The sequence below is a fragment of the Polistes dominula genome, unplaced genomic scaffold (assembly GCF_049000335.1).
Source record: "Polistes dominula isolate Pdom_NZ unplaced genomic scaffold, Pdom_raw_medaka contig_286, whole genome shotgun sequence".
NCBI lineage: Eukaryota > Metazoa > Arthropoda > Insecta > Hymenoptera > Vespidae > Polistes > Polistes dominula.
In genome coordinates, this window is record NW_028300851.1 from 179,531 (window position 1) to 251,619 (window position 72,089).

General features: G+C 31.4%; 2 protein-coding genes across 2 annotated transcripts; one reads left to right on the forward strand and one right to left on the reverse strand.

Moving 5' to 3' along the window:
• The first annotated feature begins 26,720 nt into the window (after nucleotides 1-26,720).
• Nucleotides 26,721-35,742, forward strand: LOC107073257 (fatty acyl-CoA reductase wat). Its single transcript, XM_089171948.1, is given in 10 exon segments — nucleotides 26,721-26,892; nucleotides 27,451-27,630; nucleotides 28,274-28,367; nucleotides 28,451-28,696; nucleotides 33,524-33,669; nucleotides 33,739-34,014; nucleotides 34,016-34,036; nucleotides 34,136-34,429; nucleotides 34,517-34,774; nucleotides 34,864-35,742. Coding segments are annotated over 9 exon segments (1,611 nt in total). The 5' UTR covers nucleotides 26,721-26,892; nucleotides 27,451-27,460; the 3' UTR covers nucleotides 34,970-35,742.
• A 5,405-nt stretch (nucleotides 35,743-41,147) lies between these two features.
• LOC149033806 (fatty acid synthase-like) lies at nucleotides 41,148-51,839 on the reverse strand. The gene is given in 19 exon segments (XM_089170489.1): nucleotides 41,148-41,276; nucleotides 43,244-43,279; nucleotides 43,424-43,792; nucleotides 43,794-44,162; nucleotides 44,244-45,428; nucleotides 45,430-46,079; nucleotides 46,645-47,028; nucleotides 47,094-47,368; nucleotides 47,434-47,654; nucleotides 47,727-48,014; nucleotides 48,016-48,033; nucleotides 48,112-48,429; nucleotides 48,517-48,677; nucleotides 48,756-48,962; nucleotides 49,043-49,340; nucleotides 49,428-49,855; nucleotides 50,029-50,260; nucleotides 50,344-50,597; nucleotides 51,695-51,839. Coding segments are annotated over 19 exon segments (5,964 nt in total). The 5' UTR covers nucleotides 51,837-51,839.
• Between the last annotated feature and the right edge of the window lie 20,250 nt (nucleotides 51,840-72,089).

Sequence of the window (72,089 nt, forward strand, 5' to 3'; positions counted from 1 at the left end):
GAGAAATAGTCCAAAAAGAAATGGAGAATGTAAAGAGAGAAATGGAAGATATCAAAAGATTATTAGGAGGTCAAATTGAACAAAAAAAAACGAGAAGCGAGAGTATCCTACAGTGATATAGTTAAACGAAAGGGGAAAGAAAAAATTTTAATTATTAAACAGAACGTCTAACAGGAGGGTGAGGAAACAAAAAAAGGTATAAAAGACAGGGTGGATATTAAGAGTTTAGCGGTAAAAATAACGAAACTGAAGAAAGCGAGTAAAGAAACTGTGATCCTGGGCTGTAAATCGGGAGAAGAAATGGAAACATTGAAGGCTGCAGTGCAAAATAATATGGGTTGAGATTTCAAGGTTACTGATACGGTACAGTTGAAGCCGAAATTAAAAGTAGTAAATATGAACGAAAAAGAAATCAATCTAATCGATAAAGAGCTAGTAAATATGATCAAAACACAGACCGAAATAAGTGAAACTGGAGGAAGGAAGGGAGGTGAAGATCGTGAAAAGGCTAATTAAGGGACAAAACAGAAGTGGAGCCACAGAGGGCTCCATAATATTAGAAGTTGATGAAGTAACTCACGAGGAGCTGCTGAGCAAAGATAGGTTCAACGTGGGATGGAGGAAATGTCCAGTCTATAATCACCTCAACGTAAAACGATGTTACAAATGCTGGGGCTATTATCAGATAGCGAAGAATTGTACGAGAGAAGAAACCTGCTACAAATGTGCCGGAAACCATAATACAAGAGAGTGTACAGTGAATAGGAGTAAGTGTGTGAACTGTATGTTTAAAAACCAGACGTACAATCTGAAGATAAATGTCGAACATAGTGCGCTTGATCGGGAATGTCCCACAGAAAAAAAAGAGCGATGCAAGAGGAAAAGAAGAGATGGAGGGAGTAGTAACCACTGAAGGAAGAAATGATATGGTACACAAATGCGCAAAGCCTTTTAGCACATTTCGAGGAAGTTCGACACCGCGTGGTTGACGGGTTTAAGCCTGCAATCATAGCGCTATCGGAAATGAGGGTGACTGCTGAGATCGGAGACAGCGAAATTTACATGCCGGGATATAATGTAATTAGATGTAATGCTGAGAATAGGAATACAGAAGGGGCCATTGTATACGTAAGGGATGATATTAAATATAATCTGTTAAAGAAAAATAAAATAGAGTCAAACTTCTGGAGCGTGGCAATAAAGATTCATGTTAAAAAATATAAGGGAAGTAAAGTAGTGGTGTACCATTTACCGAGTGCGTCAAACGCTGAATTTATAAAGTGTATAGAAGAAGTAACTGAAGAACTAACAACAAAAGGTGATTGTCAAAAATAGGTAATTTTAACATAGATATAGCGGGAAACTCGTTTTACGAAAAGCAATTAATATCAGGAATGATAAGCCTTGGGATGAAGCAGTACGTGAATGAGCCAACGAGAGTAGTGCAGTGCAGTCGAACTATTATAGATTTAGTATTTGGAAACAAAAGTGTGCAATTACAGGTGGAACATGAACCGAAGATAAAAGATCACGCATGGATTAGGATAAAATTAGGAAAAAACGGCGTAGAAAATAGTCTGAATGAATATAAGATAAGGAATTATAATAAAATCGATGAGATAAAGTTTGCAACAGTGTTAAAAAACTCCATAAAACAATGGACGGAAGGGGACGTCGACCACAAAGCAAAGCTGTTAGTAGATAGTATAATAGGAGTATTGGACATTGTAGCATCAAGAAGAATTATTAAGTTTCCGAGCGTCTGGGAGGGAAAAAAATGGTATTTGGATGAGGTGAAAAGAGCAGCAGAAAAAAAGTGACAATGCGTACAGAGAAGCTATATGTGAGGGAACAGATAATAAATAGAAAGTATTCAAGGTAGAAAGAAATGCAGTCGTTAAGCTGATAAAGAAAAAGAAGAAGGAGTATCACGAGAATAGGATAGACTAGAATAAGAATGATCCTACGAAAATTTGGAAAACCCTGAAGGAGATAATTAGAGGAGAACCATCAAGAACAAAAAAATTCGGAAAGATAAATTTTGAAATATTGGATGACCAATTATTTGGAAGGAAATATAGCTGACAAATTAAACGCGTTTTACGTGGAAAGTTTTAATATCTTAGTAAACACCATAGCTATCACTATTGATACATATAGAAGTCCAGAACGAAGAAGAATATTGCTTGACCAGGGAGTGAGTAATGAAAAAAGATTAGTACATTTTGAGAATATTGGATTGGAAGAACTAGAGAAAGTTGTTAACGGGCTTCAGCGGAAGAAGGGTACAGAAGAAGGAATAACGAGCGCAATATTGAAACTGGCGTTCAGGGCTATAGGACAGGAGTTTCTGGTATTAATCAATGAATCGTTGAAGGGGGGCTGTTGCCCGGACAGCTGAAATAAGTCTACGATAATACCTTTACCTACAACAGAGATAGCAAAAAATGCGAAGGATTTCCGGTTAATTAACATGTTGCCGATATACGAAAAGGTTTTTAAAATAATTGTAAAAAATCAAATTGAAAAATATTTGGAAGAAAGTAAGACTATAATAGAACATCAATCGGGTTTTAGGAAGCAATATTCGTGTGAATCGAATAATTACACAATCTTTTTAGTAGGGTGTTATAGAAAATGAGAAAGAAATAAGATGATGAATATATATATAATATAATAATAAATAAGTAAAAAGGATATATATTAAAATAAATAATAATAGGTACAAAAAATAAAATATAACTAATACCTGATAGAAATACAAATATACAAAAAATTACAGACAGAGATTATGAAACAGATGCAGATTTACTTACAGACGAAGCTTAACAACTTACCCGACAGAGGAGAACCGCTTAACTAAATTATCTACCAGAATCCGATAGTTTCTCGGACGAGATTTTTTTTTTTTTTTTTTTTTTAGTCATCAAGTTCAAAACCCTATAATAAAAACGGTAAAAACGGCGGTTCGCCGGGAGAAAGACTTGTTCGTACAGAGATCGTACACAGATCGTACACGGATCGTGGTGGTAGTGGTGGTGGTGGTAGGGGTGGTTGTTATGGCCGAAATTCCTCAACTAAGAGTCCTCTAGCAATTTGTTTATGCTATGAAGTGGAGAGTAAAGAGTTAGGTTAAGGTGTAAAATAAAACACGTGATTGAGTCAATCAAAGAAACAATGCCTTTTTTTATTGGCTCGTTAGGGAAAAGCCTTGCGGCATAAAAACACTGGATGATATTTGATTATACAATAAGAATGCACCACGTGGTGTTACTGGTCGCAGGCGTCCGGTGAAGAAATAGAAAGAATGTCCCTTTGTACTGGCCCAGCAGGGCGTATGTACTAGGGGATTAAAAAGTGGGGATGCGAGAGGTAGGGGTAGCTAGAGAAGCGCTTCGATAGATACTGGTGGTTGATCGATGCTCACAATGAGTATCGATCTAGAATCCTAATCGATGGAAGCGGAGTTTCGAATACCGCTAATTACCGTACGATCCTTTCGGATCGTACAGTGGTGGTGGTAATTGGATCGTACACTATAAATTTTGGATCGTACAAGGTCTCAAATTATCGTACGCGTACGATAATTATCGTCCGATAATTATCGTACGAATAGAATCGCTGTTATCTACACATATTTATGCTAAAAAGTAACCTACACCCTTTTGGAGAGAGAAAGGGAACATATTAATCTTATTGGCCATCAGTACCCACTGGAGGTGGAGATTGGAGCAAAAAATCGGAAAAACTCGGACTCCCACCGCTTTCAATTGTTATCGCCAATAGTTTTCTCCCTAGCAACCATCAACAGTTATCTCCTTAGCAACCGCCAACGGTTTTCCGATTGTTATAAGAAAGAGAACACAAAGAACAGAAAATCGCTTACAAAGAAAAAGAAATTGTAACCTTATACGACTTATCGCTAACATTTTAAATATAAAATACTTTAATTTCATAGTACATATAAGATTATCTTCAAATGAAAAAATATCATGTGTTCAGATCACACGTGTTAGAAGAGAAACTTTCAAAAAATTAAGAGAATGAGACGAATGCACAGAGTAAAAGTAAGATAATTGTAGAATTTATTTATTATAATATGGATACCATATACAGGGTGTTTATAGATTTACTAGCCAGCCTTTATCTCGTAAATATTAGATATTTGAAAAAAATGAAATTAGAGAAATTAATACTGTTTTTTATATTTGTATTTTTTTTTTTTTTTTTTTTTTTATTTTTTTAGAAATGAAGGTGACCTTCAGTTTTTTAGGTTGGGTTGTGTATGTTTTTTCATATCACGTGAAAGCTCGTATCAAAACGAATTCAACGATGTACCCTATCATGACCTTGAGACTCATTCAAATTTAAAAATAAAAATTACTGTACTGACCCGTATTACTGTACATACTAAGATGTCTTATTGGTATGTTTACATTTCCTGTTCAATGTTTATTGCTTGTGTAAGGTCGGTGCTAATGTTTACTTCTATTATAAAATTTACAGGTTTATTTCAGTATTATTTCACAGAGAGTTAGCAGAGACTTAGTGCAATGTATCGTTATTCGAAAGAAGAGAAGTCAGATATGGTACGTATTTATTACGAGTACGATAAAAATAAAGGACTAAGCTCGTTAAAGTACCAAGAAGAATTTCCGAATAGAGTGATACCATTGGCTACTTACGAATAATAGAAACGACTGCAATTTCTATAAAAAAATACTTTGGACGAATAAATCGAGTTTTAATAATAATATGAGTTCAAATCACCATAATATCCATCTATTGAATACTGAAAATCCTCATTTAAAAAAAGTAACAAATTTTCAAGTACAATTTTGTACTAAAGTCTAGTGTGATAAAATTGATAACACAATCTTGGGACCTTATTTTTATGACGGAACACTAAATGGTGCCAGATATTTAACATTTTGGGATGAACATTTTCGAAATTACTGGGAAGAATTGCCATTATCCATTGTTGAAGATTTTTATTTTCAACAAGACGGTACTCCACAACATAGCTGCAGAGCAGTGTTAAATTTCTTAAATAACACGTGTCCAAATAAATGGATTGGAACACACGGACCTGTGAAATGGCTACTAGTCTAAGAGCTGGCTACATAAAAATGCTTTTATCGGTTGCAAGATTCATTTCTATTAAAAAAGGTACCTTTGGTATAGCTGAACATAGATCTGCAAGTCTGCCATCGCAAAACTGGGGCCTAAGGGCATGTCAACCATCGAAGCCATTGGTCGCGTGGTAGCTACGGCGAAGGATGCAATCACTGGAGTGCGCTGGACCCGAGTAGCCAAGAGATACTAGTATTAACTCTGAGCATACGTTGAGCAAGTGCTCGCCCAGCTGTGTCTCAGGCTGTTGCCTATTACGCGTGACGTTGAATGCGTAAAACCATAGCTAAGGGAACAATGACCGTAGATGTTGTGGTGTTGTGATCATTGGGCTTAGAAAAACCCCCTCTTCTCCATTTCTGGTTAATCAGAGAGGTAGACCGTCCCACAATTGGGAAGTGACCCACTTAGCCGTTTTGCTGGCAAATTATCTGGATTTACCAGCAAAACGTTGTCTAGCGAGGAGGCGGGGGTCACCAGCGATTGCTCGGTCTCTTGCAGGCTAGCATCAGATGTTATGTGCTAGTGTTTGGGTAATTGTACAACCCAGCTGTATCGGTACACCAAATGGTGCCTGCGGTTACGTCTACAGCTTCTTTTGCAGGGATTAAAATTACCTTCCTTCTTATTTTTTGGTCCTTGTTCTTAGGTACTGTAACTAAATATTCATTAAAAATCCCAAAAATTTTTTCGGTGACTAAGTATTTGTAATTGCATGGCCAAATATGGTTTTTATCTTTACTGCCTGCTTAAGTCTTTGCCTTGTGTCATTTAGGAGCATACAGCCAAAGATGATATGAAAGATTGATTCGACTTCACCACAGTTGCAAATATCAGTGTTTGTTAAGTTAAGACTCTTAAGTTTTTGTTCAATGTTTCCGTGTCCTGTAAGGAATTGGACTATGAAATGGTTATGTTTTATCCATTTTGCATTTAACCTATTTTCAATATTTTCATAGAACTGGAATGTCAGCCTTCCTTTCTGGCTATCATTTCAGTTCTGTTGCCATATTCTTAATGCTTCTTTTTTAATGTCAAGGAGTCTTTTGTTAGTTTCACTTCTATTTACAGTTTTAAGTGCTTTGAATCTTTTTTGAGAAGTGTTGAAATGACAAGTCTTTGCGTAGAAAATAAAGACTTGCCTTTTAAGTTAGTTGTAGTCCTATGGGAGTTTCTCCTGCTATCACGCAAAGAGCGTCCGTAGATATTGTTCTATATGCTTTAGTAACCCAGCCAAGAGATACTGCTTGATGGCTGCATTGGATGACAAAAATGAATTCAACTCAGCCAGATGGGATAGTATATGTAAGGCACTAGATCAACTGGGAACGCCAGCTTATTTGAGAGCGATGATCAAGAGCTGTTTCTGCTGTAGGAGCTTGATGTACGATACCGAGAATGGTCCTGAGCATTATGAAGTCTCTAGAGGAGTTCCGCAAGGCTCGGTCCTTGGGCCACTGCTGTGGAACCTGATGTATGACGCGTTGCTGAAGACCCAGCTACCGCAGGGAGCAGAGTTAGTGGCGTTTGCTGACGACGCAGGACTTTTCATTACGGCTAAGACACTTAAAGTGGTTAACTGCACTTGCGGAGAAGCATACGAAACTGTAAGAGAGTGGATGCAATCGGTCGGTCTGGAGCTTGCGCACCATAAAACTGAGGCCGGTCTTTTCACGAGCCGTAAAAAGGTCGAATCCATCACCCTGTACGTCGGCGATTGTGAAATCACGTCGCAACCCAATATCAGGTAACTTGGAGTGATGCTGAATGCAAGGCTCAGCTGCAAGCAGTATATTGAGAGTGTAGCCGCTAAGGGTGCAAAAGTCGGCACGGTACTAGCGCGACTTATGCCGATTACAGTAGGGCCCAAGCAGGGAAGAAGAACACTATTTGCAACAGTTATAACATCGATACTGTTGTACGCTGCGCCGATTTGGCACGAGACGCTTAAGGTTGCTTCATACCGAAGAAAAATGGTGTTTGTATACCGCGGAACTCTTTTGAGAGTTGCTGCTGGGTACCGCACCATATCGTACGAGGCAGTATGTGTAGTGGTTGGCATGCCACCGCTGGAAATTCGTGCAGACGAGCGAAGCAGGACCTACACCCGAGGTCGGCGGACTCCACTCGACAAGAAGAACATTTCCAAGAAGGAAAAGGCAGCGTCACTACTGCAATGGCAGCAGTGCTGGGACGAGTCTAAAGGCAGACTAACACATTGGCTGATTCCATCGCTTAAGGCGTGGGTGAAGCGCAACCATGGAGAAGTAGGTTACTATCTTACCCTGCTCCTAACGGAACATTGCTGCTTTTGGAAATATCTCCACCGTTATAAGCTGGACAACAATAAGGACTGCCCGGCATGCAACGTGGTCGAAAACGCGGAACATGTATTCTTCACGTGCCCACGTTTTAACAACGAGTGGGACCAGTTTCAGGAGCACCTCAACGAACGGATCACTCCAGATAATGTCGTGAATCTAATGCTTAATACAGCAGATAAATGGATAAGTATAGAAGACTTTGCAACGGTTGTCTTGAAGAAGTTGCACGTGGAAGATCGGCAAAGACATGAGCCAGAATAAAACCTTAGCGCGGCGCAGCCGATCCCTTGCCCCTCGAAGTAATGTCTGACGGCAGTCCCGCGGGGGTAACACAAAGCAGGGACGAAGAGAGATGGTTTTAGTGAGTAAAAATCGCACACTTCTAGGTAACATGGGTTACGAGGGTCTTTTTTGAAGATTTCCACCTACTTATGAAAAAAAACACACGTACACATCCATACATGCACTTGTCTCTTATATTATAAGACGCGGACAAAAGAAAGAATAACATTTTTTGTAGCTTTACTTCCAAGAAAATTATCTTATTCTAATAATATCTATATTCGCACTTCCAATAGCGTTTGTTATTTTACGTCCTTAAATTTCTTCTGTTTTTACATATACAGGGTGATCGGTAACTTGTGGTACAAGCGAAAAGGGAGTGATTTTACATGAAAAAATAAATCTCAAATATAGAATAACAATTTTTTGTTTAAGGCTTTGTTTTCGAGATAATCGATTTTAAATTTTTCCAAAGTACGACTTTTTGCTAGGCCGCGTCCGTCACGGGTGACTGACTTTCAGCAATTTTTTTAATACAAAGTATAATGCCTGCTGCCTGACGGAAATTTTCCTAAGAATTCGCATAGCGCCAACGTGTTATTCTATGATATTTTATTTTATAGGCTTATCGCAGGGTTTTGCTTAACAGAAATTAAATATTAGAGAAAATAACAAAATATAAGCTTTACGGTCTGTAAAGGATTTGATACCGCACACTAACCGATACTAGTAGTGTTCTTGTGTCTGCATTAAAGTGTACGGCATCATATTTTCTTCATTCATTAACCCAAATACTATTTAAAAAAAAAACAATAATATTTCAAAAAATTGCTTTGTTTTATTATTGTACGAAAATTTAAACTTTTGCAAAAATTGAAAAATTTTAATTTTTTTGTTTCTCTATATTTTTTTTATAAAGTTTTTTTTTGAACAGCAATAATATAAAACAATTGTAAATAGCAATATCATGTTAAAAAAAAATTGCCGTACAAATAAGTTGTACAAATGTTACCGGGTCAAATGATTTTACAGCTGTAAAAATCAAATATACGATTAAATTAGGGTAATTATTATTATACATTTAAATGAACAACAATTTTTAGTCGGCATTATTATAAGTAGTACGTTTAAGTGCTAAATAAAGTTTCATAGCAAATGCCGTACATTTTCTAATCATCCCACTCTTCCGACCACTAAAAAGGGGGTGGGTTGCCACCCTTGATTTTTCTCCCTTGCTACATGATTTTTGTACGGTCTTTTAAAATAATAAATAAGAAAAGGCATTTAAATTGTGTGGAATCGACGCCGTATAAAATCAAATGACCAAATGGACCTAGAAAATTGCCGAAAAATCAAAAATTTTTTCCGATTTTTTGTCCAGTTGTTTTTATACGGCACTACGTGTTTTTTTATTATTTTTTATAGATTTATCGGTTATAATAATGCCGTACAAAAATGTATGACCAAAAAGTATATATATATATATGTTTTATGAAGTCAGTGGTTGACTTCGGCTGTCCTGAACCAGTCCGGAACTGTTTTGCACATTACTTCGGGCTGGTCGGCATGTCTAATCATCCTCTTAATTTGTTTGTGTTAAAAAAAGAATAGAAAGTAATCCACAATTTCATCTACTATTAGGTAATGTAAGATTCAAATATGCGCGCCCAAAGAATAATGATGACTAATAGGTTAAGACATAAGAGGGATATGAAGCGTATCCGGGATATAGTTTTTAGTCGAAAAAGATCAATCGATCAACGCGGACTATTGAGAGAAAGTTCCATTATTAAGTATAAATATTATTTCATTTGTAAAGTAAAAATAAAGTAATATTGAAGCATTGTATTTAATATAATATAATATAAAAACCTTGCCGAACCCGCTGCAATTTTCCTTAATTTAAAAGGGAAAAATTAACAGGTTATGGGCCCAGAGCACGTGTTCGGCAATTGAAACGACGGCGTGTAAAATAAAAAAAAAATAAAATAAAATAAAACTAAGTTTGCAAGAAAATATACATGAATATCAAGAGAGAAATGATGGCTAGTGAAAACAGCATAACTGGAACAATGGATAATATCGAGAAATTACGAGATGCAAATGGATATAACATGTGGAAATTCCAAATGACGATCTTTCTAGAAGCAGCCGATCTGCACAATCAAATAAATGATGAAACACCAATAGAAAAACGCAATGAAGCTTGGAAGAGAAAAGATACGAAAGCAAAAGGATTTATTGTAAGTATGTTAGATAATACTCTTAAAATTCATCTAATTACATGTGATTCAGCATATGCAATGTGGCACAAATTAAAAGGAATCTTTGAAAGAGACACTGCACAGAAAAAATGCTCTGCAATGCAAGAATTTTTTGAATATAAAATGAAAAGAGACCATAATGTAGCAACACACATTGCTTAATTAAATAATATAGCATATGAAATAAAATCTCTTGAAGAAAATATTGATGATAGCATGTTAGTATCCAAAATATTACCCACATTACCAGAAAAGTACAGGTACTTCATCAGTGCATGGGAATCATCACCAGCAGATAATCGAACCCTCACAAACTTGACGGTTTGCCTTTTAGATGAAGAAGCAAGGGACCATATAGCTGAAGAGGAAGAGATAGCAACGAAAGTTGAAACAAGAGTCACAAAAGAGGACACATTGCAGCAAACTGTAAGAAAAGTGGGAAAAACAATATGTATTGTCACAACTGCAAGAGAGATAATCATAACACTAGGAATTGCAGAAGCAGATCAACTGCGGCATGTAAAATTGGTAAGAAAACCAATCATACTGAAAATAGTTGTTTTTTTAGAAAGCGATTAGATGAATAGGAACCAGGAACAAGTAGTGGAAAAGTAGCGTTTATGGCAGGTATGAGGGAATCCAAGGAAAAATGGATAGTCGACTCGAGAGCCTCGGTACACATGACAAACCCGAAGGATCATCTGAACAAGTTAAGATCAGTAGACACTAAGATCAACATAGATAGTACCAAAGGCACAATGACAGCACTAGAGCTCGGATCACTAGAAATGGCTAGGTGCAAACTAAGAAATGTTCTCTATGTGCCCGACTTAACACAGAATCTACTTTCAGTGAACGAAATTACTAAAGCTGGAGGAGAGGTAACATTCAATAAAAATAAAGTAGTAATTAGTAAAAATAATAAAGTTATATTAGAAGAAAGAAAAAACACAGCTGGATTATATACTATCAATGCAAGAGAAGAAAGCTATGCAAGCATCACTTAAGATTAATGCAGAACTACTTTGGCACAAAAGACTTGGACACCTGGGTATAGATAATATGAGAAAGCTCCTGGAAATCTCAACTGGAATGGAGATAGACAAGTGGATACTTGGTCAGCTAGACAATTGTGAAACCTGTATAAAAGCAAATCAGAAAAGGAAACCATTTAACAGTGTAAGAGAAAGAGCAACAAAACCTTTGCAGATAATACACACTGATATTTGCGGCCCAATAACACCAGTAACATGGGATAAAAAGAGGTATTTCTGCACATTTATTGATAACTATACTAATTTCACAATGGTATTTCTCCTAGCACATAAAAATGAGATAGAAGATAAAATAAAAGAATACATAAAATTAGTAGAAAATAAATGGGAGAAACGGGTAAAAACAATTAGATGTGACAATGGCAAGGAATATGCCAATAATGCAGTAAGACAATGGTGTAAAGATAAAGGAATTAAAATGGACTTTACTCCACCATACACACCTCAACTAAATGGTAAAACTGAAAGGATGAATAAAACATTAACTGAAAAGGTAAGAGCAATGCTTACAGAATGTAACACAAATAAAAACCTTTGGGGTGAAGCAGTGCGAGTTGCAGCATATTTACACAACAGAAGTCCAACCACCATAAATAAGAAAACTGCATATGAGTTGTGAAACTCAAGAAAACCTAACCTCAAAAACTTAAGAATATTCGGTTGTAAAGCCTATGTAAAAACTCCAGGACCATTGAAGAAACTGGATGTTAGAAGCAAGGAAATGATATTTGTTGGATATACTGAAAATGGATATCGACTATGGGATTCAGAGAATAGGAAAATAAGAATCTCGCGAGAAGTAACATGTATTGAAGAAAAGATGGTGAACAGCACAATAAGAATAAATTGTAATACAATTGAAAATATTAAAATCAATGAGGAATTTAATGAAAAGAAAGAACAGCATGATGAAAAATGGAAGGATCCAGAAACAAAAATCGATGAAGAACAATCCGACAGTGAAGAAGAGATGCTGAATGCAGAGGAAGACCAAGAAGGGTTGGAACAGATACTAAGAAGATCAAAAAGACCAAGAAAAAGCCCAGAACGATATGGAGAACCCATTGCATATTTAACATACAGTGAGGTTATGAACAGTGATTAAAAGGAAGAATGAAAAAGGGCAATTGAGGATGAAAAGGATTCATTACATAAAAATAATACATAGGATATCGTAGATGAAGCAGAAGCAATGAAGAACCAGTTCATTTCCACAAAATGGATATTTACAAAAAGGAAGACGGAAGACACAAAGCACGTTTGATTGCAAGAGGATTTGAACAAAAGGGACCAATTAGAATAGGAGAAACTCTTCTGTCCAGTTGTCAACACCGCAACCTTAAGAGCACTATTTGCATTAGCATGTAAAAACAAATGGAAATATATAAAATTTGATATACGAACAGCATTCCTATATGGAATTATAGAGAAAGACATATTTATAAGAATGCCTGAAGGGTATAGAAAAGAAGAAAAATAAGAAAACTAAAAAAGGCATTGCATGGGCTGAAACAAGCACCAAATTGCTGGAATAAAAGATTTACTAAAACACTAAAGGAATATGGATTTCAACAGCTCATTACTGAAAAATGTATCTTCAAGAGGAAGAACAACACAGCAATTTTGGCATTTCATATTGATGATGGAATAATGTTTGGAGATAATGAAGATGTTTTGAAAGACATTGTTTCAGGATTAAGAGAAATTTTCGACCTATCAATAATTACTAATCCAAAATCTTTTCTAGGTATACAGATAAAAAACGATGATGGTAAAATGAGGAGCAGCTGACAAATTCCATTCAAAAGCAAGTAAATTACTGTTATATTTTTATTTTGCTTCTTCGTAAAATATATTTGATGAATAAAGACAAAATATGTCTATTAAATTTGATTTTTATATGTTTTTACGAAAAATGTCCAAAGAGATGTACTGACCCATGCATATATAAAAATTATATTATAAAATGTGATATTTGCGTATTTAAGAAACTTATAATAATTTTTCAATAAAATAAAAACATTTTTAAGATGTTGAACGCCAAGCGTGAAACGGTGGAGCTTACCACGGAGCTGAAATCTGAGACTCGTAGTGTACACAGTTCGATAAGCTGAGAGAGCGATACGATTCAATGTATTTTTTAGATTTCTTCTTGTTCAGATCTTTATTTAGACGAAAGTACTTAGAAAGATAAGTTTGTGGTCCAAAGAATAAGGACGAGATATGTTATAAATAATAAGGGTCTCGAAGTGGGGTAGGCTACAGAGTTAAAAAAACATTTCTAGAGAATATCTTTATTAGATCTTTCATTGCATTTTACCAGAACCTTCGTTCAGTCGAGCAGTATTCTCCATATGCTTTTTTAACGTCTTTATTTTATCTATCCTCAAATGTTTCTTATATAGCGCAAAAATGTAGATAAAAACGGAACATAGAAAACCATACTAAAAAAAAAATTTTATACGTGAGTTTCAAAAAAAGTATTATTTATATTTACCTAATTTCTGACGAATTATATTTCCTTTAATAAACATCTTACCATTATGGTGATTATTTATAACTATCGCATTCAGTATTCCATTTGTATTCTTTAATTTGGAAAAGTGTACTTTTTATCGACTACTCCACTCACTAATCATACCGGTGACCTTTATTATATATGGTAATAATATTATAATAAGTAAATCCTACAATTATCTTACTCTTGAAACTCTGCATTCGTTTGATTCTCTAGAAACTTAATTTTTTAAGGTTTCACTACTAACACGTGTGATCTGCACACATGATTTTTAAATTAATTGGCTTTTTTAGATTTCTTTTTCACAGTCTGTGAAAAACGACATTAAAACGGTCACGCGCACTGTATGTTATGCTAACGCGAATCCGTTTTAAACAACTGTATAATTTTTTCTATTTTTAGGTAGATGTTAAGCAATCTAAAAAAATTTAATAACGTTTCTTTTTATCAGCAAATAATAAATCTTAATATCGTCATAGAATACATCAGCTTTCTTCCCCTGAAATATAATAAAGAGTCCACTATAATTACGGGTATCCAGTGCAAAAAAATTTTCTGAAAGGCGAGGGTCAAACTACGCATAAAATATTGGTCGGTATACCAAACTGGAAAAGACCACTAGGTAGACCGAGACGTAGATGGAAGGATAATATTAGATAAGAGATCTGAAAGAAATAAGATATAAAGACATCGAATGGAAGAATTGCGCTCAGGGACGGGAACAATAGCGGGATTTGGTATTTGCGACAATAAACTTTCGAGCTTCTAATGTCAACTAATAATAATAATATTTTATCTTCTTTCATGTACGAAATAATCTACTAAATCATGGCATACAACGACTATTGATTATTCTTTATAGAGTAGAGTATTTAATAGTTGTGAAAACAGTGAAATGTTCCTGTTGTATTTATTCTTTTAAGTTTATTTTTAACAAAATGAAAAAAAATATCCCTTGAAAGCCAGATTCTTTTCTTTTTTTGCATAATTTGTTTACTTTAATGTCTTTTTAGCCATCCACGTCTAAATCAGCTGCGTTGGACAACGAGAAAAAGAAAAATCTTACACGTTACAGACAAAATTTACATATAAATATATAAATTAATTACTATAATTAATTTAGATAATAATTATTAATATTTTAAATTATTATATATACTTATAAAATACATGCCGGCGATACATGTAAACGCCTAATTTTTGATCGTTTTTTAGAGGCTTATTTAAAATGGAAGGAATAAATGAATCATTTTGAAACTCTTTCAGCATGTTTATTCATTATATATTAAAATATAAGAATCTGAGTTTTTTTTCAAAATGGCCGCCGTAGTAAATAATCTCCTGAGGCCCTCACGGCGAAACGCATCAATCATGGCGATTTTTTGCTTTAGTTACAGCAATCTAAAAGTTAAAAAAAGTGTCGAAGCGTTTTCATAAGGCATGTATCTTCTAGTTGAACTAAGGAAAAACCAAAAAGTCAAAAAATCGTAAATTGGCACGACTTAGACGAAAAAGTCTGATTTCTGACTCTTTTTTTAACGGTTTTTGGGTCAAAAATGGCAATTTTTTTAAATTTTTAGGGCCTTTTTGAAGTTCAACTAGAAGCTAATACTATAAAGAAAATCTGTGCTAAATTTCATAAGAATCGGTTGAAACCTGTATGAATTATCTTTCACCACAGTTTGAAAAAAGTCGTTTCGAGAAAATCGCGTTCAAAGTTTAGCTTTCGCGTCTAACGCCAAATTAAGGCGGAGCACTTAAATAAATTTTCAATCGATAAATAATGCAAATGTTATTCTAAAAATTTACAGGCATATTTTTAGGATAGTAAACTAACTATTTATGAAAAAGAAAAAATTTCGATTTTTTTTTATTTTACATCTATCGCCGGCCTTAAGGTAGTACCCCCCTGTGAAGACTGAAATTTTAATGCTTTTTCATGAATTTTTTTGAATAGGAAAACAAAATGCGATCGTTTTGAAATTTTAATGTTTCTATCAGTATCTTAAACTATACAAAAAAAATTTTTTAACCTAATTTGGACAATATTTATCCCTTTTTTTTTAACGTCAAATTAGAGTCCCCCTATTTAATTTGCAGAAGCACAGAGCCTTTGTAAACGTCTGAAACAAAAAAATAAAAATACTTATTATTCTTTAGGCTTAATTATAGACATAATACAAACAATATGTATATTTTTGTGCTGTTTCTTACCTTTAATTGTTTAAAAATATATATTTATTTTTAAAAAGTTAAAGATTTTTTAAGTTCCAGTCACCAAAATATGTGTAAAGAATAACTTGTAAAAATTTTAGCCTAATCGGTTCTATAGTTTTTAGTGAGTGCTTCCGCAAAATTTCAAAAACGTAGTTTCGAGAAAAACGCGTTTAAAGTTTTAAGAAAAGATTTTTTATAAAAAAATTATACTAACATTATTCTGCTATGCCTGGTGCATACAGTAGTCCTTCAGCTTACTCATAATTATCATTTTAAACAGTTTTGAGAACCCTACGTAGGTTTTAGCCTCATTAGAGTAAGCTTCTGTAGATTTTTCGCTCTCAAAATACGAGCATTATCAACGGTGTCGACGTAGTTTCTGGCTGTTTGACCAATGTTTTTAACGTATTTCAAACCATAACGCTTCTCAGAACGCTTGAGCATTTCAGAAACACTGTCGACCTTCATTTTGCCACTGCTACCCTCGTGATTTGCTGTGCATTCATTTTTGTGATCTTCAGATAAACGCTCATTTTCAAGTAAGTCCCATTTAAGCCACGCTCATTTTTAAGGAATTCCCGTCAGGCCATGCGCGCTGCTTGGAAATATCCATGTTTTACGCTGTCAGCCAGCACTGAATGACGCGGCCTAACGAAAAGTCTAGTGTCTGCCACTGGCGACGGACGTGACGCACAAAGTGTTACAGAAGTTGATAAGAACTTTAACGCGTGTAATGACGCATGCAAATTACTATATGTTCATGACACTTATATTAATCATCTAGTTTTTCTGATCTACTCTATATAATACTACATATCTTTTCACAAAAGTTGTTTATTTAACCCTTTGCACTCGATACGATTTCGGCCAAATTAGGGAAACATTTTACATGTACGTATTTTAAAGTCATTTATAAACAAACAAACTTATAAAAATAATCAAATTTTACCAATTTGTTTATTTTTATATCAAAAACCACAAAATTTGAGAATTAGTATACTCTGTAATTAGTTTTTGTATAATATTTCGTAAAACAATACCCAAGATGCATCTTAGGTTTATCAGGACGCATATCACAATAATATGTTACTTCCCACCTACCTACAGACGTATTACGATCAGAACAAACCTTACAGTCCCTTTAAGTATTATCTTTAAGTATATCTTAAAAGGAATATCTTATCACAAATCGTAAATAAGCAGATAGAGTAACAAAAGACTTTTAACTGCCGAGCGCCGTATCAGCGCCGCTCGAGTTGCAACTTAAATCTGCCGGGGGATAATTCGGTGCAGCTCGAGTGTAATGGGTTAATTATACTTTTAAATTCTTATGTCTAACACTTACTTATTATTTTAAAAAAATAAGATCGGACATAGTTCTATCAACGACATGTCGGATGCACTTTTTTTTAAATTAAAAGAAAAACAAAAACGAAGAAGAGAAAAACATTCCCGTAATTCACAGAAAATAACAAAAATATTGCAAAGAAGTATGACTATACATTTGAAAGGTTAAAATATTTTACGAGTATTGCAAATAAACGAAAAAAAAGGTATACAAAAAGTGATCAAAAGCTGTAAAAAAATCAAAACGGTCCGACAAGCTAGAACTTTTATCATGAACAAAAACCAAGTCCAAAATTTATTGGATTGTTCGGAAAGTAATTTCGTTTTTTCCTGTAACAATTTTGGCATTAGTTGATGCAAACCGGTAAATAAAAACACGTGAGATCGGTGAGAAGGTAAATTTATCAAGTTCGATTGTGTTGTGTACCGGTGCCTTGATCGGTACTATATTATTTATCTATCGTAAGAAGGTCCTAATGGAATGTCAATCAATGTGAATCGATTAATTGTTGTTCCTTTATTGTTAATTGTATTGATGCACGCTTTTGCGTTGTTGCTTGTGAGCCATCGCCCCGATGCTGAGCTGCCTGAGGATTGCGTTGCTTGTACATTGATGATTTGTGGCAAGGCTGCTTCGTCAGGTGCCGATGAGTTCTTCATGATCTTGCCGATCGTTGATGGGTTGAATAGATGTGAATCGAGAATTGTAATGGAATAGAATGATGATGGTTTTCCGAGGCCTTTTATAGTGAAAAGGTCGGTTATGTAATCCTTTCTTTAAGTTAATTGACCAATAGTAGAAGGGCCCCTCTCCATGGTCCGCCGATGGACACAGCTTATGTTTCTAAGAATTGTAGAAGAAACTAAGACGCACAGAGAACTTTGTCCTTATGAAGGAATTTCGTTTTCCCCCATTGTATCGCATGTGTTTTTACAGTAACCCGATCCCATTCAAAAGGGGCCCGATGCTGTTGTGTACCTTTAAGGGCGGGGTAAGGGTTTTCACTTTCGAAAAATCGATTTTTTTTGTCTTATCTTATTATTTAACATTTCAAGAATATGTCCTTAAAATTTTAATCCGATCTAAGCAATATTCTTGAAGGTATTGTAAAATTAGTCTCGAGGCCTTTCACGCTCTAACTCTAACAGCTATGGGCGGTTGGGATTGCAGTGCAGCTGTCGAGCAGGTATACAGTTTATTCATTGCTATTGTCCTGACCTCATATCCAGTTTTAGAAATATTTCATTTAGTAAAGGCAGGTAACTAAAACCATATAGATATATTTTATATTTGTGTGTATACGATACACTACAATATTTTAAAATAAGAAACGAGCTTCAGTTTGTCGTTAGACGTCCGACCGTACGCTTGTAATTTTATAATTTTTTCAAAAAATTTCCTGTGCAAAAATGCCGAGAGTAAGCAAAGTTTCGAGAGATGACCGACAAAGTGGAAAGACTTATTTGTAAAGATCAAACAAAAAATTTAACCTGAATAAAATAATTAAAGATGAGTCTACCGCAAAAAGTGCTTCATCGAAGAAAATAAAACTAAATACCAGTGCTAGTGTACCAGAAGACGTTAAAAAACATTTTAGAATCATCGATTTTTTGCTTGTTTTCTCAACCATCGCAAGTGTAGTGAAATGTGCTCAGTGTGATGGTTCAGTTGATTTCAAAAGCTGCAAAAAAGAAGGACTTGGCTTCTAAATCCAAGTCAAATGTACAAATTGTGATCCACGCTTTATACCGTCGAGTGAGAAAACTGGTCATCGCTATGAAATCAACACTCGTTTTGCCTTTGTAATGAGTACATTAGGTTTGGGTTTAGCAGGCTGCAATAAATTCTGCGGCCTTATGGACATAGCAAGTAGTTTTCTATCAAAACCATCTTATTTGGATCTCATGAAATCTATTTGCTGCAGCATCAAAACGACTGCTGAAAAATTTCTTGTTTCCGCCGCCGACGAAGAAAACAGCTAACACGGGCAAATTCGGAGTCAGACACTTTGATTGTTTCTGGTGACGGCACGTGGCAGAAGCAAGGCTTCAGCTCTTCCTTTGGCGTCACTTCCTTGATTGGATATTGGTCTGGAAAAGTTATCGATATTTTCGTAAGTAGTTCGCACTGTCAGGCTTGCAAATTATGGGGAATTCAATTAAATACTAATGAATTTAAAGATTGGTACCAAGAACATATTGAAAACGATGAATGCCAAGCCAATCACACTGGACCCTCAGGTAACATGGAAGTTAATGCTGTTATCGAATTGTTCCGCCGATCAGAAAAATATTATGGAGCAAAAATCAGCAACTATATCGGAGACGGTGACAGTAAAACTTACGGCAATTTAGTGAAAGCTAAACCTTATGGTGAAAATTTTACTATAAATAAAAAAGAATGTGTAGGTCACGTGCAAAAAAGAATGGGTAAACATCTATGTGATCTAGTAAATAAAACTGTAGAAAATAAAGTTGTAAAAACCGGAAAAAATGCTGGTAAAACAAGGCAAAGTAAATTACTCGTTAGCAAAGACAAGCTCACTGGAAAAGTCATTGATAATTTAAGTCGATACTACGGAGCAGCAATCAGACATAATTGTGATTCGTTGGAAGGAATTAGAAATGCAATCTGGAATACGTTCTACCACCAGCAGTCAACAGACGATAACCCTCAACACCATAAGTGCATGAGTGGAGAGAACTCGTGGTGTTCATATCAAAAAGCTTTGGCCACAACAGGAGTGGAAAATTTCCAACATGACTACACTCCACTTCCACAAGATGTCATAGAAGCGATCAAACCGATTTATGAAAATTTGAGTAAAGACGAACTTCTAGAAAGGTGTCTTGAAGGCTTTACTCAAAATGCCAACGAAAGTTTGAGCCAGCTGATTTGGAGAATTGCACCGAAAAAATTATCTAGCAGCAGACAAATTGTTGAATTTGCATCTTATGTAGCTGCATGCACTTTCAATGAAGGTGCTGGTGCTCTTCTAACTTTTCTGTCTGACATGGACGTAAGTGTCGGCCCAAGCGCTCATGATTATGCATCATTTACGGACAGCAATTGCATTGATAGGGCCGAGTTCCAAGCTGTGCAGCAGAGCAAAAAAGCCAGAATAAAACAAAGACTTGAGAGAAAAGAGGCTGAAAACATAGACAATGCTGCAGGAAGTGTGCTGCATGGAGCGGGAATCGATGATTCTGTGTAAGTTGGAAAAAAAAATTTTTTTCTTAACTTTTTTGATTCATAAACTTTAAACGCGTTTTTCTCAAAACTACTTTTTCAAAATCCGTGTTCACTGCCATTTAAAAACTATTTGACCGATTTATTTCTAACTTTGTACACATTTTCTTCATTAAAAATACCTCCCCCTTACGTTTAGTAAAATTTTTTTTTTGTTTTACATTAAGGATGTTTTTTACCCACAAAATAGCGGAAATTTTTGTGGAAAATAACGGTTTACACTTTAGATTGGCGCTAAAAATTTTTAAATTAAAAAAAAATAATCAGAGAACGTTGGGGGGGGGGGGGGGAAGATTTGATAATAATTTGACTAAATTTTCATGGTTTTTTATTTTCAGATAATTTCTGGCCGAATTACAGTGAACACCGCAAATTATTTTTTTTTTTCAAGACGATCTGGGGGAAGCTCTGTTACGGGCTAATGCTTCAATATTTCTGCATGAAAAATTTACAGAACATTGTCGAAACTATGCTCAATAATGTATAGAAGGTTTGAATAAAATTGCTTAATCCATATTTGAGAAAAAAAATCGCAAAAAAAGTGTATTTTTTTACGCTGAAACCCTTACCCCTCCCTTAAGGGGGTATTCTACTTTAGTCGCTCGAAAAAATAGGTATTTTTGTCAATTTTTTATTAAAAAACTAAGAAAGATATTCATGTAGGGTTTGTTGTGCCTAATAAATATACTCTTAAAATACATTAAAAAATTTTTTTTATTTATTTTATACGCTCTATATACATTGGAAAGGCCCTTGAACTGAACGTCTAAAAATAGTCTACCCTTTGCTCTGTTGTAAAAATCTGGACATTGGATTATCTGAAATGAAAAACTCGAATAGTTTTATGTTCACAAAGACTACAGCAACCGGTGGTAGCAGATTTTTTCATTTACATGCAAAAATAACAAAATGGCGTTAGTTGAAAAAAATTATCAAAAAAATCTCATTTTTTTTCTCATTTCTTGCCAAAAAAAAAAATAGTTAAAAATGAAATTTTTTTATAAATCTGCTACCACCGGTTGATATATGTGTATAGATTATGTGGTAAAAATTTTAGACGAATCGAATAGCTAGTTTTGGAGATTTTTACAACACGCGGTTTAAAAATGTGATTCCGAGAAAAACGCATTTAAAGTTTTTTTAAATACTTTTTTTACCCGCGCACTGGTAGATTCGAGGGACGAAAAAGTACAGTTAGGATGCTCTGATCGTTTTGAAATTTTCAGAGAGTATTCTTAAATATATTTATTTACGAATAATCGAAAAAAAAATTTGAAAAAAAAAATTACAAAGTAGAATACCCCCTTAATCCCAGTGTTGCGTTATGAGTTCCAATCGCTCTAGAACGTGCTAGAAAATCTTCTATACGATCCATGCCACACGTTGCGTATTAAGCAAAAGACTGTTTATGTCCCTTTGAAAGGCTTAGATTTAATCTCGAAGCGAAAAATGTCTTTATTTTGACAAAAGAAAAATGAAATTATTTTCTGCACAATTTATGAGATTAAAAGGTAACAAAAATAGCACAAAACATCATAAATTAAAGAAAAATAAGCTATATCTTCCACTTTTGTTCAATTGTTAATCCTATGGACGTTTCAAAAATGTAAAGCATAAGAAATCCATCCGTCAGCTATCAGTCATCGTACCGATTGACGTACTTTCATGATGATTACTGGAACGATTTTGATGTTCGCAATGTTCTCTTGTCACCACAACCGATTCACCTTTCTCACAAGACGATGATTCTCTAGCGGCCTCACGTCGCGGCATTTTGTACTAGACAATTCATCGAAACTTGCTGTTCGATACATGTATTAAATATGTGTGTGTATGTAAGTCCTCTGACTTCTGAAAAAGCAAACTTCGAAATAAAAGGAAGATTATGGAGACTAAAGTTAAAAATATAAAGGAACGGGGGAAAGTGATCATAAGCCATGAGTTAAAATAACGTATTTTCCTTTATAAATGACGTCTCGTTCGACTTGATTTATTAAAAAACGCTCGCGATCGTAATAGACAAAATAATGAAGAAAGGTTGCGCTCCACGGTCGCTACACTAACTGGAGCTTCCTCACTTGAATTTCGGGACGCCTCGGCACGATCCGGCTTATCCGACGACAATCTTTCTAGTCCAGTCAAATTAGGTAGGAATCCTGGAATTCTAGATATTGAGCTATAAACTCGTATAAACTTGTATTTTGACATTCTAAAAGTTGTCTCAAAACCTACATATGGTAGGGTGTACGCTAATATTAACTCAAAGGTCAAAAAAATCGATTTATTTCACATTTTTTGCAGATATTTCGTTTCCTATGAGTTTTTCGCTATTTGTGTTTCGTATCAATATTGTAGAGGATTAAATTACCTACAACTTTTGTTATTAAAATTTTTTTATACATTAAATCGTTTTCGGGATAGATAGCGGAGAGCGCGCTGTTAGAGCATCATTTAAGGTCAACCGGTAGTCCCGGTCAAAAACACACCATATATAGTTTATTAATTATTTTTGAACAGGACTACCGGGAATACTCCTATGCTCGCTCACCTTTTCATCATCTCTTCATAAAAGAGAACATACGTAGCTTTGACTTCGTAATTTGGTATGTAATTTTATTAAATAAGTAAAAAAACTGTAAATAGCTGTAAATATATTCTTAAACAACCATTCAAATCTTGTTAATCATCTATGATGAAAAAGTCATTCCTATTCCTAATCCTAACTCGTATTTCAAATTAGAAAATTTATTTTTTTTTTGAACGTCGAAGCTATTTTTTTTCTATTTATTAAAAGGTTTGATACCATTAATTATTAGAAAAGCTCCCAAAATAGTAAACAATAAATAATTTATTGAAATAAATTGTTTCAAAAATTATCGATGTTTCGGTTGGTAAATGAAAATAGCATTAATCGATAACGAAGAAAAACAAACGAAATTGCATTTTTTTATATTAGTAATTATTAACTATCAATTAAGGTTATATTACCTATGGTACAGAGAATACACACGTATTTCTAGTATTTAATTAAGCATTTTTATTACGATCCTTGACTTGTCCACTTGTACATCCATGGATTTATTTACCATTTTGAAATAAATATTACTTTTTATAAATTAAAAAAAACATTAATACAATTGCTAATGATGCAGTATTGTTAACAATTGTCAATGAAAAAAATGACGTTAGAAACCTGACATCAGTAGAAACACTATAGGAGGGACGCGCCATGTAGATTGCTGGGGGACAGGAGCTCGTGTAGTCACGTGATTGCGCGCGAAATATTCAAACATTGAAATAATTATGAAATAATGAATGGCATCAAATTCAGAAAAAAATGAATTATATTTAATGATAATTAAAAATTTATATTAAAATAAAATAGGTTACACAAAAAAATTATTATAAATTCAATAAGAAAGACTCAATTAAGTTTGATTTGATAAAAGACAATAGGTCTGTAAACAAACGATAAGTTATAGGTTAGGTTTGTACATTTATACTTGTAATTATTAAATGAGTAAATTAAACTTACACTCATAGAAAACTACTAAAAAAAAAAAAAAAAAACAATTAAACATAAATATCACAATAAAAACTATAAGTATTCTAAACTTAAACTAACCACAGCCGCTAATACATACTAAAGATAAACATGGCTGCGATTTGATCGAAAGCTGTCCCCCCAAATTTTCAATCCAGCAATATGTATAGCGCGTCCCTCCTAAAGAGTCTCTAGACATCAGCGAACATAACGACTCTTAGCGGCTTATTTCCGAAAATAATCTTTCCTTTTATTTTCATTCGTATTTGCTAGTTATTTTCCTTTGTCGATCGCCCTCCTGGTATCTGGTTCCGTGCTTTCAGTATTAGTAACACATGTTGTAACAGATTGTCAAGACTAGTTATTCAGATTAAAAAATATCGTTAAATAGAAAAACGCTTAGAATTTCCACGCGACTCAAGTAAAACTTCTTAAGATTTGTATGTGTTACGAATTTTGATATTGAATTATTAGATAATAGGTTTTTTTTCCTTCTTTACAGATTAGTACAATACTTGAAAACTAAAATTATAAAAACTATCTATTGTGGGGTTCAGAGAGAGAGAGAAATATATAACTGATGATGATAATAATATAGTTTATTAAATTATATGCGATGTTCAGCAGTATTAACAAAAGGTTTACAAAAAAGTGGCGTGCTTACAAAAATACAGAATTCAAAGGAGTTATGAATATAAGACGGACTGACTGACAAATAAACTGATAAACTAACTGATAAAATACGCAAACGAATATAACAGACTGAAATTATAATTATTAAACTAAGAACTAAGGACGAATACTGACAGATATGCAGACTGATACAGATTAAGAACTGATAGACTAAGGAACTGCTTTCTTACTTTCTTTCACATATTTATATCATAAATGAGTAACAAATCATTTGGAGAGGGAAGGAGATTTGGAATACTATCGATTAATAACAGAAGGATCCTCCCTTCCATAGTGAACCGATGGGTACATCTCTTGTTTTTAATAAAAATCGTAGTGAAATCATGCATAACGGAACTTCATTTTTTTTTAACAGCAGAATATCGTTTCCCCCCATTGTCCGAGCTGAGTAACCTTTCACTAAGGTCGATAGCGTATTCAAACAGGAAATAAAATAAAGAAGAAACTACATATTAATTTTATCGCCTAAACTATGTATATACACGTTAAATGTTTATTTCATATATACATACATTTACGTATTTTTACAAGTTATTTGAATAAAAGAACGAAGTTTCTTTTATTTATTTCGAAAAAAACGAATTGTCAGAAGAAAAAAAGAGAATAATAATTAAACATGTAAACTATTATAATTTTGTACAGTCACATTCGCTAGGCATTATTTTTGTTACAAAGTTGACAATTAAATTTAGAAATATCGCGCCAGAGTTTTATTCTGCATCCGGTGAATGATCAACTGGTACAAAAGTACGTTTATTAAAATTGGTAGTTGTTTACAAATCGAGATCACAACAGTAATTAATACTTCAATGATTTGTTTAATTCAGATTCTTATTCCGATGTCCAATAAAAAGTCGATGGTCGTTGAATGTTGAGATAAGCGATGTCGTATACCACGATCAATACCGACTAAAGTCTCACCGCGAGGTGGTTTCTGTAATTCCTGATCCACAGCCAAAGATTCTACATTGACATTTAATTTTCGCAAAAATCCATTTTATTATTTATATTTAAAAAAAGAATATTATACGTAGATCATATGTGTTCGAAGTAAAACCTTAAAAAAATAAGTTTCGAGAGATTCAGCCGAATGCACAGTATCAAGAGTAATATAATTGTAGAAATTATTTATTATAATATTGTTACCATATATATCAAAGAGCACCGATACTATCTTGTTATGGGGGTAGCTAATAGAAACGATCAATATCCAAATTGTATCAATTAAGATAGAATGCTGAATGCGATAACAATTGATAGAAATAAATTTATATATATAGTTCTCGACACTTATAATAATCACCCAGTTTTTCTTATCTATGGATAACATATTAGACCCTATGGAAAAATTTTTTATAAAAATCTTCAATTAAAATAAGAGATTAATACCATCTTTAAGTGACAATCCAACGTCAAAGACTGCAAACGGAAAAAGAAAGAAACTAAGTAATTTTCTTATAATTTACCTAAATAATAGTCTTTATTATCAAAAAAATTATCTCGTGAATAGTAATTCATGTTTACCTATCTACCACAGATTTAACAATCCTATCGATAATTACAATTAAAAAAGATACGTTTAAAATAACGATCTCGCCACAAATAACATTACTTTCATTTAAATTGACATAAGTATTATCTTTAGTTTTGTGTTTTTCATTCTTTCTGTTAAAAAGCTAATATTAGATTTGTAGTCAACTATTTCAAAAAAATTCATATACTAATTTTCCAAAATATTAAACTATATTGTCATTTTTTGGAAACATATTATAAATTTGGGACTACTGTACGCTGTCTAAATTGCTAGTTTTCTTCGAGAGTGTACCGTGGTCAAAATGGTAATAGTTTACGATAAAAAATTGCTATAAGACGGTGTAAAATTTAGAATAATTCAATTAGCATGTTATTATAAAACAAACATTTTCACGGTGACTAGGATTTTTCCTATTGTATTGTTTGCAAATTGATAATATTAAGCGTGTACATTGTACGCAAGTGGGATTATCTCTATATAAATGCAGAGACCGACTAACTAATATTACTCAATCATAATTTGGAGTTGAACTAAGTTACTTAGAAAAAGTTCAATAAAGAGGACATTTTTAATATTTAGTTTATTATAATCTTTTTTAATAACTAACAAACATACTTAATTCTTCATAAGATAAAAAGTTAATAAAAGTTTTTCTTTAATAGTTTAAAATCGAAAAACTTGTCGTCATATTTTATTATATTCATTGTGATAAAAGTTGTTGAGATAAATAGGTAAGTTTTTTATTTTTTACTATTCTATACTATTCCCAACTGTGAAATTCACAAAAGATCAAATTTTCTAAATAAGTGTAACACCTGTAAATAAGGTAAAAGGACAAACGAACTAAATTTCCAATTTCAATTTATGTTTCGAACAAAACTAAAAGTTGGATAAGAATTTATTGTGATGTTATATTGAATGAAACACTGAAAAGTCCATAGAATATGAGACTAGCTTCAGTCATTAGAAATATTCATTGGCATGTTTATTTTTAAACGTTATTTCAAAAAACTTTTAATTCTATAAAATAATTACTTTATTAGAATAAATATACTTATTTTAATTTTGTTTGTTACTATAGAAAAATTATTAAAAAAAAATAAATAAAAACTGAATTTTCCATTTATTTAAAAACGAACAACTTTGAAGCATAATTAAAAATAAAAGCATCTATTTCAATCACTTATAAATAATTACTTATCTTTAAGATTTGTCTGTCTTCGATAAATACTATAAAGTGAATTTTTTTTTATTTTATTTGTATTTAATATTTTTTTTTATTATAAAAGAATTCAAAAAATGGCATCATTAAGCGGACAAACGTATCAAGAGGAACTATTTCCGGTGGTAGAAGAGCCGAATTATTATAATCAACGAGGAGAAATTGCTACATTTTATTCTGGAAGGAAAATATTTATAACAGGAGGCTTAGGATTTATAGGACGGCTTATAATAGAAAAACTTTTAAGGTAATGGTATATTGCTCACCTAGGGAGGTAAAGTAAGAAATGTCTCAGAGTACATGTAATTGTTGGCCGAGGCTTCGCGTTGTTGACGTTCGCCTCGGCCAACAATTACATATACTCTGAGACATTTCTTACTTTACCTCCCTAGGTGAGAAATATACTATTTCGTTCTTAATTAAATCAGTACATTCAATATAAGCTTATAATCATAAATTTCAAATAAATTTAAATAAAATGTACAATCGGAGAGTTCTTGTTAGTAGTTTTATTCTCCTTGAGATTCATATTGTGTGAAATAAATAACAAAAAATATTGTTCAAGTTTAAAGTCTATTAATTAATTTTAACTTTCGAAGCAATGTAAGCTTTCTAAATAAGGAAAATAGCATAGAGTTTATGTCATGCAAAAAGATAACTATTTTTTTTACATATTTATTTGCTAGAAAATATATTTAATTCAGCAGACAATATCCATCTAATAGTACCTGTATTTAAAGATAACGATGATTATTCTTTATTTTTCTCTTTTTCTACTTCTCTCTTTACTTCTATATTTAAACTTCGGCACAATAATGTTTTCTTTTATAAAAAAAATTTTTTTTTCCACTAAAAACTTGTACTGTAAATGCCATTGCTACCATTTACAGATGTTGTCCAGAAATAACAACGATTTATTTGCTGGTAAGAGCAAAGAAACAGAAGGATCCGCAAACTCGATTTAAAGAGTATTTCAATGATGTTGTGAGTAAATTTAAACAATATGTATTTATTATTATCGGAATAAACGATGTTACCAGTATTACAATTTATATTTAAATCTTTAGATTTTTGATAGATTGAAGAGAGAGCAAAAATATGTTGAAAAGAAAATTATTCTGATTGAAGGAGACACAAGTCTATTAAATTTACGATTGTCAGAGAAGGACCGCGATCGCATTAAAGATACCGATTTAATTTTTCATAGTGCAGCATCCGTACGTTTTCTGGACAATATTCGTCTTATAGTTAATACAAATATTAGAGGAACAAGGGATCTTCTCTTGCTTGCACAAGAGATGACAAGCTTAAAGGTATTTTTTTCCTAGTAAAATCATCCGTATAAAAATGCGTATGTTTAAGCACAATTCCCGACTATATCAGTTTATTTATATATAGACATAAGTTTAATTTTAAAAATAAATTGTTTTAATTTTATATTAATTATTGGAAAATTTTATCTAATGATTTCCAACACTCTTGGTTAAGATACTGAACAACTATATTTCAGATATAATAATATGCATTACATAAAAGAACAAAAGAAAAACTAAGAGTAAGAAACGCTACGTCCACGCATTTCGGTTGACGTCCTATAACTAACAACGCACGCATTTCGAGACGCACAGCACACAAAGGAAACAACGGAAGAACAATGTAGCGTCCACGAGTGCACCGTCACGACGCCACGCGACACTCTCAATACTACATTAGCCTAAATATTCTTCCAATACTCCCACTTATTTAGACTAATACACCGATCCCGTGTCGTAATTTTTCAAATTGTTGCTTACTCAAGGGCTTCGTAAAAACATCTGCAAGCTGCCGTGTGGTATCGACATAATTTACAATAATATCGCCTCGTTCGAAGACTTCTCGCACAAAATGATAACGAACGTCTATGTGTTTTGTTCGTTTATGATACTCAGGATTACTTGCCAGTTTAATCGCTGATTGGTTATCTACATTCATAGGTATCGCTTCACATTTTAAACCAATATCTAAACAAAATTGCTTTAACCACAAAGCCTCCTGAGTACCCTTCGCAAGTGCAATATACTCCGCTTCAGTTGTTGACAATGCTACCACACGCTGCCTCTGACTAGACCATGAAACTGCCCCATTATTTAATACAAATAAAAAACCTGTCGTTGATTTACGAGTAGTTACACATCCTGCATAATCTGCATCCGTATACCCGTTTAGAATGCCATTACTCCCACTTGTTCCGTACACAATTCCATGATCTAGCGTTCCTTTCAAATATCTGAAAAATCTTTTCGCAGCTTGCCAGTGTTCCCGCCCATAATTCGTTAAAAACTGACTTAATTTATTCACCGCAAATTCAATATCCGGCCTACAGACCCTTGCTGCAAACAATAATGAACCTACAGCTTCCCGATATGGTACATCACACATTTTTACATTTTCTTGTGATGACAAATGCAAACCAGGCTCAAACGGTGTACCAACTGGTTTTGCATCCTCCATTCGAAATCTTACAAGCATTCTTTTGATGTACTGTTCCTGCTTTATTTTAATAGTACGATTTTTGCGGTAGCGCTCAATTTCCATACCGATAAATTGTTTTCCGTTTCCAATAGTGATTTCAAAATTTTCTTTTAATTTATCTAAAACCATTTTAACCGCTTCTTTTGATTTTGACAACACTAACCCGTCATCTACATATAAAGCTAAAATAACGTCTGCATCATTCACCTTCCCTAAAAATACACAATTATCACTTTCAGAATGATGGAAACCAAAACTCTTTAGAAAATTTGTAAATTTAGAATTCCAACACCGTGGTGACTGCTTAAGCCCATACAAACTCTTATTTAATTTACAAACTGCTCGTGGTTGAAGTTTATCGACAAAACCTTGTGGCTGCTCCATGAAAATAAGCTCTTTCAACTCACCGTGAAGGAAAGCAGTTTTAATATCAAATTGTGCTAACTCCAAATCATCTCTCGCCGCGATCGCCAATAATATTCTAATAGACTCATATCTAACCACCGGCGCGAAAGTTTCAGAAAAATCAATTCCTTCTCGTTGAGTGAAGCCTTTTGCCACAAACCTAGCCTTATAACGCTGCACATTACCGTTCGAGTCCAGTTTCTTAGTAAAAACCCACTTACAAGCTACAGTCTTTTTATTTTCTGGTAATCTTTCTAGTGTCCATGTTTTATTTTTACGAAGCGCACTCATCTCTTCATTCATCGCACATTTCCATTGCACTGCTTCTACACTAGACACCGCACTTTCATACGTTTGGGGCACTACATCCGCTATGGAGGCATAACCAAACTCACTATAGCGGTCTGGCACACGTAATGTTCTTCTATCGCGCAATTGTCTACCGGTTTGTTGCACTTCATCCTGTTGACGGTTACTTACACTTGGAGATGCTTCGTCATTATCTTCACCTGATGATTCAGCCGACTCAAAATCTTCTTCGTCCTCTTCAAGTGATTCATTATAATTTCCAAAATCCAAGTTTACAGAAAAACGTTTACAGGACTCTTCATCAAAATTTTCTGCAGCTTCTTCATTAAAGGTGACATCACAGGCTATATGTATTTTCCGTGATTTCTTGTCCCATAGTCTATAATTAGTAGAATCGCCTTCGTAGCCAACCAAAACCAACCGAAGACTTTTACTATCCAACTTCCTCCTACTCTCCTTGGGAATGTTCTTGTAGGCGATGCTTCCGAAAATTCGCATATGCTGTACTTCCGGTTTTCGTCCAGTCCATTTTTCATATGCAGTCATTTCATCCAACTGTTTTGTAACAGTCCTGTTAAGAATGTACGCTGCTGTTTTTACCGCTTCCGCCCACAAATATTTTGGTAAGCCTTTTGAAATTAACATGGACCTTGCACTTTCTACAAGAGTTCGCATTTCCCTCTCGGATCGTCCATTCTGTTGAGGAACGTACGGCGCAGACTTTTCGTGGATGATTCCCCTCGATTGTAGAAAATCTCGAAATTCTTTCGAAATATATTCTCTCCCATTATCCGAACGTAGAATTTTTATCTTGTTACCTGTCTGCCTGTGGACAAGAGCTTCAAATTCCTTAAATTTATTTAGAACCTCCGATTTGTTCCGTAGGAAATAAATTGTTCGAAAACCTGTACAATCATCCTTAAACAGTAGAAAATACCGCGAACCACCTGCAGACTCCACATTTATTGGGCCACACACATCCGAATGCATCATCTCGTCCGGTTTATCTGCCTTGACCCGCCTACTTGAGAAATGAGGTTTTCGTGCCTGTTTCCCCAGCGTACAAGCCTCACAGAAAAACTGTGATCCATTTTTAATTTTCATACCATTTACAGCTTTCATTTCATCAGTTTTCTTGATGGCGTTCACATTGATATGGCCTAATCGCTCGTGCCATAATTTTAACGAGCTTTCTTGTATTAAATAACATTCCATAGACTTCTTCGTTTTAAATAGCATTCTAAATAATTGTCCATGGCGCTCTCCCACTGAAGATAAAGCACCGCTACTATTTCGAACTTCGCACCGCTTTCCGATAACATGAAATGAGAACCCTCTTTCAGTAATCGCTCCCACTGAAAACAAATTCTGTTCCAAATCCGGAACAAAAAGAACATTTGAAAGTTGGCGGCTCTCCTCTTTACCGTCCACACACGCGACGATATCTATTGTCCCCATACCCGCCACGGATAAAGTTTCGCCTCCTGCCACTTTCACATATCTTATCTTATCGGCCGGTCCCAATTCTCGAAATATTTCTTTATGTGGCGACATATGCATCGACGCCCCCGAGTCTGCTATCCATATCGATTGTTTTTCATTTGTTGCTTCCAAAGAAAACGCCGCGACATTATATGTTTCTTCAAGATTAGACGGCTTATCCGATTTCTTTTTATTTTCTTTATCAGCAATTCTTTTCTTACATTCACGATACCAGTGTCCCTTTTCATGGCAATAATTACACGAAAATTTTTGTTTCATTTCATCCACTCTGGCTTTACTTTTCTTTTTCCCAGCTTGATTACTAGAAACTGCCTTATCGTTAGACCTCCCGGGCTGCAAATTCATATTTCTCACCTTTAACGCTAACGACGATTCTTCCGCTTCGACCGATGTGAGCCGCTTATCTTCTCGGATTATTCTTGCGATTAATTTATCTTTCTTCCTCTCTCCTGCAGTTGTACTCTCCCATGCCATTCTAAATGTAGAAAACTTCGACGGTAAACTATCTAGGAGTCTCGACATAACCGCGCTATCGGAAGGCTTATCTCCGGCATTTTCTAATTTCCTACAAATGCTTTCGAATTTTTCAATACTCGATGCTACCGACTCACCATCAGAAATTCGAAATTTGTAGAATGCTTGCCAGTTGCTCTGCTTCAGATCTTCACTGGTATCCCCGTACAGCGTATTTAGTTTTTCCCAAATTTCCTTCGGCGTGTCACAGTTTATCAAATTTCCATGTAAGGACGTTTCCACCGAGCTAAGGAGAATAACCGACGTTTTAGCACGAAGCGTTTTCCAATTTTTCCATTCCTTTGACGTTTTACTTTCTGGCTCTGTGTCCGTTCCTTTGACAAAATTCGTTAAATCTTCTGCTTCAAGCAAGAACGATACACTGTATTTCCATAAAGCAAAATTTTTCCCATCGAATTTTGTAAGACTATATTTCTCCCTATCTGCCATTTTGTTCTATATTACAATAAAACACAGCCGAGAAAACACACTACGGAACACTACAGAATATTCTTTTACAAGTAACGCGCACGTATCATAACCCAGAAAATAACACTTTAAGCGCAGTGGAAGCGTGCTGGGCCCATAACCTATTGGAAAAATTCTATCTAATGATTTCCAACACTCTTGGTTAAGATACTGAACAACTATATTTCAGATATAATAATATGCATTACATAAAAGAACAAAAGAAAAAACTAAGAGTAAGAAACGCTACGTCCACGCATTTCGGTTGACGTCCTATAACTAACAACGCACGCATTTCGAGACGCACAGCACACAAAGGAAACAACGGAAGAACAATGTAGCGTCCACGAGTGCACCGTCACGACGCCACGCGACACTCTCAATACTACATTAGCCTAAATATTCTTCCAATATTAATTTTGTTTTTTTAGGCCTTTGTTTATGTTTCAACGGCTTACTCGCACTGTGTATACAATAAAATCGAAGAAAAACTCTATGAGCCTCCTATGAAGACAGAAGATATAATTAGATTGACAGAGATTCTAACCGAAGACCAATTAGATTTTATCACCCCAAAGTAATAAAACATGAAACCTATTTCATTCCTTTAAAAATAAGTCGATAAGCATATTCGTTTGTTTTACAGGCTATTGGGTAAGTGGCCTAACAGTTACGCATTTTCAAAGGCAATCTGTGAAGATACAGTACGACAATATGCTAATGGAATACCAACTTGCATTGTTCGGCCATCCGTGGTTGTATCAACAGAAAAGGAACCAATAGCTGGCTGGATAAACAATTTGTATGGAATTACAGGTGGTGTTTTTGGTTGTTCGAAAGGTATTTTACATACAATGTATTGTGATAAAGACCTAATTTGCGATATAATTCCTGCCGATTATGTTGTCAACAACATTATTGCTATGGGACGTTGCACAAAAACGGTAATTTGTATCTCCTTTTTCAGTTTATTACTAAAATAAACTTTTGGTAAATCTCTTAAAATATCATTTACATTAAATAAGTTAGAACTTTTTTTGTAGATCTATATCACAGATTGTTAACTTTTCCAGCAGAGATAACAAATACTTACCTGTTGACAATGAGATTCCAGTTTATAATTCTGTTTCCTCCGTTCAAAGACCAGTTACTTTGGATACTATGATGAATAATATATTCTTAGAGGGATTTCAAATCCCATCGAAAAAAGTGCTTTGGTACGCCTCACTATGGTATATCAAGAACTATTATTTCTATATCTTTATGACAATCTTTTTGCGCTGGATACCAGCAATAATAGTGGACTCTTTTTTATATCTAAGAGGAAAAAAGCCAATGTAATTTATTATGATATTTAGGTTAACAAGCTATTTATTATCCGTCGATGAAATAGAACATAAATAAATAATTGGCATTTTTTTCAGACTGCTTAATGTCTACAGAAAAATAGAGAAGTTTAAACATGTAATAAGTTTCTTTTCCATGAATGAATGGGAATTTACAAACGATAATGTCTTGAAGTTATGGGACAAATTATCTATTGTTGATAAAAGTAACTTCTTTTTTAATGTTGCTGATATTGATTGGAAGTGGTTTTCTATTACTTACATCAGGGGATTGCGAGTATTTTTAATTAAAGACCCAATGGATACGGTTGAAGAATCGAGACCTTTTTATAGAAGGTAGATGTTTTATTATCTTTTTTTTTATAACAAATAATACCTTTATCCTATTTAAAATTATTTAACCTTTTTAATGTTTATCGTTTCAGGTTGAAAATTGCTCATTATACATTGAAGTGGTTTATTTATATTTTGATTCTTTGGATTTTATATTCTTTATTATATTTTATTTTTACTTACATGTTTTATTTTTGACAATCTGTGAAAAACGACAACAAAATAATCTGTTAATAATTATTAGCAGATAGAATAGGATAATGGTTTTTTTAGAATATAAGTAATTTTCCCTATAGGTTTGAAATATTTTTGCCATTAGATTCATTGACTTTATTATTCAATGAGAAGATTTCTACACGTTAAAACTATTAGCAATTATATAGAAGTTGGGTTCTTTTTTTATAGTTCAAATAATATCTGATGATTGTTAGTGGAATGATAAAATGTTTTATGTTTACTTAGAAAGATTAAAAACGTTGAAAAAATGTAACTAAAAAAATAAATATTTATTCATCAGTCCTCTCTTATGAAGAATACAATAACTACAAATAGTTCCTCATAAGAAGAAATTCCTTAACTCCTAATATTTATATAACCAATTACCTCTTAGGCACTACGCGCCACTATAATGACTTTCGCAGATGCCATCTTTTAAAATATATCATACTCCTAATTGTAATATTATTTATTAAAATAAATTTTTAAAGTTAGAGTATATGTGATATATTTTAAAGAAAAATTATAATTCAATCATTAAATACTTTATTTTAATATACTCGCGTAGAGAACGAAATTGTCTGTTGAACCCTTCCGTACAGAGAAACAGTTTCGCGCAGAATTCAGCAGTGCTTAAAAAATTAAAATAATGCGAATAATATGTAATTACGAATGCTGCATCGATAATATGTTTATATATTTAATAGAAAATCTTTACATGTACAATTCATTAAAAATAGTATAAATGGACCGTTTATTTTAAATGTGATTTAAGTCCATTTTAAAAAAAGAGATATCACATAATTTATGCTTAATTTATTGTAAACTTTTTATGTGGATAACTAGTTAATATTTAACTTCTTAAAAAGTGCCCATGTTTTGTACAATTTAAAATTGATCGGTATGTTAGGCCCGACGTGAACTATACCTGCTTAGATGTATTATCTTGATCCCTTGGAAAACCTATCTAAGGGCTAGTAGATAAAACCTACACTTGCGCTGCATACTAATTTAAGGAACATCCGTTTCTACTTTTTCACGCCGAACATAAAATTTGGAATTTTAAACAATCCCCCACTGCACCGTGAGAACACCAATAAGAATCCCTTAACTTATGAAAAAACGCCCTTCTTCTAGAACCTTCCTTGTTCCGATTTCCCTTAAAAGGGGCTCCTTCGACATCCGAAACTCTCTTCTATCCTGGCCGTTACGCTTTTAAGTCATTTTGTATCCGAACGTAAATCTGTTGTAAATAAAAGTTATTCTTTCCAAAACTTGGAAATCCTTGTTTTTAATACAATCACAAGAATTCAATAGGCCGAATTCTTACGTTATCCGGAAATCAACGCGAATTTAACTTCACGTGAACATTTCCGCGTAACAGTGGGAACTATGCATAAAGAAACTTAATCTAGCACATCGGAATGCTACCCTTTTTTTTATGGTATATATCGGATATGTTTACATAGGAATCTGAAATTCTTCAAAGGGTCCCAACACTGCACACAGGGTTTTTATTGCACCAATATATTCCGATAATCCTTAGGTTTGTTTAGGGTTTTATGGTCTCTCTAATCTTTTCTTTTAGTCTCTGAATAGAGTTTTCCTTTCCATAAAATAAGATATAAAGAAAAGGACTGAATACTAGTTTTTCGTCTACATCTGCTACACTTAAAACTCTCCTACATATATACTTTCGAGAAATTGTTAAGAGAGTTAATATGTTTACGAACTCATTAAAAGTTGCTTAAATAGACGAGAATAATAACAACGAGTAAGACTTTTACCAAGAGAAGAGAAGAAGAACGGTATCGAACAAAGTGTTGTTTGTATTTCACTTATCTTATTCTAAATTAATAAATAATCTAATATTACCTCTTGAATAAATACAACTTATTATTTTCTACTTAAAAAAGTACAATATATTTCTGCATATTCTGCAGATTTGGCAGCAATTAACAGCAAAACACAATTTGATAATATTCATTCAACTATAATGAAAATATAAGTAATTGTAATTTAAATGATTTTATTTTAATTTTTGGCGTTATATATTGTAACTATATTGCTTTAATTAAAAAAAAATGTTATCAGATATCGTTAAATTAGAAAATATTCCTAATAGCGATGGTACTTTAGACGAATGATATAAAAATAATAATTTATGGAAACCAATAGGAACATATTTCAATGTAATATAAAATGCAAAAAAAAAGAATTAAGCTTATTTTTACCTAATTTTTATCTTGTCTAATTCAAAGACACTTAATCTTTTCTATTTATTAAATTCGCCATAAAATCATTGAAATCGTTACTGCTAGAGAATCTTTCTGACATTCCAGAAAAGGGAACACAACTGCAGTATCTTGGAACACTTTTAATTTTATATTTTTTAATGTATCTATACCAGCGAAATTGTCGACAGATACTTCATTTGTTGAATAAACTATTTATTGTAGCCCGCTTTTTTTATAGACATTCAGATACGTCTTAACAAAATAATCACTTATGCAATTTTTTTTGCTATTTAAATGCATATAGTATGCATAAAAACGCATACCTTTATTGCCAATGCACTAATACATAAAATATATATAAAGATGAGAGAAAAGATGAGAGATAAATAGTACGTGTGCGTGTTTATGCCGGAATATTTCTGGGAGTATCGATAGGCGTCGGAAAATGACCTTATTGTGTGCGTTCGGCAATCAAATGTGGATGGGATGTAAATGTGAACGTTAATTAATTAAAAAGATCGCGTTTCATCGTGTTTGAAATATTTCACCACCTTATAATATTGCTTTGTGCATTATGAAAGTGCTGAAGTCTCTTGAATATTCTCGGTCCAGAAGTATTGAAAGATCTAGTCTTAGTGAGTGAAAACCTATGATGAGAGATGATAGGTAAATATGTTCAATGAAGGCAGCCAGCGGGTGCCTTTATGATTCTGTGCCATTAGGAATGTGTTACAAGTTTATTATGTTATACTATAGATACTTACTTATAATTATTATTTCTTAATATCTATAAACAAATAAATACTTTTTATCATGATAAGTCTTACATATATCTTTTTCAAAATTTCCGATGAATGATGACTTTAATTTCTTTTTTCTTGTCTTAGAAATCTTTTAAAATGACATAAAAAAATATACTCTTATCTAATGTAAATCATTTAGAAATACTTACATCATATTTTTAATAAAAAATCAAACTTTTAATATTACAGTAAAATAGAGAGAAGAATTTTTAATAATAAAAATTATTTATACGCAAGAAATATAAATTTAAATTTTATTTAATATTTTTTAAAAAGTGTTTTTAATTAGTAATACTTGGTAAATTCATAGACAATTATAAATATTGCTTTCATAGGCAAATTCAACAAAAAAGAAAAAAGTAGGTTATTACGGTGATGCGGAAGCAGGATCCAGGTTATCTATGAGATCTTCAAATTATAAAAATAATTACTTATTTTTAAGAAACCCAAAGACTAAACAGAGTAGAATAAGTCTCAAATAATGTTTTTAAAAGTAAATATAAAAATATTTATTAAGAATGAATGGATTTACCAGCACGATTATATTTATTTGGAATATTCATTTATGCAATTTGCTTTTGCAACTCAAATTCAATTACGTATCATCTATTGTAATTATACTTTTATTCAAAAAATATCTTTTCTAAGGTTTCTGATAACCTATGACTTTACTTTTTTTTCTAGAAACATCATGTTTCTAATTGATAGATAGAATAAATGATTCGATGCACTTTATACTTTTAAAACCAAAGTTGCAAGGTAGATATAATTTTTTACGGTCTTTCAAATCTGTTAAAACGACGTAAAATAAAAGTTATTTCTATTTATTATAGTTATTTTTAAAATACTTAAAAAACATTTTTAAACAAGATCAAAAGGTATAAATATTAAGATAGAGTAGGAATGTGTTACTTTAAAAAGCATTTAATAGCAGTTAATATTTTAGATAAAATTTTATTTAATATTCTTTGTAAAGCATTATATTTTTTGTAAAGCATTTTCTTGTAAAGCATTATTTAATTATCTTCATCAAATAATAATGCTTGATAATTGTATTGATAATAGTTAGTACTGCCTTCATAAGCTCCCTTAAGAAAAAAAAAAAAGGATGTTTGCACTTATGTGCCAATGTAAGTATATAATTGTGGGGTGTGTTGAAAATCGAAGAGGTTGTGTGTGTAAATCTGTGTGAGTCCAAGGGTCCGAGAGGTTGTGTGTGTTAGTCGGTGTGGGTCCAAAGGTCCGGGTGCGTTTGGAACATGCGGGGTGGGGGAGAAACCTTATAAGGAGAGGACGGTCACGCATCAGAGGTTTGTTGTTGTGGTTTTTCCGAGAGAGTAGCGTGGAGAGAACCGAGTGACGAGAGCGAGTGAGAATAGTGAGTAGATAGTGGCGAGTGAGTAGTGATTCTGTGAGGTCTGAGTGAGTGCGAAAAGTTGCGAAGTGTTATTGTAATTGTTATTGTAAGGGTAATTGTAATTGTAATAAGCAATAATTTGTGAGAATAAAGAGTATCTTTTATATCTCAAGTAGTGTCGGCAACACGGGGGAATTAGATATCCTTAGCTGGATACAGAACAATTGATTTCCCTACATAATTATTAAGTATAATCTAATTAAAATAACTTTTATTTAAGCGTCGTTAAACTATTTTTATATATTAAAAAAATTCATGTGTAAGGGTGTACAAAAACATGTACCTGTAAATAAATATTCCTAATTTAACTTCTGTGCTTTAATCTTATATATACAAGGATTATAATATAGTTTTTATTTGTGAGAAACGGTAAATAGTATTTGCCACTTAGTTTCTACGTAAAGAAAATAACTGATGTTTTTAGATATGTTGTATCGTGATAAATAAATCTACGCTTACTGTGTGCATTAACAAATACACATACTAACGCACGTATAAACTTACACATGGACTATAACAAGTATTAGGCAGTTCAGTATAGATATAAATATATTCAATAATCTATACTCAATATACGACGCCTTTTCTCTCGCTTCAACTCGGCAATATTCAGGCGCACATAAGTACACATATTAACAATTCTTAGTGGAAAAGAGTGGAGTGATTATAAGGGACTGCATTAAGAGAGTACTGTGATATTAGGAAACGCTGTATCCTGCCTTCTATCTCATTCTCTCGCAGTCTAAAGCCTATAGATGTATTTATGTTTTTCTTTTTTTGCATTTCCGTTTCATCGAATATCAAATCACTCTAATTCTAAAAAATATTATACTTTTAAAATATATTAATTCATTCAATACTAATATAAATATATTATAAGGCATTTGCTAGGCTTGTTTTGAAAACATTAAATATTTGTTTTTTTTTTTACAAAAGTGATTTTTAATTTATGTTAGGAATAACGTTTCTATTAGCTCTATATTTGTAGATACAATTTTTTTAATACTAAAATTTGCAACGACCTAAAGTGGTAAAATAATTTTCTACTTAGCTAGTTTTTAGCAGAAGTTTAAATGACGTTAAGAATATAAATTACTTTCGCATATCTAATGTACCTACACGTAAGCAATTCTTGGACTTTAGTACTCTTCGACAGTATTGGATTAGCATTGAACGTCAACATGTGATCACAGTTTGAAAGGAGAAGTGAGACCTCCCTTCCACTACATCCGGCCTATACTATTATTACGTAACACTCGTGCAGGTGACTACCTTTGAAACCACACATGAGAATCCTTATCATATTAAAATAATGCGAACACATTATTAATGCCGAATTCACTCACATATAAAAACTGTCATTAACGAATGTCGAAAATGTTTGTTAGATATTGATTCGAAAACGTTTTACAAATCTATCAAAACTGGATTATTTTGTCTAGATCTTTGGTATATTTAATAAGTTTCCGGATACACTCTTTCATAAAATATATTTTATGAGATTTATTTATTTATTCTTATGAAATTTATTTACTTATTCTATATGTAGAAAAAAACAAATAAATGTTAAATATTTTGACATCCTACAATATAAATAGACGTTAAAAGAAAGCAGACGAGTTTATTAAGCAAGTAAGTAAGCAAGCGGTTTGAGGAATAAAGTAGCTCTCCATATTTTTTCTAAAATAATTCCTATTTTGTCGTCAATCCATATCTCCTAACGCATAAAGACCTATCTTTTCTCGTACATATGTTCTTACGTATTCCGCTGTCATAACGTTATCATGGGCGTTTTTAAAAGTTAAACCGTAGGAAGTATATTGTGGCAAAAGCTGATGTAAATTTATATTAATTTCAATGTACTTAAGCGCCAATATTTAAATTTATCTTCTTACAAATGTTTAGTTTTTGACGATTTGCTTTGCTGAAATCTACGCACTTCCACATTTTTTCATGTACGTGTGTCGTGTGTAAGGGTCAATTATCAAGTATAACATTTTTGTGGCATTTTCAGGTAATCCAGATATTTTCACCATAATACACTAATAATAATATAGAGCTTTTGATTATAAATATAGAAATATATATATATATATATATATTAGGGTGGGTCAAAAAAATTACTTATTTTTTTTTTCAAGTGCCACGCAAAAATGGGTTCCTAGAAACCTTAAAAAGAATTCTCACGCAATATGAGCTCTTAATTTTAATAGGAAGATCCTCCGCATCGCAGTTTTTTATTTTTTTTTTCAGTCCAATAGATTAAAATTCATACCTCATTATTTATTGATTGAATAGAAAAATGTCTTAGACGAATTTTGTAGGAAATTTAATGCTCTACAATAAAAGTATCTCATATTTTTTCCGTAAACCTCACCATTTAAATGATATTAAAGATTTAAATTTGATGAATTTTAGACAAATCTCATTGAAGATTGAGAAACTAGGAATACAGAGAGAATAGATAATAAAATTTCGGGAGCTTTTAGTATTCATAGCAGGCTTAAACAGGTGGACGCATTATCACCTCTTTTGTTAAACTTAGTACTGGAATTTTCAGTCAAAGAACTGCAAAAAAGTATAGACATTTTTTAAACGAAAGAGACAACGCAACTGTTTACATAGACGGACAATTATGCTTTGCTAAAAGACAATAAAGAGTCGTTAATTAATAACGCGAAAATATTAATATATAAGACAAGAGATATGGGATTACAAATAGGCGTGGAAAAAACAAACTATATGGTCGCTGATCGACTTCTCAAACTTTGGTCGTTCGGAATAACATTTTTGAACGGTCAGCAACTTTAGGTATTTCAGATCAATCATAAATAAGACGAACGAAATTAACGAAAAATTTAAGAAAAGAATCAATTTAGGCAATTCATTCTTTTATTCGGTCAATTGATTACTCAGCTCGCGTGACTGCTGTCTAGGCGTTTTAAAATCAGGATATACAGGATATACAGGACAATCATCCTATCGATGGTTTTTATGGTATTGACATGATGTCGCTTACGTTACGGGACGAAAAAAATTTTATGGTTTTGAAAAATAAAGTTTTTTGTAAGATTTACCGTGCAAAACGCGATGCAGAAACGGGCGAATGAAGAAGACTCCATAGCGTATAAGTACATCAACTGTACAACAAGACGGACATCATTAACGTCGTAAAATCAAGCTAATGAAGATGGGCATGTCACGTGGAACGCGTAAGGGATTATATAACAGTGTATAATATACTAGTAGTAGAAAAAAGGACGTAACAGTGTAAAAGTTTCATAAAAGTTAGAAAATGATAAAATTAACCGATAGTTATCGTTAAATGTTAAAGACAAACTTCATAGCAATATGTCGTATTAGTTTATTTTTTTCGTCATTTCTAAAATAATTAATCACAGAAAATTTTTTTAGTGAAAACTTTTTTGTCTGGACAAAGCTAAGTATGTACCTACATACGTATACGCCAGTGGAAAATGTGTTTCATGGAACAAGTGAATAACTTAGGTCTTAGTCACAAAAAAAGGAGAAAAAGCCATAAAAATCGAAAAACAGAATAATTTTATTGATTTATTTATTTTTTAAAGTACACTTAAAACGTTCATTAAACTAAATATAAAAAAACATCATTATTATTTTAAAAGAAATGAAATTAATCAAAATGAAAATATAAATATTGAACAAAGAGAAAAATGATTAAACGTATGGATCGTATACTTAAAGTAACTTGCATAATCTCCTTAAAATATTTTGTATTTATTTAATCATAGTTATAAAGATATTTTTCGAACTGACGTACTTCCTCTTCTTGTGGATCCTTTTCTTCAGATTGTTGCTAAATTATTTTAAACACAATCATGATTAATAAGATGTAGAGCTTATATTTAATAAAAATATTTAAAATAATAATACTATCGTTAGCTAATGGAAACAAAAAGTGAATAATGAAATTTATATCATAAAAAATAAAATAAATTACCTGATTTTCGGTCTCCCCAACAAGAATATTTTTCTCGTTGCTATCTACGGAATTATCTTTTATTAAATGGCGAACAGCGATTATTGAAGATTCTGTGCATAGTATAGAGTTTAGTCGTTTTAAAAGTAATGACATTTTTTTGTAATATACATTTTTATATTTATTGTCAGCTACTGCATTTTCTAAAAGATTAGGCAATAAAATAATTAAACCATGAAGGGAAGATTCTTTTCTTTTTTTGCATAATTTTTCAATATTAGTGTCTCTTAATCCATCTCCGTTTAAGTCGAACGAAGAGAAAATAAAGAATTTTACATGAGACAGACAAAACTTTCTGCTATATTCATCTAGTATTTCAGTAACTTTGAAATACTTTAACAAAAGAAATTGAAGAATCAATCTTCGTTCTTTGTAGATCAAATATGCCATCTAGTGGACCTATAGTTAAAACTTCTTTGAATAATTTCTCAATACATGTGACATTGCTTAAGTCATCTTCATGTCGGACAATGACCGTTACTCCATTTTCGCGCCATTTAAGGACTGCACATTCGTGACCCTCTATAGACATATCAGAAGCGATGATTAATTTTTTAACTCCTTGTTCGATCATCCATTCAATTAGTACTTTGCTAAAGATATTGAAACCATCGATGACGAGGTAGCATTTATCGCTATAGAACCAAAATTGAGAAATGATATTGGAAAGTGTTTTATCTTCTTGCAAGTTGACTAAAACCTGCAAAAAAAGCATTTTTAATATAATTGTCAAAAAAGAAAATTAAATCTTATTAGATAAACAGTATAAATAATTATTTACTTTTCCATAACGTTCACAAGCATCAATGCTTCTTTCTTCCGTTGCTCCTTGAAGAAAAAGTCTTCGTGATATAATTGGTTTTAAGCTGCCCATTTGAAGAGCTGTTCTCATCAGATCTGCTGCTTCTCTCTTAATTTTCGTTGGCAACTTAATAAGGTCTTGTAAACAGTAGCCGTACATACTTAGAAATCGTATAAAATTAGATAGTGGTATCGGATTGTAACTAGGCCCTTTACAATCGTAAATCATTACTAAATGTTTTAAAGTTTTAACAATATCTATACAATCTGCCATATTGTCTAAGATGGAAAAGTTTGCAACTACAAAATCAAAACCTTTGCCTTTTGTAATATTTTGAATATAACTTTTATAATTATTAACATTTATAATATGAGTCTGTGGTAAGCTTGGTCGTATTGTCTCGATCACTCGTTTTTCTGCTTCCGTTTTATAAGTAGTGTAAACATCAAAATTATATAATAAAGATAAATTTATAAGAGCCTGTCCTATATCACTAGCACCAAAATGTATCAATACAGTTTTAATTGTTTTTAACCTCCATTTATCTGAATGTAAAATAATAAAAGCTGCCAAATAAGCTTGGAGAATCGTTGCAGCATCTTCGAAGCTCATAGTGTCTGGAATAATCCAAGTTAAATCTGGATCTGGTAAAATTTCATTACTTATAGTTAAATTATTAACAAGCCCCATTACTCTACGACCTTTTTCATCTCTTCCTGAATATTCTGTAAGAAATATTTGTGATTCTAAGCTGACGTCACTATTTAAATAGTACTCGTAAACACTCAAGTCGAATGCTGCAAACTCTACTTTTACGACACTTTCATTTTTTCTTCTAGACAATGGTAGGTCTTCCGTCCATTCTAAAGAAATTGGTTTATTAATTTTTGCTTTCTTACGAAAAGAAGAAGTGAGCTTCACTGGCAATGGCATCCATCTGTATGTGCCCCATTCCCCATTTGGCGCTAAGACGTTTTCACGAAGATTGAGTTTTACTTGTGATTCATAGAATTCATTTTGAAGTGCGAATTTTGGTGCTTTTGCATCTTGTAGATCGAAAATATGGAGTTTCTTATATCCCGGTTCTTGTCTTATACCTTGAAGTATCTCAAATAAATCATTATCCTGGATAGTGTTAACCACAAATAAAACATTGTCATATTTTTGAATCTCGTAAACAGATCTTTAACCGATCTAGACAGTTTTCTTGGTTACTCAAAACAATCGCTTTTCTTAAATTTCTTTCTTTACGTAAAAGTAGAACAATACGACAAAGAGAAATGTTGATTTTTAAGATGACATTTAATCCAACACTTGCTAATGCAGAAATCACATCATCTTTCTCTTCTGTTTCTATGATTGTCAATAAAAATGATTCTTTACCAAGAGTACTAATGAATTTTCTTATATCCTTAAGATGCACATTATTTATAATCGTCAAAATAAAATCCTCATTCATTGTCTGGTTAAGGAACTCTCTGCTAATTAATTTTATATTGAGGTTTTTCCTCGTCCTTTGTATGATATTCTCGAGAAACTCCAAAATGTTTTCATTTTTGTTTTCTGAGTCATTTATTACCAATATCTTTTCTATATTTTTTTTGCTAATATTTGTGGAAATTATTCTTAGTACTACGTTTAATACGTCGTCAATATTCATCTTTGTTTTATCTATATTCTGGATAAATCGAAGCTCATCCGCGATAATTTCCCAATGACTGTTGTCAAATATTATTTCTTGAAATTGAATCCCAATCATCTCAATTCCGGGGCAAGCTATCACATTTATCTGTTTGTCGAATTTCATAGATAGCTCTGTGAAAACAAATTATAATATACTGTATAATTTATTAGACTATGATATATGTCGTTTTTTTTGTGTGGAGGAACTTACCAAAAAAAATATTTAAATAATTGTTTAAAAAAATGTATTTCAATAAAATAACAATTATAATTTACGAAAATGTTTAATGCAGAAATTACTTGAATATGGTTTAAAAGAAAATTAGAGATATTGCCTTCTTTCTTAACAATGACTTTTGTTTTAATAAATTTTTTATTATTTTACAATTATAACTGTTAGTACTAAAACGTTACGAAAAGACTGCCGATTATTACAAATAACGAAATAATTGTAAATAATTTAATATCAAGGCAAAATTCAATAAATAATATAAATTTTAATTGTTTATTCTTTAATTATAAATAAATGAAAATTAAATTTATTTCGTTTTACTCCTAATATGATCATAAAGTAGTATAAATACATTCTAATTTTGATTTATCTGTTAGAGAATTTGAAGAGTTTTACACACAACTCTTGGTCTATATTTCATCTTAATAACCACGAAAAAGTTAACATTAACATTCAAATGCTTACCATTATTTTCTTTCATTTTGTCAGTTAATTGTGCCAAGTCGATGACGAGTTTTTCTATCCTACTCGGTATCAACATATTTTTGTTCCTACTGCTGATAATATGCACTTGAATTAATCCTTCTAGTAATAACATCCAATCACTGCTCCATTTAAACGTACCATTGGTACACGATGTAGAAAGTCTGCTAATAATATTATAAGATTCTTCGTACTGGTAACCACGTAAAAGAAGATTTGAATAAATATCTTCTTCGTTTAAAAATTCTGTTTCCTTTTTCAGTAAAATAATTTCAGGAATAACTTTTTTCTCAGTTTCTGCTACTCGTATAGTTCCAGAAGCTAACATGATTCCTTCTTTACATTTAACTTCAAATTTTCCTGAGACTAAAAATTTACATTTTCTCAAACATAGTTACGAAATATTATATTTTAGTGATTAAAATTTTTACCTTTTAATATCATAATTATTAAGTGTATTTTATTGTCTTTGGGTACTGTTAATAATTTATTGTGATTAATAATATTTTCCAGTATAATAGAATTGTCATGCTTGTGTGGATTTTAATTTAGGTAAACATTTAAAACTAATTTTGAATAGACAGCTAAAGAAATAATAACTTTATCGTTCATTTTAAAGTTTCGTAAAAACTTGAATTTATCTGAGTCAAGATCTATCAGTTCTTCGGTTTGTTGAATTTTATACGTGTTATCAGCTTCTACGTTCCTGTCCAACATATGAAATAGTAGTTTGTACAATTCATTTTAGAAAAAAGTCTATTTTATACTTACCAATCAAAACTATGTTCCCATCTGCATAGTGAAGAAATCGACGGCGTTCCTTTAGAAACAGGAAAGGAAATTCTCGGATAGAGCTTCCCTGGCTTAATAGGTAACCTAAGATTATAAAGCTTTCCTAATGTTGATAGTAATAAGATTGAATTATCTTTATTACCTCGTTTTGTTAATGTTAAATTAATGCAGTTGTTTTTTAACGTTTTTTTCAGAATTGCCTGATGAATAAAATGTAATAAGTAATACAGTTATAATAACATACAATAAATATTTTATTCTAAATAATAAACCTGTAGCAGCCCATGCGGTGAAATTTCAATGGTTATAGCATTATTTGGAATCGTTTTTATTACTTCTTCGAATAAAACAGGAGAAAGAAGATTATTTGTATGATATGCAGGTGAAGAAAATTGAGCTTTTATTGAAAGCAATTCGTTTTGTGGAATAGACGTGCATATCCAACGAGAACTGCGTTCTTTTGGAAAAGGAATGACTTTTTTTAGATAATCCAACAACTTTGGACCAGCTGGAGAAATGTAACGACTATGATATGCAATATTACTAGTTGGAACGGTTTTTAGCAAATATTCCTTTATTCTAAAAATGAAAAATTATGACTATATTAATAAAACTTCATTATTAAGACTGTCTATTAAAAAATCTACTAGGAATAACCTGTAATTTTTTTACAAAAACATTTCTTGATTCGGTTGGTCCACTTATTGTAGAGCTTTCTGGTCCATTATGACATGCAACGTCAATGTCTTCAGGGCAGATATCTCGAATTTGTTGGTAGCCAAGACCAACTGCAGCCATCGTTCCGTGAATTAAGTCACTTTCTACAGAAGCTAAACCTCGAGAAAGAGCACTTAAAATCATTTCCTCAACAGTAAAGCAACCATCTGCGTAAGAACAACCGAGCTCACCAACAGAATGTCCGATCATGTAATTCGGTTTAACGCCAACAGCATATAAAATATCCACTAGACCAATCTGTGTAGCAATTATGAGAAATTAATTATACAAAGATAGGAAGAAATAAATAATATTAAAGTGTAAATATTAAATATATATTATTACTTGTATTGCCGCTATTCCTAAAAAGCAATTTATAATATTATCGTATATAGTTGGATCTTCGTCACATATAATATGCATAATATCATAACCTCGAGGTCTTAAAACATCATCACACCTTTTTATTGCTTCAGCAAAGATTGGTATTTTCATCAGTGACTCACCTAAAAAAGATTTATTTTGAAATTTAATAGCTATCAAGTAACATCTTTTTTATTATTTATATGTAAAATTTGTATTACCCATTCCAGTCCATTGTGATCCCATCCCCGAAAAAACAAACCATATCTGTCGAGATTGAAGTGACAAATTATTATCAATCATCTCTATCGATTGTTCTGAGTTAGTTACTCCAGATTCTGGAATTACTGTATATCCAGAATACAATGATTGAGGAAATGGTTTCTCAGTAATATCATTAATTAATTGAGCAAATTCATCATCTCCCTCTGTTCGAATTCAACTAAACACGTATACTATATTATTAACAATTATTTTGTATAATTAGTTTTGTCGTAAAATAAATAACCTACGGTATTGAAGATCGATGTTATCATTTCCTGAGTTCGACAAGAAGCTACAAAAAGCCGTGGCATATTATTTTGTGAAAGCTTTCTACTCAGCTTCTCTTTTGAATGGCGTTGTAAGATAATGTATGAGAAGGAACCATTTAATGCAGCTGTGTTAACAGCAGCGTAGCAATCCGTCCAAATTGTTGGTTTTGTAATGACTTTTACGCGTCCCTCCTGAAGACATTGAGCTTCTTCCGGAGGCTCGGAATAATGAAGATTCGGTGGTATAACTCCGGTCTCCATAGCAATTAGTACCTAGAAATTACAAAGAGAATATAATGTAGAATATGAAAATAAATTTGTATTGTGTTAAATTTAATTTTGTCTTTTCAGTTATTTTACCTTGATTATCGAATTTAATGTATTATTATTAAATGTATAACCAATGTTTGATTTAATAGATCCTATTAAGAGAGGATTAGAATAACTTCGATCTTGACCATAAACAAGATCTATCGCCTTTAATTCTTCTAGATCCATTGATTTGATTGCTGTACCATCAGCCTCGATGTAATTTACATCGCTAGGTCTTAAACTGCATTGTTTCAATGTCTGTTTCATTATTTGAGCTTGAAATTCAGCTGTAGAAAATATACAAGTTTTTCTTGAAATTGCTGGAGTGTAACTAACACAAATATTAACGACCTCAGCATATACTCGCTTTGCATCTTTAGCTCTTTGTAAGAAAATAGTTCCTACTGACTCGCTTCTTAAGAATCCAGAAGCATTTTTGTCGAAAGACCTGTTTAGCCCGTCGGATGACAACAAACCTAAATCACGAAATGTATACAACCAAAAATTATTAATAAATTAGGAAAATATTCATTTGATAATGTAGAAATTTTCATTATTACTTATATGATCAAATAACAAGAAACAGTTGCCTTTTTTTCTTTACATGTAAGTACTGGAAGTAATTATTCTTGACATACTCTTATTTTACCTAATTCAGAGAGTTGATAGGATGTTTTAGAAAGTAAACTTAAGGCTCCACTACATACAATCGCATTATCGCAATCTCCAGCTTTAATAGCTTGGTAAGCTTTTTGAATTGCTAATGCACTTGATGTGCAATTTGAATCAATACTACAGCTTGATCCAATTAGACCCATAAAAAATGAAATCCGGTTTGCTAGCATACCACGGCAATACCCAGTTAAAGTATATCCATCTAGCTATTATGAAAATAAAGCAAACTGTACTTATAGTTTTTTTTACATTTGTATAGAATCAATTAGAGATGATTTTATTAACTTACCTTTCCTACATTGCCTATAAGATAACTATCTGACTCATATAAACTCAATACCCCGTAAACATTGGTTTTCTTGTCGCGTAGTTCTGCAGGATTTATTCCAGCATCAATAATTGCTTCAAACGTAGTTTCCATTGCAATTCTTAATTCTGGCGCCATATTTTTTGCCTGGATTGTACTAATTCCAAAAAAGAAATTGTCGAATTTCGTTAAACCAGAAATTATTCCCAAACGAAATGGTATTTTAGACATAGGATCTAGAAAATAATAATTTATTAAACCAATAAAAAAAGTACTTTAATATGATTGTTGAGAACAATAATTTTTTTTCTTTTAAGGCAACATGGACACACATACACAGGCATACATAGGCGATTAAACAAGGTGACATAAGGGACAATAAAAGCGGCTCTTTCTATCGGTCGGATTTTCTTGAAGACGTTAGGAAGAAGTGAGAGACGGACGGAAGTATCTGTATAGCTTCATTAATAACCGCTAACTAATGCAAAACGTTTTTCCAACATCTTCTATCAAAGCATTTTACATGCATTTTCAAATAGTTAAATATTTTCGTGTAAAAACTAATTTAAGGGGGTATTCTGGTCTAGAGGCATGAATTTTTCGTACTTTTTCAAGTGTAATAACAAAAAGACGAATAATATTTTAACTATCTGTAATGTTACAAGATATTCATTAATATTTCGAGAATACAAGGAAAAAAAATACTGTAAAAATGTAAAAATGAAAAAGATTTAGGCTGATGAAGTAGAGGGTCCTAAAAAGACAGCGCGCGGCGATTGTCGAGATTGCAGCTCTCTTGGTAATCCGAAATAAAAAAATAAAAAACATTATTAATTTACAATAATGCCGCTATCGTTCGAACTAAAAGAATTAAAAACAGTTTTGTTTTTTTTTTTCGCTAAATTACAGCTATTTGAAAAAAAAAACCATTATTTTTACCACTTTTTTTACATTTCCGAATTTTTTTTTAAAATAGTAAAAATTCAAAATTTTGTAAGATTTTACTTTACAAGATAGAGTAATGCATAGAGAAGTCTCTCAACAAATTTCAAGCAAATCGGTTTAGTAGAACTTGAGATATCTTGACAATTGTGAAAAAAAAAAAATAGTTTCGAGAAAAATGCGTTCAAAGTATCGCGTAATAGGGGTAGGATATAGGATGCTGCGTCACAAAAACAGCTATATCTTCGAAAATAATTTGTATTTTGAAAAATCCTCTTGAGGACATATTCTTAAAGGGTTATGCTTATAAGTATCAAAAAAAAAAAAAATAAATAAATAAATCGATTTTTTCAAATTTCTAGACCAGAATACCCCCTTAACTTATTCTTACCTAATTTCCATCTTTCATGATCTATAGTCGAGCAATCTTTTCCACTTATTAAATTCGCTATTAATTCATTAATATTTGCACTATTCGGAAATCTTCCAGATATTCCAGAAATAACCACTTCTTCTTTGCCTTCTAAATTCATACTTGCTAAATGTATCTATATAAAAGCTACAATCAAATACGATTTTACTTATCAACTAAAGCTATTAACTGTAGCTGCTGTTTATATAGCCTTCGGCATAGGTCTAATTAAAATTAATATTTATGCTATTTGTTTTTAAAATTTAAATATCTTACGCGTAGAAAGCATTGTCATTATATTGAAGTAAGAACTTCATTAGAATAGAAAGTGATTTAAAAAAAATGACGTAACACGGCAATGGGGTACAGTGTATCGTGGCAATCCAGTGCAGTGTTTTCCTATTCTTGATCTCCTCCTTGTACGCTGCTTCGTAAACCCCACTCCTAGCTACTAAGCATTGTATATGTTTGTGTGTTTGCATGAGACTGCAATTACGAAGCTTAGACATACATTATTCTTAAAACATGCCCTTAAAAATAGAATTAGCTCTTCGGCAATCAACTAGAATCACAAGCAAAGCCGTTTAATAGTATTATAAAAGACTATAGCATAAAAAAAATTTAAGATCTCTTTTCACAGGATGATATTTTTAATTATTATTAATAACTAGATTAAGGAACACGAAATTTTATTATTGCAAATACAAAATCCCGCTAGTGTTCCCGCCGCTTAGCTTGACCCCTCAGTTTGTGGTCTCCTAGACTATTTCTCTAAAAAAACTCCTAATATTGTCCTCCCATCTACATCTCGGTCTATCTACTTGTCTTTTCTTGTTTGGTACCGATCAGTATTTTATGCACTGTTCGATCCTAACACATGAGGTGGCGAACAGGGGGCCACGGGACCAGACTATCTTAATCGGCTTGTTTTTACGACATTAATGGTGTCGGGTTTGTTGTACATTCGGTGTACTTCTACGTTTTACGGTTTCTTCTATTCGCTTGTTTACCCATCGCCTTTTCAAACCAAAAATTTTACGAAGAGCTCTATTTTCTAAAAATCTTAATTTCTTTTCGTTCTGATGGGATGATTGTCCTGGATATCCTGATTTCTAGACGCCTAGACAGCAATCACGAGCTGAGTAATTAATTGACCAAATGAAAGCATGATTTGCCTAAATTGATTCTTTTCTTAAATTTTTCGTTAATTTCGTTCGTCTTATTTATGATCGATCTTGAATATCTAATGTTGCTGACCCGTTCAAATATGTTATTCCGAACGACAAAAATTTTAGAATTTGGCACATTTTGAAGTCGATCAGTGACCATATATTTTGTTTTTTCTGCGTCTAATTGTATTCCCAGATCTGTTTTCTTATATATTAATATTTTCGCGTTATTAATAAATGACTCTTTATTGTCTCCTAGCAAAGCAATATCGTCCGTATATGTCAAAAGTTTCGTTGGCTTGTTCTAATGCAGAATATCTATACTTTTTTGCAGTTCTTTGACTGCAAATTCCATTACTAAGCTTAACAAAAGAGGTAGCAATGCGTCCTCTTGTTTTAGCCCGCTATGAACACTAAAAGCTTCCGACTATTGATTACCTATTCTCACTTTACCACGAATTTTCCGCTGAAAATTTCTAGACGTAAAAAAAGGGATAAGATATTAGTAAATTTTATATCTTTTTTAAAAAATTAAAACTATTCCTTTGGTAGCAATAAATAATTACATTTTAGTACAAGTGTAATAAAACAATAGTTTGGAGTATTCAGAAACAATTTAAATAAAATCATCAAACATTCTGAGATACAAAAAGGTAATAGACTGAAGATATAGACGATAAAAATAATATTCTTTATTTTATTTCCTTTTCAAATACGCTATTGTAGACGATAACATTAATATTTAGTTCTTTCTTTATTTTATTTCCTGTTTGAATACGCTATCGATCTTAGTGAAATGAAGCGCGACGAAAACCTTTGTGCAGTATCGGGTTCTTGGGGTTCTTTCGGATTTCTAAGTAAACACATGCGACATAAGAAGAAACGATATTCTTTTGTTTAAAAAAAATTTCCTTTATGCTTTATTTTCACTACGATCTTTACCGAAAACAAAAGCTATACCAATCGGTTGACTATGGCGGGGGGATGGATCCTTCTGCTATTGGTCGTTAATATTCATAATCTCTTTTCCTCTCCCAAGGGGTGTGTGTGTTACTCTTTTATGATATAAACATGTGATACAAAGTAAGAAAGAAAGTCCATAGTCTTCAGTTCCTTAGTCTATCAAGTCCTTAGACTTTATCAGTCTGTATATCCGTCTGTCTGTATTCGTCTGTCCGTATCAGTCCCTTTGTCTAGTCCTTAGTTCTCAGTTCACTAATTATACTTTCTGTCTGTTATATTCGTCTGCGTATATTATCAGTCAGTTTATCAGTTTATCAGTCAGTCAGTCGGTCATATATTTATAACTCTTTTGTATTCTTTATTTTTTGTAACCACACTACTTTTTGTAAACTTATGTCAATACCGCTTAACATCATTATAATTTAAAATATAATTCTTACTTTGGTAGCAATATATTAAAACATATTTGTAGAACTGTAATTAATCTTCAAATTATCCCGCCTAAATCATCATCTTCTTACTCTTCCTCTTCCTCTTTCCCTAGTCTGTGGCCAATGATTCTTTCATATAATTTCTAGCTTCCAGCTTTTATTGCCTTACACATTTTCTGAATTACTAATGCACTTGATTTGTAGGTTAAATAGATAGTGAAACATAAAACAATTAAGCCCGTACAAATATAAAACCGTTTTCGCAGTAATTAACAGCAAAACCCAATTTGATAATATTCATTCAACTATAATGAAAATATAAGTAATTGTAATTTAAATGATTTTATTTTAATTTTTGGCGTTATATATTGTAACTATATTGCTTTAATTTAAAAAAAAATGTTATCAGATATCGTTAAATTAGAAAATATTCCTAATAGCGATGGTACTTTAGACGAATGATATAAAAATAATAATTTATGGAAACCATTGAGAACATACTTTGATGTAATATGAAATGCAAAAAAACGAATTAAGCTAATTTTAACCTAATTTTTATCTTGTCTAATTCAAAGACACGTAATCTTTTCTATTTATTAAATTCGCCATAAAATCATTGAAATCGTTACTGCTAGAGAATCTTTCTGACATTCCAGAAAAGGGAACACAACTGCAGTATCTTGGAACACTTTTAATTTTATATTTTTTAATGTATCTATACCAGCGAAATTGTCGACAGATACTTCATTTGTTGAATAAACTATTTATTGTAGCCCGCTTTTTTTATAGACATTCAGATGCGTCTTAATAAAATAATCACTTATGCAATTTTTTTTGCCATTTAAATGCATATAGTATGTAAAAAAACGCATATCTTTATTGTCAATGTACTAATACATAAAATATATATAAAGATGAGAGAAAAGATGAGAGATAAATAGTGCGTGTGCGTGTTTATGCCGAAATATTTCTGGGAGCATCGATAAGCGACGGGTAAATGACCTTATTGTGTTCGTTCGGCAATCAAATGTGAATGTGGATGTAAATGTGAATGTGAATTAATTAATAAGAGCGCGTTTCATCGTGTTTGAAATATTACACCACCTGATAATATTGCTTTGTGCATTATGAAAGTGCTGAAGTCTCTCGAATATTTTCGGTCCGGAAGTATCGGAAGATCTAGTCTTTGGCTTATCAGGAATGATCTGGAGACATCGGGAAGGAACGTAAGAAGTAGCGAAAACTTATGATGAGAGATGATAGGTAAATATGTTTAGTGAAGGCAACCAGCAGGTGCCTTTATGATTCTGTACCATTAGGAATGTGTTACAAGTGTATTATGTTATACTATAGATACTTACTTATAATTATTATTTCTTAAAATCTATAAAAAATATAAATACTTTTTATAATAATAAGTCTTACATATATCTTTTTCAAAATTTCAGATGAATGGTGACTTTTATTTCTTTTTTCTTGTCTTAGAAATCTTTTAAAATGACATAAAAAAAATATATACTCTTATCTAATATAAATCATTTAGAAATACTCAATGAATATTTTTAATGAAAAATCAAACTTTTAATATTACAGTAAAATAGAGAAGAATTTCTAATAATAAAGATTATTTATACGCAAGAAATATAAATTTAAATTTTATTTAATATTTTTGAAGTGAAAACTTCTTTAGAATGGGAGCGATCTGAAAAGTAAATAAACGGAAACGCAGCTATGTAACGGCTGCTATACTAAATAACGAGAGAAAAAGAGACAAACTTATAGGATTGAGTCTGCGAGAGAGAGACGGAATATGGCTATACTGTTTTTCCTATTCTCGCTCTCCTCTTTATGCTATGCTTCGCGGTTATCGCTCCTGGTTTTATATGTGTGTGTTTGTGCGCGACTGCATACTACAAAGCATGGACACGTATTCTTCCGATACTCGAAATGTTTGTAGGTATGAGCGATAAAAGGGTATAGGAATAAACAAAGATAAGCACGTAGGTATGCAACAAAAGTATAAGGTCCAAACGAACCGACGGTCGAAATAAAGAAAGAATGTTCGTGGACGGTTTTTATTTTACCAAAAACGTGTCATTTCTTTTCTATTTAAAAATGTTTCTATTTTATTGAAAAATTATTAATAAATTATTAATATTTAATTATTTATTTCGCAAATATTATAATTAACAATTATGAAATATATAGAATATAATAATTGTATTGTCTACAATATTTTACAAAACAAAAAAATTGATTATCATCAATTTATTAGCTTTACATTTTTTGTTTCTAGAAACATCATGTTTCAAATTGATAGAAAGAATAAATGATTCGATTCACTTTATACTCTTAAATCAAAAGTTAAAAGGTAGAAATAATTTTTTAAGGTCTTACAAATCTGATAAAATGACGTAAACAAAAAGTTATTTTTATTTATTATAGGTTTTTTTGAAATACTTATAGAACATTTCTAAACAAGATCAAAAGGTATAAATATTAAAATAGAGTAGGAATGTATTACTTTTTTTTTTTTTTATTTAAAATAACGATTCCCTTTCGGGATACATGGGGTGCGTCGACCCGTTTTAAAATAATACCTCTTTACAAATATACATTTTTACAAATACACCTATACACAAGTGCACCTTTATTAACTTCTTCTTACTACCACATCCTCTTAACACCGCTCTCTTTTCCTACATAATTCCTTCATCCATTCCATTCCCTTTCCCTCCTCTCCCATCAACACTTCTATCCTCTCTTCCGTTTCCGAATAGTTACATTCCCTCATCACATGCATTCCTGTCTCTTTCTCTATCCCACACAATCTGCACATAATCTTCTCATCCTCTTTTATCCAGTATCTGCTTGCCCTTCATTCATTCCCTAATCTGAATCTTGCCATTATTTTCAATTTTTTCCCTTTACTTTTTCCTTGCAGATATTTTGGTATCCCTTCTGTTCTCCATCTTCCATATTCCCTGTTGTACTTTGATTCTTCTATCCTTTTATCCCTTTCCTTTCTTTCCTCTTCTACCACCTTATTTCTCCATATCTCTGCCACATTCTGTCCATTATCATCTCTTGCCTCTGCTTCCCATCTGTTTAGTCCTGCTCTTTCATACATTTTTTTCCTCAATCTTCCCATTCTCGTTTCCTCCCATTTCTCCCTATCCATCTCTCTCCTGAAATGTCTCAGAAGTTCACTTTCCGCCCTCTTAATCTTTTCTTCATACTTAATCACCCTTACTCCTGCTTCCACTGCTATTTTTTCCACCTTCGTTTCCTCCCTTATCAAATATCCCGGTACACTTAAATCCAGTCCTAGTATATTCCTTAAGTATCTCTCCTGTATTCTTTCCAACTCCTTCCTCCCCTCTATCCCCCAAATTTCCACTGCATACATGAATATACTCTTTACCATCGCATTGAACATTATCATTCTCCTCCTAAAATCTCCACCAAATTTCCTCTCTCCAATGCTCCATACTTGTACCATAGCTGCTGCTGCTCTCCTTCTTACATCCTGAATATGCGACTCTTCCTTGTTATTGTACCTAAACGTGTATTCTAGATACTTGAACTCCCTTACCTCCTCTATCTCTTTCCCATTATAGAACCACTCTCTTTTCTTTCTGCTCCTTCCCTTACTGAACATCATCACCTTCGTTTTTTCCGTATTTACTTCCAGATCCTTCCTCTTGCAATATCTCCCCACGCTTTCCATCATTTTTTCTAGTTCCCCCTCCGTCTCCGCTATTATCGCCAGATCATCTGCGTACGCCAAGGTGTATATTCTCTTCCCTCCTATCGTTATTCCTCCCTCCTGTCTTCTCCGCAAATATTCCTCTATGTCCGCAATAAATATAATAAACAAGAGTGGGCTCAATGGACACCCCTGCCTCACCCCTTTCTCCGTCCAAAACTCCTCTGTTATCTTCTTCCCTACTCTTACCCTGCTCTTCGTTTCTTCATATATCTTCCCTACGTTGTAAATTATATCTTTACCCACTACCTTTTTCTCCAAATAGTCCATCAATTTCTCCCTATTTACCCTGTCAAAGGCTGCCTTCAAATCTACAAACATTACGAAAAGCTTTTCTTTCTCTTTGTTTATTGCCTTTTATACTGCTGTCTTCAAAATATATATATTATCTATTCCCCCTCTACCTTTTCTAAATCCTGATTGTGTTTTTAGAATTAATTTTAACCTTTCTGCATCCTCCCTTAATCTCTTTTCCACTATCGCTGCATATATCTTGTATGCTGTACACATCAATGTCACTCCTCTATAGTTACCTACTTCTTTTCTATCTCCCTTCTTGAAAATTGGACATACTATTCCTTCTTTCCATTCTTCTGGCTACCCTTTACCTTTCCATATATCATTTATGATTTTTCTTAATTTCTCCCTAACCTCCCTACTCGCATATATCCACGCTTCATTTCTTACCCCATCTACACGCGGACTTTTCTTTTTCTTCAGTTTCCTTATTGCTTGTTCCACTTCTCCTATTTCTATTTCCCTCGTATCCTGTCCTTCTATCTCTATCCCTCTCTCCTGTCGTTTCCTCTCACCCGTCCCCTCATATTGCTTCATAAAGTGTTGTTTCCATTCCTTCATTGTTATATTCTCTTCTATCCTTTTCTTTTACCTCTTTCCCTTCTGATGTATCCTCAAATCTCCCTCTCATCCTTTATTTCCATAACCTTCCTAATTTCTGTTTGCCTATATACCTCCTCCTTCTCTTTGCATTTTCTCTTGTGTCTTTTCCTTTCCTTAACATATTCTATCCTTTCAACTTTCCCCTCCTTAAATCCTCTCAGTTTTCTATTCAGGCTCGTTTTACTTTCTCTACATTCTCTATCCCACCATTTTTTCCTTTCCTCTCCCCATCTACCTGATTCTATTCTCTTTTTTGTTACTGCACTCTTTATTTTCTCCATCAATTCTACTAACTCTTCCTTCACTCCTTCTTTACCAAACTTTACACCTTCTAGCTTTTCTCTAAACTTCCTAATTCCCTCCTCTGACCTGTCTTCTATTTCAATCCACTCCTTTTTCTTTCTAGTCCAGTCAAAATAGCCCTGAAATCGGGTTTTTGAGCTATACGGCTGAAAAAATATGGAAATTATCAGAAAAATGCGTACAATACTGTGGGCAAAGTAAAAAAGTTCTCAACCACCGGGAAAGGGGTGAAAAAAATTAAAAACTACCCCAAAATACGATTTTTGGATTATATGTTGAAAATATCAAAAAAAGTTTTAAATAAAAGTTGTAGAGCATAAAATTTTAGGCCTATCTATATTAGACCATTTTTCCCTAAAACGCACCCTTTCACCTCTACGACGGTTCAAAGTACTCAAAAAATGAAAATTCAATAAAAAATATAAAAATTGGACTTTTAAAAATTTTTTTTTTTAATTATCTTTAAAAAACTACAAAGAATAATCGTAGGAAAACAAAAAATTTTTTATTTCATCCCTTCTATTAAAAATCAAGCGATGAAAACGGTTTTTGCTCGATATTTCGTTTAAAACGGGTTATTTAAAAAAATTTTCTTTCTCATATGAATTTTTAATTTATATTTATAAATATTTACCTGTAGGAAATATCCCAATTTAAAGACAGGTAATTACTCCCTTAGTCCTACGCCTTTGTAGAAAGAAACAGAAAATGAAGCTATCCTGCTCTTACTCATTGTGACGTAGGTCGCCATGGCACGCATGCGCAGACTCTTAACTTCCACGCGTGCAAGAGAGATAGACAACCTATTGTTAGCTTCGTCCAAATGTAAACAGTATAACGCGATAAAACCCTTTTTCTTAAATATATTCTCTTTTTCTTCTATATTCTCTATAGCTCGAGAGTCTCGCGCGCATCTGTGACAGCATGATAGATTTTTGAAAATATTTCAAAAAGTAAGCGAGATAATGCGATTTTGTATTAATTATGTTTTGTAGACAATTTTATTTGCTACAAAAAAGGTTCACTACTAAAATATATTATCTTCCTCACTTTTCGAGATATATTAAAAAAATTAAAAAACTATTCCCACCTTTTCTTACATTTTTGAAAATATCTCAAAAAGAGAGCGAGATAAAGCGATTATGTATTAATAATGTTTTGTAGACAATTTTATTTGCTACAAAAAAAGTACAGTACTAAAATATATTATTTTCCTCACTTTTCGAGATATATTAAAAAAATTAAAAAACTATTTCCACCTTTTCTTACATTTTTTGAGAATATCTCAAAAAGTAAGCGAGATAAAGCGATTTTGTATTAATAATGTTTTGTAGACAATTTTATTTGCTACAAAAAAGGTTCAGTACTAAAATATATTATCTTCCTCACTTTTCGAGATATATTAAAAAAATTAAAAAACTATTCCCACCTTTTCTTACATTTTTGAAAATATCTCAAAAAGTAAGCGAGATAAAGCGATTTTGTATTAATTATGTTTTGTAGACAATTTTATTGGCTAAAAAAAAGGTTTAATAATAAAATATTTTATCTTCCTCACTTTTCGAGATATATTAAAAAAATTAAAAAACTATTCCCACCTTTTCTTACATTTTTGAAAATATCTAAAAAGTAAGCGAGATAAAGCGATTTTGTATAAATTATGTTTTGTAGACAATTTTATTGGCTAAAAAAAGGTTTAGTAATAAAATATTTTATCTTCCTCACTTTTCGAGATATATTAAAAAAATTAAAAAACTATTCCCACCTTTTCTTAAATTTTTGAAAATATCTCAAAAAGTAAGCGAGATAAAGCGATTTTGTATAATTTATGTTTTGTAGACAATTTTATTTACTAAAAAAAGGGTTAGTACTAAAATATTTTATCTTCCTCACTTTTCGAGATATATTAAAAAAATTAAATAACTATTCCCACCTTTTCTTACATTTTTGAAAATATCTCAAAAAGTAAGCGAGATAAAGCGATTTTGTATTAATTATGTTTTGTAGACAATTTTATTTGCTACAAAAAAGGTTGAAATACTAAAATATATTATCTTCCTCACTTTTCGAGATATATTAAAAAAATTAAAAAACTATTCCCACCTTTTCTTACATTTTTGAAAATATCTCAAAAAGTAAGCGAGATAAAGCGATTTTGTATAAATAATGTTTTGTAGACAATTTTATTTGCTACAAAAAAAGGGTTAGTACTAAAATATTTTATCTTCCTCACTTTTCGAGATATATTAAAAAAATTAAAAAACTATTCCCACCTTTTCTTACATTTTTGAAAATATCTCAAAAAGTAAGCGAGATAAAGCGATTTTGTATAATTTATGTTTTGTAGACAATTTTATTTACTAAAAAAAAGGGTTAGTACTAAAATATTTTATCTTCGTCACTTTTCGAGATATATTAAAAAAATTAAAAAACTATTCCCACCTTTTCTTACATTTTTGAAAATATCTCAAAAAGTAAGCGAGATAAAGCGATTTTGTATTAATTATGTTTTGTAGACAATTTTATTTGCTACAAAAAAGGTTCGAATACTAAAATATATTATCTTTCTCACTTTTCGAGATATATTAAAAAAATTAAAAAACTATTCCCACCTTTTCTTACATTTTTGAAAATATCTTAAAAAGTAAGCGAGATAAAGCGATTTTGTATTAATAATGTTTTGTAGACAATTTTATGTGCTACAAAAAGAGTTTAGATACTAATATATATATTCTTCCTCACTTTTCGAGATATATTAAAAAAATTAAAAAACTATTCCCACCTTTTCTTACATTTTTGAAAATATCTCAAAAAGTAAGCGAGATAAAGCGATTTTGTATTAATTATGTTTTGTAGACAATTTTATTTACTAAAAAAAGGGTTAGTACTAAAATATTTTATCTTCCTCACTTTTCGAGATATATTAAAAAAATTAAAAAACTATTCCCACCTTTTCTTACATTTTTGAAAATATCTCAAAAAGTAAGCGAGATAAAGCGATTTTTTATTAATTATGTTTTGTAGACAATTTTATTGGCTAAAAAAAAAGGTTCAGTAATAAAATATTTTATCTTCCTCACTTTTCGAGATATATTAAAAAAATTAAAAAACTATTCCCACCTTTTCTTACATTTTTGAAAATATCTCAAAAAGTAAGCGAGATAAAGCGATTTTGTATTAATAATGTTTTGTAGACAATTTTATTTGCTACAAAAAAGGTTCAGTACTAAAATATATTATCTTCCTCACTTTTCGAGATATATTAAAAAAATTAAAAAACTATTCCCACCTTTTCTTACATTTTTGAAAATATCTCAAAAAGTAAGCGAGATAAAGCGATTTTGTATTAATTATGTTTTGTAGACAATTTTATTTGCTAAAAAAAAGGTTCAGTACTAAAATATTTTATCTTCCTCACTTTTCGAGATATATTAAAAAAATTAAAAAACTATTCCCACCTTTTCTTACATTTTTGAAAATATCTCAAAAAGTAAGCGAGATAAAGCGATTTTGTATTAATTATGTTTTGTAGACAATTTTATTTGCTAAAAAAAAAGTTTAGTACTAAAATATTTTATCTTCCTCACTTTTCGAGATATATTAAAAAAATTAAAAAACTATTCCCACCTTTTCTTACATTTTTGAAAATATCTCAAAAAGTAAGCGAGATAAAAGCGATTTTGTATAAATTATGTTTTGTAGACAATTTTATTTGCTACAAAAAAGGTTTTAAACTAAAATATTTTATCTTCCTCACTTTTCGAGATATATTAAAAAAATTAAAAAACTATTCCCATCTTTTCTTACATTTTTTGAAAATATCTCAAAAAGTAAGCGAGATAAAGCGATTTTGTATTTATTATGTTTTGTAGACAATTTTATTTGCTACAAAAAAGGTTTTGTACAAAAATATATTATCTTCCTCACTTTTCGAGATATATTAAAAAAATTAAAAAACTATTCCCACCTTTTCTTACATTTTTGAAAATATCTCAAAAAGTAAGCGAGATAAAGCGATTTTGTATTAACAATGTTTTGTAGACAATTTTATTTGCTACAAAAAAGGTTTAGTACTAAAATATATTATTTTCCTCACTTTTCGAGATATATTAAAAAAATTAAAAAACTATTCCCACCTTTTCTTACATTTTTGAAAATATCTCAAAAAGTAAGCGAGATAAAAGCGATTTTGTATTAATTATGTTTTGTAGACAATTTTATTGGCTAAAAAAAAGGTTTAGTAATAAAATATTTTATCTTCCTCACTTTTCGAGATATATTAAAAAAATTAAAAAACTATTCCCACCTTTTCTTACATTTTTGAAAATATCTCAAAAAGTAAGCGAGATAAAGACGATTTTGTAAAAATTATGTTTTGTAGACAATTTTATTTGCTACAAAAAAGGTTTTGAACTAAAATATTTTATCTTCCTCACTTTTCGAGATATATTAAAAAAATTAAAAAACTATTCCCATCTTTTCTTACATTTTTGAAAATATCTCAAAAAGTAAGCGAGATAAAGCGATTTTGTATTTATTATGTTTTGTAGACAATTTTATTTGCTACAAAAAAGGTTTTATATACAAAAATATATTATCTTCCTCACTTTTCGAGATATATTAAAAAAATTAAAAAACTATTCCCACCTTTCCTTACATTTTTGAAAATATCTCAAAAAGTAAGCGAGATAAAGCGGTTTTGTATTAATTATGTTTTGTAGACAATTTTATTTACTAAAAAAAGGGTTAGTACTAAAATATTTTATCTTCCTCACTTTTCGAGATATATTAAAAAAAAAATTAAAAAACTATTCCCACCTTTTCTTACATTTTTGAAAATATCTCAAAAAGTAAGCGAGATAAAGCGATTTTGTATTAATTATGTTTTGTAGACAATTTTATTTGCTGCAAAAAAGGCTTAGTACTAAAATATATTATCTTCCTCAGTTTTAGAGATATATTAAAAAAATTAAAAAACTATTCCCACCTTTTCCTTCATTTTTTGAAAATATCTCAAAAAGTAAGCGAGATAAAGCGATTTTGTATAAATTATGTTTTGTAGACAATTTTATTTGCTACAAAAAAGGTTTAGTACAAAAAATATATTATCTTCCTCACTTTTCGAGATATATTAAAAAAATTAAAAAACTATTCCCACCTTTTCTTACATTTTTGAAAATATCTCAAAAGTAAGCGAGATAAAGCGATTTTGTATTAATTATGTTTTGTAGACAATTTTATTTACTAAAAAAAACGGTTAGTACTAAAATATTTTATCTTCCTCACTTTTCGAGATATATTAAAAAAAATTGAAAAACTATTCCCACCTTTTCTTACATTTTTTGAAAATATCTCAAAAAGTAAGCGAGATAAAGACGAATTTGTATAAATTATGTTTTGTAGACAATTTTATTTGCTACAAAAAAGGTTTTGTACAAAAATATATTATCTTCCTCACTTTTCGAGATATATTAAAAAAATTAAAAAACTATTCCCACCTTTTCTTACATTTTTTAAAATATCTCAAAAAGTAAGCGAGATAAAGCGATTTTGTATTAACAATGTTTTGTAGACAATTTTATTTGCTACAAAAAAGGTTCAGTACTAAAATATATTATCTTCCTCACTTTTCGAGATATATTAAAAAAATTAAAAAACTATTCCCACCTTTTCTTACATTTTTGAAAATATCTCAAAAAGTAAGCGAGATAAAGCGATTTTGTATTAATTATGTTTTGTAGACAATTTTATTGGCTAAAAAAAAGGTTTAGTAATAAAATATTTTATCTTCCTCACTTTTCGAGATATATTAAAAAAATTAAAAAACTATTCCCACCTTTTCTTACATTTTTGAAAATATCTCAAAAAGTAAGCGAGATAAAGCGATTTTGTATAAATTATGTTTTGTAGACAATTTTATTTGCTACAAAAAAGGTTTTAAACTAAAATATTTTATCTTCCTCACTTTTCGAGATATATTAAAAAAATTAAAAAACTATTCCCATCTTTTCTTACATTTTTTGAAAATATCTCAAAAAGTAAGCGAGATAAAAGCGATTTTGTATTTATTATGTTTTGTAGACAATTTTATTTGCTACAAAAAAGGTTTTATACAAAAATATATTATCTTCCTCACTTTTCGAGATATATTAAAAAAAATTAAAAAACTATTCCCACCTTTCCTTACATTTTTGAAAATATCTCAAAAAGTAAGCGAGATAAAGCGATTTTGTATTAACAATGTTTTGTAGACAATTTTATTTGCTACAAAAAAGGTTTAGTATTAAAATATATTATCTTCCTCACTTTTCGAGATATATTAAAAAAATTAAAAAAATATTCCCACCTTTTCTTACATTTTTGAAAATATCTCAAAAAGTAAGCGAGATAAAGCGATTTTGTATTAATTATGTTTTGTAGACAATTTTATTGGCTAAAAAAAAGGTTCAGTAATAAAATATTTTATCTTTCTCACTTTTCGAGATATATTAAAAAAATTAAAAAACTATTCCACCTTTTCTTACATTTTTGAAAATATCTCAAAAAGTAAGCGAGATAAAGCGATTTTGTATAAATTATGTTTTGTAGACAATTTTATTTGCTACAAAAAAGGTTTTGTACTAAAATATTTTATCTTCCTCACTTTTCGAGATATATTAAAAAAATTAAAAAACTATTCCCACCTTTTCTTACATTTTTTAAAATATCTCAAAAAAGTAAGCGAGATAAAGCGATTTTGTATTAACAATGTTTTGTAGACAATTTTATTTGCTACAAAAAGGTTCAGTACTAAAATATATTATCTTCCTCACTTTTCGAGATATATTAAAAAAATTAAAAAACTATTCCCACCTTTTCTTACATTTTTGAAAATATCTCAAAAAGTAAGCGAGATAAAGCGATTTTGTATTAATTATGTTTTGTAGACAATTTTATTTGCTACAAAAAAGGTTTTGTACTAAAATATTTTATCTTACTCACTTTTCGAGATATATTAAAAAAATTAAAAACTATTCCCACCTTTTCTTACATTTTTGAAAATATCTCAAAAAGTAAGCGAGATAAAGCGATTTTGTATAAATTATGTTTTGTAGACAATTTTATTTGCTACAAAAAAGGTTTAGTACTGAAATATTTTATCTTCCTTACTTTTCGAGATATATTAAAAATTAAAAAACTATTCCCACCTTTTCTTACCTTTTGAAAATATCTCAAAAAGTAAGCGAGATAAAGCGATTTTGTATTAATTATGTTTTGTAGACAATTTTATTTGCTACAAAAAAGGTTCAGTACTAAAATATTTTATCTTCCTCACTTTTCGAGATATATTAAAAAAATTAAAAAACTATTCCCACCTTTTCTTACATTTTTGAAAATATCTCAAAAAGTAAGCGAGATAAAGCGATTTTGTATAAATTATGTTTTGTAGACAATTTTATTTGCTACAAAAAAGGTTTTGTACTAAAATATTTTATCTTCCTCACTTTTCGAGATATATTAAAAAAATTAAAAAACTATTCCCATCTTTTCTTACATTTTTGAAAATATCTCAAAAAGTAAGCGAGATAAAGCGATTTTGTATAAATTATGTTTTGTAGACAATTTTATTTGCTACAAAAAAGGTTTTGTACTAAAATATTTTATCTTACTCACTTTTCGAGATATATTAAAAAAATTAAAAACTATTCCCACCTTTTCTTACATTTTTGAAAATATCTCAAAAAGTAAGCGAGATAAAGCGATTTTGTATAAATTATGTTTTGTAGACAATTTTATTTGCTACAAAAAAGGTTTAGTACTGAAATATTTTATCTTCCTCACTTTTCGAGATATATTAAAAAAATTAAAAAACTATTCCCACCTTTTCTTACCTTTTTGAAAATATCTCAAAAAGTAAGCGAGATAAAGCGATTTTGTATTAATTATGTTTTGTAGACAATTTTATTTGCTACAAAAAAGGTTCAGTACTAAAATATTTTATCTTCCTCACTTTTCGAGATATATTAAAAAAATTATAAAACTATTCCCACCTTTTCTTACATTTTTGAAAATATCTCAAAAAGTAAGCGAGATAAAGCGATTTTGTATAAATTATGTTTTGTAGACAATTTTATTTGCTACAAAAAAGGTTTAGTACTGAAATATTTTATCTTCCTCACTTTTCGAGATATATTAAAAAAATTAAAAAACTATTCCCACCTTTTCTTACCTTTTTTGAAAATATCTCAAAAAGTAAGCGAGATAAAAGCGATTTTTGTATTAATTATGTTTTGTAGACAATTTTATTTGCTACAAAAAAGGTTCAGTACTAAAAAATATTTTATCTTCCTCACTTTTCGAGATATATTAAAAAAATTATAAAACTATTCCCACCTTTTCTTACATTTTTGAAAATATCTCAAAAAAGTAAGCGAGATAAAGCGATTTTGTATAATTTATGTTTTGTAGACAATTTTATTTACTAAAAAAAATGGGTTGAAGTACTAAAATATTTTATCTTCCTCACTTTTCGAGATATATTAAAAAAAAATTAAAAAACTATTCCCACCTTTTCTTACATTTTTTGAAAATATCTCAAAAGATAAGCGAGATAAAGCGATTTTGTATAAATTATGTTTTGTAGACAATTTTATTTGCTACAAAAAAGGTTCAGTACTAAAATATATTATCTTCCTCACTTTTCGAGATATATTAAAAAAATTAAAAAACTATTCCCACCTTTTCTTACATTTTTGAAAATATCTCAAAAAGTAAGCGAGATAAAGCGATTTTTTATTAATTATGTTTTGTAGACAATTTTATTTACTAAAAAAAAAGGGTTAGTACTAAAATATATTATCTTCCTCACTTTTCGAGATATATTAAAAAAATATGATTACTCTCTTACCTGATACTTTTTATTAAGTTTCACCACTGACAAGGACAGCGCAAGTTCTTGCCCTCTCGGATTTTGTTCAAATTTTGCAGGATGATAGATTTTGCTTACCTTTTTACGAATATATAGTGGAATGGGAGCCACTACTCAATAATTTTTGAAACATTTGCCATTAAAAATGTTTATGAGGCTATCTAGTACTTAAATTTACTTCTGAAGTAATCAATGGTATATAATAGGTTTAGGATAATGACAACGATTCGGCGATTCTTTCCAATAGTGGGCCGAGTCTTTTAGGGTTCGAATCTTGGGAGGTAAATTTTTTTTTTCTATTTTTATATGTAAAAAAACACATAATAGAGTTTAAATAAGTTGAAAATGAAATGTCTTAAATGACTAGAAACCTTATAAGAATTTTTTTTTTTATTAGCATTTGTATATGTTCTCAATTCTCACTATTTTCAAAATAAATATCAATGATTAGACTGCTAAAATTTCTCAAAAAATCACGAAAATATATCAAGACTTTTCTTATTTTTGTTAATTATTAATCTTAATCAGTAATTAAAACTTTCCTACGCTTGTTATAATAAAAAAAAAATATGTAAAGTGTTTTAAAATACATTAATAGAGAGAAATAAATGATAAAATTTATTAAAATGTAATAAAAAATTTTTTTTTAAATTTTAAAACTTGAAAAAAAATAGTAGTTATCGAAGGCTCACGGCCAGACCGGCCTAAAACGTAAAATTAGTAGGTTTGCTTTAAAAATTATGAAGAAAATCTAAATATGCACTCACTTTAAAAAATGCAATTTAAAGTTTAAAAATCGAAAATTACGTATTAAGACACTTTAAATAATTTTTTTGAATTTTTTTTCGAAAAGTACATTGAAAAACAAAACTTTTATGTAGAATGGTAATTTTCATTTGGATGAGTTTTAAAAAAGGTACGGGCTAAAAACCACAGAAAGAGCTGCTTTTTGAAAATTCGATATCTTTTGGAACGGCAGATCAAAAAATGCCACAATTTAGGAGGAAGGGTTTTTCAGTGGGTACTAAAAGATACCAAAAAATGGCGGAAATCAAAAATAAAAATTTTTAAAACCGTCCGATTTGGCGTGGAATGCCCCATATGTACAGAATAATATTTATTACAAAACAATAAAAGCATTTCCTAAGTGAGAATAGAGAGTAAACAGTGATTCAGCCCTACGTGAGAATCTGAATGTACCCTGCAATAAACATATCGAAAAAAAATTAATTAATTAATAAATAATATAATTAATAATTAAAAATTAATTTGTCTCGATATTTTAGTATTTTTTCAAAATCATTGATATTTATTTTGAAAATAGTGAGAATTGAGAACATATACAAATGCTAATAAAAAAAAACTCTTATAAGGTTTCTAGTCATTTAAGACATTTCATTTTCAACTTATTTAAACTCTATTATGTATCTTTACATATAAAAATAGAAAAAAAAAATTTACCTCCCAAGATTCGAACCCTAAAAGACTCGGCCCACTATTGGAAAGAATCGCCGAATCGTTGTCATTATCCTAAACCTATTATATACCATTGCTTACTTCAGAAGTAAATTTAAACACTAGATAGCCTCATAAGCATTTTTAATGGCAAATATCTCAAAAATTATTGAGTAGTGGCTCCTATAACACTATATATTCGTAAAAAGGTAAGCAAAATCTATCATCCTGCAAAATTTGAACAAAATCCGAGAGGGCAAGACCTTGCGCTGTCCTTGTCAGTGGTGAAACTTAATAAAAAGTATCAGGTAAGAGAGTAATCATTTTTTTTAATATATTAAGGAGAAGATAAAATATTAGATAAATTTTAGAAATAAAATTGCAAAAAATAATAAAAAATCGTATCTGTATGAGATAAAAGAGGTGGGAATAGTTTTTTAATTTTAAAATGGTGAGGAAGATAAAATATTAGATGAACCTTTTAGAAAGAAAAATATATAAATGTTTGAATTTATATTTGGTGGTGGGTTTTTTTATTTTTTTAATATATCTCGAAAAGTGAGGAAGATAAAATATTAACAAACAAAGCAAAAAACACGCTATCGACGGATGAAGAAGAAAAACCGAAGGGGGAAAAATAGACTGAATGCAAAAAGACCAAAAAACACGCTACGACGGAAAGGGGGGGATAGTTAATAAAACGAGGGGAAAAATAGACGACCTGAGAAAAAAAGAAAAAAAAAAAAACGCATCGACGGAAAGAGGAGGGGGAAAGTTAAAAAACCGAAAGGAGGAAGAAATATTTTAGTACTGAACTTTTTTTGTAGCAAATAAAATTGTCTACAAAACATGTTTTTAAAGGTGGGGGGGGTAGTTTTTTTTGGGGGAGTAATATTTGGATAGTAGAAATTAATACAAAATCGCTTTATCTCGCTTACTTTTTGGAGATATTTTCAAAAATGAAAGAAAAGGTGGGAATAGTTTTTTTAATTTTTTTAATATATCTCGAAAAGTGAGGAAGATAATATATTTTAGTACTGAACCTTTTTTGTAGCAAATAAAATTGTCTACAAAACATAATTAATACAAAATCGCTAGGGGGGGGGGAGAAAAGGGGGGAAAATTAGAGAGGGAGTAGATGGATGGGGAGAAGTTTTAAAAAGGGGGGAAAATTAGGGATAGATGGAGGGGGGGAGTTTTAAAAGGGGGGAAAATTAGGTTTGGTTTATCTCGCTTACTTTTTGAGATATTTTCAAAAATCTATCATGCTGTCACAGATGCGCGCGAGACTCTCGAGCTATAGAGAATATAGAAGAAAAAGAGAATATATTTAAGAAAAAGGGTTTCATCGCATTATACTGTTTACATTTAGACGAAGCTAACAATAGGTTGTCTATCTCTCTTGCACGCATGGAAGTTAGGAGTTTGCGCATGCGTGCCATGGCGAACTACGTCACAATGAGTAAGAGCAGGATAGCTTCATTTTCTGTTTCTTTCTACAAAAGCGTAGGACTAAGGGGAGTAATTACCTGTCTTTAAATTGGGATATTTCCTACAGGTAAATATTTATAAATATAAATTTACCACCAAAATTTAAAAAATAAATTAAAAATTCATATGAAAAAGAAAATTTTTTTAAATAACCCGTTTTAAGCGAAATATCGAGCAAAAACCGTTTTCACCCCTTGATTTTTAATAGAAGGGATGAAAAAAAAATTTTTTGTTTCCCTACGATTGTTCTTTGTAGTTTTTTTTTAAGAATGGGGGGGGGGGGGGGGGGGGGGGGGGGGGGGGGGGGGGGGGGGGGGGGGGGGGGGGGGGGGGGGGGGGGAAAAAAAAAAAAAAAAAAAAAAAAAAAAAAAAAAAAAAAAAAAAAAAAAAAAAAAAAAAAAAAGATAAAAAAAAAAAAAATTTTAAAAAGTCCAATTTTTATATTTTTTATTGAATTTTCATTTTTTGAGTACTTTGAACCGTCGTAGGGGAGGTGAAAGGGTGCGTTTTAGGGGAAAAATGTTCGAATATAGATAGGCCTAAAATTTTATGCTCTACAACTTTTATTTGAAACTTTTTTTGATATTTTTAACATATAATCCAAAAATCGTATTTTTGGGGTAGTTTTTAATTTTTTTCACCCCTTTCCCGGTGGTTGAGAACTTTTTTACTTTGCCCACAGTATTGTACGCATTTTTCTGATAATTTCCATATTTTTTCAGCCGTATAGCTCAAAAACCCGATTTCAGGGCTATTTTGACTGGACTATTCCTTCCTCTAGACTATCCAGTATTTTTTCCCTTATCCTTATTTCTATCGGCATGTGATCCGATTCTGTTCTCTCTCCTATTTGCATTTCTTTTATCTCATCCCATGTTTCTTCATCCGTTATCGCATAATCTATGACGCTACTTCCTATTTTGCTTACAAAAGTCCATTCCCCCTTTTCATCATTTTTCTTACTTCCGTTCAGTATCCCCAGACT